Here is a 72,089-nt window from a genome sequence, read left to right on the forward strand (position 1 = left end):
TCTGGTCTATACTTCCAACGAGTATCCCTATTATCTTGCTTCTACAAATGAATAACGTTTGCCGACCTCTAAACTTCTAGTTCTACATCCTTGGCCAGGAAAAACATAAATATCCTGTCCAGAAGCTCAGCAATGTCTTTGCTTCCTTTTCCAAATCACCTGGACTATATCCCTTCCGGCATCGGGGAATCATCTATCATAATGTTTTCCAAGTTTCTAGCGCATCCTCTTTCTCAGCGTCGTCATGTCCGAGCATATCTGCCTTTTTACCCTAAGTTCACATTGATCAGTGTATTCAGTGAGGAGCTTCACCGCCTCCTTGGACTCCAGACACAAGTATTCCTCTTTTACATCTGATCTGCCCAGACTCTCCCCAGTCTCCTCCTGTTCTTCACAGTGCAACTCGCCAAGGACTTCTCAAGTCCCCTTCTAACTTTTCTAAGTCCATTATTAAATTCTCCCCTGTCTGCATTGTGAACTTCCATAACCCTACCTGATCATTTCTCCCTAAATCTTAAGTACCTTTCATTCTTCCTCTTGACGAGTTATTCCAACTTTCTTGTCACCCAGAGTTATCTTATGCTATTATCCTTGTCCTGCGGCAATGAAACAAGTCCTTACTGAACCCCATAACAGGTCTCCCTAAACAATCTCCACATATCTGTTGCGTATTTCTATAGTTATATCATTTCCCAATGTACGTTCCCAAGTTCCTGACAGGTAGCAGCATAATTCTCCGACTTCCATTTAAACAGATTCCATGCTCCCTGGTCCTATCTCTGTGCAAAGTAAATCGAGGGCAGATCTGCCCTATTGCTCTGAAATGCTGCCCCACCAAGAGATCTGTCACCTGATACGTTTCTTTTAATAATATTAGATCCGGTATGGCTAGTCGCCAGTCCGCTAGCCTGCCTGTCTTCAGATAGTGACATGAATCCTTCCTGGACACAACTGAGAAATTATGCCATATCTAAACCTTTTACGCTGGGGAGATGCCAAAGAATATTGTGGAAGTTTAAGATACCCGTGCCAATAACATGGCCGATGTCCAATATCCGCTACTCGATCGTTTCTTTACTGTTCCCGTTGCACTTATTTGGTTGATCTGGTGGGCGGCTGTACAGAATGCTCCAAATGGGGAGATCGCGCCCTTCGTGTTTCTGTGTTCGTCTCCCAGTCTATTCACAAACGAACGCTCCACGTTGTCCTCCCTTTCTGCAGCTGAGATACTATCCCTGGTTTCCCGTCGCGCTCCCTTTGCACTCTGTTACCCGACCTTGTCCAATTTTCAACATCAGCAACCCGGAAATTCCTGAAGCCATCCCTGCCCTTGTGACAATCGAGTGTCTGTGATAGTTTGGAACATACTTCAAACAATGTAACAATCAGACCAGCAGCATTGAACGTTTGTATTGCTACCGACCTGAACTGTATGAAACAAGCAATCTTCCGCCAATTCTGCAATTTCCGGATGACCAGGCATATGATTGTTTGAATTTATGACATATTTGCCAAACCTGTTCATTGTAAAACGGCTTTATTTGACAACTCCTCTGAATTGTCATTAGAAGCAGGCGTTATCTACACAGATGGCCATTTAATGTAAACACATACGTCATTCCATTCCTCAGCTCTTCTCTGAATTTCCTCTGTGTCAGTGTATAGATACAAGTATTGGTGCACACGCTGAGAAGTTGCAACATTAACCCAAATTGTTGTAAGATGTATACTGGCGAACTCAAATATCTGTCATGGTAAAAATAGTTTTTTTTTTGCCATTTGAAGGAATGGGCTACATAGGGCATCCACAATAATATGAAATTAGCTGATATAGAAAATAGCAAAATCATCGATTTTCTGCGTTTTTCCACCTCGGCATCTTTCTGATTGTCGCTGTTGTGCCGAAGTTTTCTGCGGACTCTATTTGCCATAACGATATGACATACGGTTAACCCGTTAAAAACCAGTATTAAGCCGATTGGAAGCAATGGGGTTAAAATACTGATCAGTAATTGATATCCTCTCCACACGAGTGAAGTAACGTATTCATATGTGCCGGTGCACCGCCACGGCATGTTGTCAATGATGACAGAAGGTTCAATGATAAAGTAAAACGGGGCACATTTCCCGCAGCTCACTATAACCACGGTCACGATAACCACCGTTGCTGTTCTCTCGGTGCAGTATCGCTCCCGCAGCTTTCGACAACATATTGCGATGAAGCGATCGAAGGTAAAACTGACCGTAAACCAAACTGAACAGTCCGTCGTTACGACCCGAAATACAAGTGTCAGAGCGCATACAGGAGTGATGAGCAGGGATCTGGAATAAATGTAGATATTGTTGGTCTGTTCCACTAAAGCAACAACGATAACCACCATCAGATCCGCTGTTGCCATTCCAACCAGGTAACGGGTGATGCATTTGGAGAGTCCGCATTTTCCCCGAGATAGGATCACAATCGCCGTTAAATTAACTACAAGGAAATTGAATAAAAAAGAAATATCGTCAGTGGCAATTCACTGAACTTCCATTATAACGATGCTATGCAGAATATGGTTTAGCTGCAACTGATCAATGACCCCTCCCCCCGATTCCTACAGGGGATGGTCTGTGGAAGTGGAAAGCGGGAATCCACTGTGTGCGGTCTCCGTCGCTGCACGTCCGGCTGGAGGACAATAACGGATGTGAGTGTCAGTGGATTGGCGACATTCCCACAGTTCAGAGCGAGGCATCCGAGTTCCACGACCTACGTACCGGTGAGCAGTCGATCGCTCCTGTAAACAACACCATTTCCATTATTAGAGGTGAAATAGCTGAAGGGATTGTTTGTAGCGGTGACAAAGTGGCAACAAGGAGATACAAAGGCCATCATTTAAATAAGCTGCTACTTTGTATAAGGTCGAAGTGTCTGCACTGATAGAGACTCGGACCTAGAGAAGCAGAGACCAGCATCACTTCAGAAAGCCTAGCGAGGAGAAATAACAATATCGACTCCAACTTAATTTACAAAAGAAGAAAATACTACGATCGAAGTATGGAAAATGGAAATAAAACCATTAGATGCCAGAATCCTCCATTCCGGAAACACGTTTCAACCGTCGGTAGCATCTGTGCTCAGTAACAGTGCGGATACCGCAGCAGAGTAACGACGGCACCATACATAAAGTAACCAGCTCCGGCATCTTACCGGGGACACCAACCGCTACAAGTGTAGGATAGAAAATGGCCGCGATGTAGTAAATCGCCGGATATTCCATATTCCGTCAGAAGCAGCGTTCAGCTGTACGGAGCGTTTCAGCTGCTCAGATTGATTGGTGATCGGGTTAGCAGACTTTTATTGAGAAGAAAGCAATTCTACTGAGGCAATTAGCGTGGCTATCACGTCAGGGACATTAGTGACAACCAACTTCACAAACAATTACGTTAAGCTATTTTAACTCACTGTCCCCGTGTCATTAATTTGACTCCTCAAGGGATATTGCAATCTATTTACTTTAAAACAAAATATGATGTGAATTTTCCATGTTATTTTCTATGATACCTGGCTTCAGCTATTAAAATTGGATATTTTTTAATATATCTGTGTTGCTTTTAAAGTTGGCATTCACCTTGAAGTCGATTTATTTTGTAACATTTGACGGAGCACATTCTCTTCTGAAATTGAGGGAAGGAGTTTGTTCTTGCGGGTGAAATTGAGAACACTTCTTTATTAAAGGGGAGCATTCGTTCATTCTTTTCTTTCGTTCGTTTCAGTCATTCCGGGCGGTGTGAGTGATGGAACTGAAAATGACAGCTGACATGTATTACAATAACACTGCACTTATATTCCTCCAAACAATTTAAAAAATATTCCAGAGACCTGTGATCAAAAAGGGAGCGTGTCCTGGGAAATTAGCGAGGGCTGTGGGCAGTTTGAAGGACAATGTTTTCCAGCGCACACATGGGCCGTTTTGAAGGAACCTGACCTCTTCCAGCGAATGACTTGACCACCCCGCACCCGGGCCCTGCGATGCAGTCGATTAAACTTTAAAGATATTCTCAAACCAGCCGCAATTCTACCAGAATTTCGCCATCCATTCTATGTTTGAACAAAAGTAACAAGTAAAATCTGTGAACATTCCGCAGGTTTTCAGACTACTATTTGCCACGAAGTTGTCTGTCTTTCTCCTGATTTGCTTTCAGGTATATTGTCTTTCATACAAACAGAGCAACGTAGAAAACCTACAGCACACCATAGGCTCTTCGGCCCAAAAAGTTGTGCCGAACATGTCCCTACCTTAGAAATTACTAGGGTTAGTCATAGCCCTCTATTTTTCTAAGCTCCATGTACTTATCCAAAAGTCTCTTAAAAGACCCTATCGTATCCGTCTCCACTACCGTTTTTGGCAGCCCACTTCACGCACTCACCACCGTCTGCGTAGAACATTTACCCCTGACATCTCATGTGTACCTACACCCCAGCACCTTAATCCTGTATCCTCTTGTGGCAGCCATTTCAGCCCTGGGAAAAGACTCTGACTATCCACACGATTAATGCCTCTGATAATCTAACACACCTCTATCAGGTCACCTCTCATCCTCCGTCGCTCCAAGGAGAAAAGGCCGAGTTCACTCAACCTGTTTTATAAGACAATCCTCAGTATAAGTATGAGCAGAACAGCGGATGTGGTCAAGCTCACCTGTCAATCACACTTCCTTCTGCTCCTGCAGTGCACCGCTCCGTGCCGATTGTGGTTCTCGTACCGATGAGCGGGCCTCGGCTTATTGGAGAAAGTCTCATCACTCTGTTTCCATTATGGAACTCGTACTAATGTGCGGTACTCGGTTGACTCGAGCAAGTAATACCTCTGCCTTCAAATCCATTCTCCCAAAGAGAATCACTGCGTAACGTTCCGGTTTGAACTCCATCTATAACTTCTCAGCGCTGCGCTGCGTCCTGTCACTGTCCTGTTGTAATCGGTGACAACCTTCTATACTGTCCATAATTGCACCAACCTCCACATCATTGCAAATACAATAATCCACCCTTCCACCTCCTCATCCAAATCATTCATAAAAACACAAATGCCAGGTTCTCAAACTGATCACTGCAGGACACCACTGGTCACCATCCATCGAGAAAACGCTCCATCCAGAATTATCCTCTGCCTTCTGTGGGCGTCAGTCCTGAATCCACTAGCCAACTCTCCCTGGATACCAAACCTTCTGCCGCTAAGAACGGTCCTACCACGGTTAACCGTATCAAATGCCTTATTAAAATCTATTTATACCAGATCATCTTCTCTACCTTAACCAATGTGCTTTGTCACTTTCTCACAGAACTGGACCAGGCACGTGAGGGTCTCCCAAACCACGTAAATTCGGTTTCTAAGAATGTTCTCCAATAATTTGCCCATCACTGAAGTAGAATTCACTGGGCTATAATTTACAAGGTTATCCTTACTCCCTTTCCTGAGCAAAGGGATAATATTTCCATTTCCAATCCCCTGATACTGCATGTGCGGCAGTGATAACGCAAAGATAATCGTCAAGGGCGCAGCAATCTCTTCCTCCGCCTCCCACAGTAACCTGGGGTTTCTCGCAACCTCACAAGAGGGCTCATCTATACCAATGTTTATCAATCGTTCCTGTACATCCTCTTTTCTAACCTCGTCCTGTTGTCGCACAGAAGCCCGTTTGACGTTTCCTCACAAACGCCAGGATCTCTCACTGGTGAAAATTGAAGTGAAGTCCTCATTAAGGACCTGTCCCACCTCTACCAGCTCCAGCCGTGTGTTTCATCTCTACCCCCGACCGGTCCTACTCTCACTCTAGTCATCCTCTTCTTCACACACATCCAGAATGTCGCGGGGTTTTCCTTAATCCTGCTGTAGGCCTTCTGTAGAGGTTTCAAGTTCTCCTCATTCCATGCTTCAGTTCGTCCCTGGCTGCCTTGGAACTCTACAGCCGTGTCCGATCCCAGCTTTCTAAACCTGGTCAGCTTCTTTCTTTCTCTTAACTAGATGATCCACGTCTCTGTCAAACATGGCTCCTTCAACTATCCAGAACCCAATGAAAGTGCTGTCTAAAATACCTTCTCATTTCCGTTGTGCATTTTCCAGGGTGCATCCGTTCCCAGTTTTAGCTCTGAGATTCCTGAATAGCCTAATAGCATCACAATTACATTTAGCCAATTCATTACTTTGGAAACTTCAGGCCTGTGGGGAGATAGCAGGACAGTGTGATTAGTTCGGGGACTGACATAGGTTCGTAGGGAGAGATCGGGGTAACGGGATTTGTTTGGGGACTGACAGGCGGGTGTGGGGACAGAGCAGGACAGTGTGATTAATTCGAGGACTGACATAGGTTCGTAGGGAGAGATCGGGATAACGGGATTTGTTTGGGGACTGACAGGCGGGTGTGGGGACAGAGCAGGACAATGTTATTAATTCGGGGACTGACAGGTTCGTAGGGAGAGATCGGGGTAATGGGATTTGTTTGGGAACTGACAGGCGGGTTTGGGGACAGAGCAGGGCAGTGTGATTAATTCGGGGACTGACAAAGGTTTGGGGGAGAGTTCGCGGTAAGGGGTTTCGTTTGGGAACTGACACGCGGTTGTGGGAGAGAGCGGGGCAGCGGGATTAGTTTGAGGACTGACACAGGTATGTGGAGAATAAGCTGGGACTTAACGGGGCAGTGGGGAGATACTGCCCCGTTAACGAGGCTGGGGAGATAGCGAGATGGTGGCATTATTTTGGTACTGACACAGGCCTCTGGCATTAGTGTGTGTCCCCGTTTACATAAGGCGGAAGCTGGTACAGAGTGAAGCACACTAAGATACGAATTTCACTGTATTTTTCACGTGTTAGATTTGTGTTGTTTCATAAATAGTTTGTTACGAAGGATGAACAGTTCTGATGGGCAGAAGGGTGCAGACATCCCCATGTCCCCCCCCCCCCCCCGGAGAATCACAAACCATTATTGTTGCTATGCTGCTCATGAGAGAGAGAGAGAGAGAGAGAGAGAGAGAGAGAGAGAGAGAGAGAGAGAGAGAGAGAGAGAGAGAGAGAGAGAGAGAGAGATGGAAAAATAAAACATGCAAGTACATCTGCTATAGATAAGAGAGGGGAGAGAGTCTTGTTGATTTACCGTATTTTGACTTCTGCGAAGGTTTATTTATCTTGTACCATTCTGTACATTAACATTCCACAGTGGACAGCCGTAGTGGGCTGGTTTGATAGACACAGCCATTCAAAATTGATTGATAGCTGTGACCCCGTGAGTAGGGATAAAAGTGAGGTCTGGAGAGACACTCTTCAGACACACCAGGAGACACACTAGTGGACACTGATTGAGTGTTGGAAACCACGGGAAAGTGAGGGGTATCGGAGACCGGACCAGGAGACCGGTCAGCTAAATTCACAGTTACAGCAGGGCCTGTGGGGGCTTGTGTGCGTGTCCACTCATGCCAGAGTGACGAGTCCACCACAGAAGAACGGTCTGGCTGAAGGACAGAGGGGTGATAACTGAATGGCCACAACGATACGACGGATCAAGAACGAAAAGGAAAGTTTGCCTGACAATAGCTGTTACATCTCGCTCGCTCTCTCTCTCTCCAACGATTACAACACAACAACTAATATCTACCTCAGCACGTATGAGCTGAACTGAACTTTATACTTTTCTATGACCATTCATTATCCCCTAGACATCGATAGAGCTTGTTTATTATTGATTATTATTATTCCCACACTTTTAGGTTTATTATTGCTAACGTGTATTATCTATATATTTGCATTATTGATATTGATTTGCTTATTTTACTATTAAACATTTTTGAATATAGCACCACCGGACTCCAACGGATTCTTCTTTCTCTGCTGGTCAGACACCCAGTTACGGGGTACGTAACAAGTTAAAATGACAAATCGAGCTCCCCCGCCCCTCCCTCCATCCAGTAGCTCCCCCTAAAGGCCCAGCCCCGCATCCCCATGCTTTCACTCCAGCCTTCCTTTGACCTCCACGCTACGGAATCTCCGAGCCCAGGAGCACTGCCAAACACACGAGTGCCTGGACTTCTGATCACCCACCTAAAGGGCCGGCTCTCCCCCACGGATCACGGAGGTTACGTAAATCTCCAACCTTCCCTCACCTTCCCACAGCCGCTTCGGCCTCAGGACCTATCGTCCCGAAACGCCTCGCAAGCGAGGCCCCTCGGTACAAACACTCGGGATGCTCCCGCGCCTGCAGCACCCTTATCGCCTGGGAGAGGCAGGAGCTCGGGGGCGTTTTGCGTCCGGTTGAGGATAGGCACGAGCGAATCGCCGTATTGAATAGGAGTAGAAGGGACCTTGTAGGTAAAGGGGGAACCCGGGTACTTCACGATACAGGCGACGGCGGCACGGGCCAGATTCTCCCTACACCACTTCCAGTCCGGCCCGGTTCTAGTCTGCAATGGGCTTCGGGTGCGACTCTAAATACGACTGCAGACTGGAAATAGGGCTGGCTGTAACCCGTCCGCGTCCTCCCCGGGGCACGTAACCTCTGGCCGGCAGGCAGGCACGGTCCCGATCGGGAGGACAAGGGGCGCCAAGGAGGGCGGGGAATTCGATTTCTTTGGAGGATGGCAGAGGTAGTGAGGGTCGGGCCGGATGAGGGGATGGAGGGCGTCATGCAGAAGAGTGTGGTCGGGAGAGGAAAAGTGAGGTCGTCGCGAAGACAGACTGGAGAAGGAAATGGCGAGATGGAGTTGTTAAAAAGAACCTTTAACGAGTTGAAAAGAACCAGCAGAAATGTATACAGCTCGATTCTGAGTCTTCTGTTATAAACTCTATTTTCTCGGTAACTGCGTGAATAAAGTAATATAAAACAAAGTGAACAGGTTATCAAAATTTATGCATATACACAAGTGAGTAAATAAGCTTCCCCAGCTCAGGTGATTGGGTGATTGGGAGAGAGAGTTAGAGTTGGTTTATCTTCCAATGCTGATGCCAATGCTCCACGTCGTCCTCCTCGCTCCCGAAACTTATTTAAAGTCACCAACTTGTGGCCACAGAAAGGCGACCGTTTCCACGGTAACACTATCAACCCACGCCAGGGTTAAACACATCGATAGCATTCCACCGGTCACTCTTTTGTCCACACGGTGAGCAAAAACCCCACCCTGGTCGTGGGCACACAAAGCACACTAGGGTCCCCCTTGGCTCTGGCGTCATGTGTCTCCTGTGTGTCTCGTTCGTCTGATTAAAAAGTCGATTGACCTTTCATATATCTCCAAGTGCTGAACACGAGCTGTCCATCATATTAAACCGCCTTTCAGTTTCCAAGGCAACTCACAGACTTTCTCTCTCTCTGATGAAATAGCACACAAGCTGTTTGCTCCCTCTCTCTCTTGTTAAAGGAACAGTCCACATTAGAATAATTATTCAAATCTCGTCACGCCTCTCTCCTTTTAGGATAAATGTTGATGAAACAACATTTTTTTTGATCTTAACTAACGATTATGCATCTTAAAGCAATACACATGTAGTTATCAGGTAACATAGCAAAGCATTACAAACTTAAACTTAACATTTAGCTAAACAATCTGCTATAATATTGTCAGTACCGTTCACGTAGTTTATTTCCAAGTCAAAATCTTCCAAGATCAGACTCCAGTTCAGCAACCTTCTATTTGTATCCTTCATTTTACCCAGAAACTCTGATGGATTATGGTCCGTGTAAATCACAAGTGGCTTCTGCGCAGAACATATGTAGACATCGAAGTATTGCAATTCTGGCAGCGCGTTTTCAACGGTGGCGTAATTTTTCTGATGCACGTTAAATTTCTTTGAGAAATAAGCTAGTTGATGTTCAATTTCATCATGATGCTTTAACCATATAACAATTACAGCACGGAAACAGACCATCTCAGGCCGTCTAGTCCGTGCCGAACGCTTACTCTCACCTAGTCCCACCGACCTGCACTCAGCCCAGTACAGTATTGTAACCTTTGCAACAATACCGCCCCAGCAGCTGCGGCACGAGCGTCTACCGCGATTGAAAATGGTTTACTGAAATCAGGTGCTTTGAGCACAGGGTGATAAAACAGAATGGCTTTCAGGCGGTCAAATGCCTCTTGGCAGAGGTCATTCCGCACAAATCTTTCACTCTTCCCTTGGAGTTTCGTTAGAGGGAGAGCAATGTCTGCGAAGTTCTTACAAAACTTACGGTAACACCCAACCATTCCTAAAAAACCTCTGTAACGGTTTCTTGCCCGTCGGATCGGGAACCTCAGCAATAGCCTGAACCTTGGCCTGCACAGGTGCCAGTTGGCCCTGGCCTACTACATAGCCAAGATAGGTGACAGTGGCATGGCCAAATTCACTTTTAGCAAGATTTACAGTGAGATCTCCCTTGGACAGCCGTTCAAACAGTTTCTCTACTGCTGAGATATGCTCCTCCCAGGTGTTAATCCATACAACCAAGTCATCAGTATAAGCCCTATATTCTATAAACCCTGAATCACTGAATTCATCATCCTTTGGAACGTCCCTGGAGCATGTTTCATCCCAAATGGTAAAACATTGTACTCGTACAATCCAGATGGTGTCTCAAATGCAGATATTTCTTTAGCCCTTTCTGTTAAAGGAACACACCAGTGACCTTTCAACAGGTCAATCTTTGTAAGGTATTTAGCCTTCCCCGCTCTGTAAATACAGTCATCCACTCTTGGGATGGGATAAGCATCTGCCTTAGTTACTGCATTAACTTTCCTGTAATCAGTACAGAATCTCATACCCCCATCCGACGCAGGGACAATCACGCGCGGTGACGCCCAGTCTGAACTGGATGGCATAATTATGCCGGATGTTAACATGTATTCAATTTCTTGTTCAACCATTTTATTTTTGTCTTGGTTCACTCTGTAAGGGTGCTGCTTAATGGGATCAACTTCATCTACAATTACGTCATGCACCGCAGCCGTACATGGTCTTGAAATGTCAGGGAATAAATCTTTATACTTGTTAATTAAACTCTTCAGTTGTTTTCGTTGATTTGACTGCAAATGCTGAGTCTTTCCATCAAGCTTTTTCAAAACATAATAATATCTGAGTCCTGTGGAAACTACGGGGAGTTATGGTATCCCAGTACCAGGCACCACAATCTCCTCCGTTGTCATAACAGTGCTCACTGGTGCAGGGTGGGGGTCATGATAACGCTTGATCATATTTAAGTGGACGAGGTGGGTCGCCTTTCTTCGGTCAGGAGTCCTAATAACATAATTTAAAGAATTACTGGTCTTAATTATTTCATATGGTCACAACAACTCGCTTGAAGTGGGTTGGTAAGGAGAGTGAACAGCATCAGGACCCTTTCTCCAGCACGATATCTCTGCTCCCTCGCTCTTCTGTCATACCCCTGTTTCATGTTTAACTGAGAGTGCTGTAAATTGTGCTTTGCAAGTTCACAAGCCTTGTTAAGACTGTCTCTGAATTCCGAAACATAACGAAGCAAGCTCCTACTCACATTCTGATCTGATCATTTCTCTCTGAGTAGGGTCAACGGTGATACGATGTGCTTAGCTCTCAATTCTTTAACTATCCCCTGGAATGTTTTCGAAGTAATGTTACTTCAGATTGGATTTCTTTAGGTAGACATACCAGTGTGAAAAATTTGATAAGTGTTTTTACCAGAGTCTTGGCCTTGATGTTCCTGAGAGGCACCGCTTCATGGAACCTAGATATCGCACACATGATGGTTAACACACACTCATAACCAGCTGCAGTCCTTGGCAATGGGCCAACACAATCCACTATGACCCTAGAAAAAGGTTCACCAAAAGCAGGTGTTGGTCTAAGTTGTGACGCTGGGATCACCTGATTAGGTTTTCCCGCAACCTGACAGGTATGGCAAGTCCTGCAAAAGTTCACAACGTGCTTCCTTAAATTAGGCCAGTAGAATTCCTTCATAACCCTGTTTACTGCCTTCCTCACTCCAAAGTGTCCACCTAAAGGCATGCTATGAGCCATGTTTAAAATCTCAGCCCTGAAAACTTTCGGGACAACAACTTGATGTTCAATGATCCAATCCACACCTGCAGGCACAGTAGGTGATCTCCACTTCCTCATTAACACCCCATCCTTAAGATAATATCCTACTGACTCTCTCTGAACCTCCTCTTCGGTGAGAGCTGTCTCCTTTAACGCAGCAATTTCAGAATCTCGACTTTGTTCCGCTATAAATTCATCCCTGGACAAGGACAAGCCTTTCTCATCCTCCTTACTATCCAGATCTTGATGTAACATGGACGGCAGAAAAGTCTCTGACAAATTCTCATAAATTAAACCGCTGTGTTTGCTAACTGCGTCAGCAGCCATTTTAGACATGCTTCGTGTCACTGCGCATGTGCGGTTCACATCAGTATTTGTGCGTGTGTCGTCAGCCACAAGCTTGCTTGTTAGCTGTATTGTTGAATAAACTTCACCCTGGATAGGTGCCAATCTAATATTTATCAAACCCAGTACCATTACTAAGCTTACGAAGACCATGTTTACATTATGAAAATTCCCAAACAACCCATCCATTCTGTTCTTTCGACTTTTAGCTTGACTCGTCTCTATAGTAACCCAGTCAGGTGGTCTCTTAAAACTAAAACAATCCTTTCTCTCCAAATTGCAATCGTGAAAAACAACTCCACAACCTTGAAGGTGTTTACTTCCTATTGCGAAAACAAAATTCAACAGAGATTCACATAATTTACAGGCCATTGTCCTGCAAGCAGGGTCAAAGGTCGCGAAACCAGTCCAAACCTCCCAAGTTCTTTATTCAAAAATCCAGAAACAGCCATTCTCCATATTTCCAATAAAGTTCGCATCACCAACTTTCAACTCATCACCAACTTTTAGAACACCGTCCAACACAAATAACTGAGAATCCTCAATTTCCACCGGCACCTAGGTTAACCCTTTATTCACTGAACCATGTCCATCCGGCTGAAAAAGACGGCATTCCTTTTCCACCGAGTCAGATAAAGTCAGACACCTCAGACGGGAGGCATCAGGTATTGACGAGGTCGATGAGCCGAACTTGGAATACTGCCTTTGGGTTTGGACGCCTGTTACGTACCCCCTCACGGGTTAAAGAGCCAGCAGAAATGGGCACACACGGAGTCTGAGTCTGCCGTTATAAACTCTATTTTATTAGTAACTACGTGAATAAAGGAATATAAAACGAGATAAAGTAAACAGGTTAGCAGAGCTTATGCACATATATAGGTGAGTAAATAAGCTTCCCCAGCTCAGGTGATTGGGTGATACAGTCTCACGGTGGGATGGTAAGTAATCAGTTCAGTTCTGGAATTTGGTTTGAGTAGAGTTGGAGAGAGTGTTAGAGTGTTGGCTTGTCTTCCAATGCCGATGCCGATCCTCACGCCCTCCTCCTGCTCCCGAAGCTTACAGTCACCGACTGTGACCGCAAGAAGGGGATGCCGTCTTCTGTGGTGAATTTATCAACCCCAGACCAGGGTTAAACACACTGATAGCTCCCGACCCGTCACCCCTCTGTCCACACTGCGAGCAAAAACCCCACCCTTGTCGTGGGCACACAAAGCTCACCAGCGTCCTCCTTGCCTCTGGAGTCGTGTGTCTCCTGTGGTGTGTCTTGTGTGTCTCTGGTGCGTGTCTGATTAAAAAGTCAACGACCTTGTATATATCTCCAAGTGCTGAACACGAGCTGTCCATCACATAGCTCCGCCTTTCAGTTTCCAAGGCAACTCACAGACTTTCTGTCTCCCTGCTGTTGATTTAGCACACAAGCTGTTCGCTCGCCCCTCTCTCGTTTAAAGGAACAATCCAGTTTAGAATAATCTTTCAGATCTCGTCACAATCTATACATAGCTACAAGATCTGTGATATATTCGCATATTTTTAAGAAAGTTTTATTGTTAGAATCTCAGCTGACGGCGAAAATTGGAAAACCTTGCAACATTTCATGGACGTACATGTATGTGTAAGTCACGTGAGCCTTTTCCCCGCTCCCATTTTACCGCAGATCTGCCTTGTTTCTGAGTTTCCGCCCCCAGCTCTGATGACATAAATTACAGTCCTGACTTTCCTTCAGATCTGTGTTGAAGCGGGTCGGCGGCGGCGGCGGATCGTCTGTAGGATCCGGATGAGGAGACGACCATCACCCCCAGAGTCGGGAATCCGGGGGAGAGCTCACTGTCCGGGCGTGAAAACAAGTTCTCATCGGTGAGTACTGAGGCCGGTCCCGAGTGTGGACGTCTGATGTAAGGTAATGCACCCAGTTAACTTCCCCGATCTGGCGGCCTCTTTGCGTTTGCTGGACAGAACCTGCCGGGGTCGGTCTGTGTTGTGGGACCTTCACAACATACCAACTGAGATGAGCCGCCGCTCAGCCCCTCTTGCCCTGGTCCTAGGAGCGTGATGGGGTGGCGATATCGAGACTGCATTCATCCATTGAGGTTTATCCCGGGAACTTTACCTTCCTCACCCAGCCCCGCATCGGGTCCAAGCTTCACCTGGATCGATAGCCAGTGTCTACAATTGTTTTACATCATTCCAGGGCGCGGGAAGCGGCCCTTCCACCTGTTGTGTTCTTGCAGACAGAGAAGGTTAAACCAAGTAATCGCACCTCCGGGACACTGCTCCATCTGTCTGAGTAGATCCATCTTTCACCCGTTCAGACAAGGCAGTGACATCCAGATCTCTCACGGCCTCTCGTTCTGGGTGGCCATCGTTGTGTTTATTTTTGTTGAATCCATGCCACTATTCCGACTTGCCGAAGCGCAGTCAATGTTTCCGGTTTTATTAGCCCATTAAATGCGACAAATAAGCCTTTTCCAGTTATCTGGCCTTCTCAAAAGTGTACAGTGTACATCGAGTTAGAATGTGAGATCAAGAGTCCAACTTATCACCGGGGAACATTCAATGTGCTTACAACAGCAGCCTGGAAGGTTTCCTGGAGCCTGGTGCTATGTGTTTTCAATGTTATTTTAAATCTCCGACCCGGCTGAGAAGAGAGAATAGCGAGGGTTATGAGGATCTTTGATGCTGCCTGCTTTACTGATGCAATGGGAAGTGCAGTCACAGTCCAGGGAGGGGAGTCTGGTTTCTGTCATGTCCTCAGCTGTGCCCACAGTTTCCTGCAGTTCCTTACAGTCAAGGGTAGAGCGGTAGCCTTATGAAGGCATTATGTATCCGGATGGGATACTTTCTGTGGCGCTTTGATAAGGTTTGGGGAGGGGCAATGTGCCTAAGCCAAAGTTTGTCTAGGTTTGTCATTTTAGGATCTTTTTCTATGGTATTATTTGTCCCCGTGTATTGCTGAATGACCACCAGTGACTGTCCTTGATCCCTCACCCACATGGTTCCATCTCCTCATTCACTCACATCTTGTGCAACCTCTCTCCAGCCCGTGTGTACTCACCTCAATGATGTACAGTACATCAGCAATGTTTCTCCTAACCTTTGTCTAAATTGTGAAATGTTATATTTCACCTTTTATCTCACAGAGTTTTTCAGCAATTTTTTTTGTTAGTTAGAACTACCAGAGGTTGAATTGAATGTAACACCTGGTGAGGTAAGAGTTACAAGCTGCGATCCTAGGGTGTGGCAGGAAAGATTATAGCATGTATGGAGCAGTCGTTGGTAGGCAGGAGAGAAGGACTGGGAATAAAGTGAGCCATTACTGTTCGGCTGCCGGTGACTAGCGTGTTCCACAGGAATCTGTGACGGGACCGATTCTTTTTACCTTATATGTCAATGATTTGGATGATGAAACTGATGGTTGTTGCAATGTTTGCAGAGTATATGAAGAGAGGTGACGGGGCACATAATTTTTTGGAGAAGGACTTTGGACAGTTTAGGAGAACGCACAAAGATCTGGCAAATACTATAGAGGTTCGGGAAGGGTATGGTCACTTACTTTGGTTGAAGAAATGAAGTGGTTTTCTTGCTTTTCAATGGAGAGAAAACACAAACAACTGAGCTGCAAAGGGAATTGGGAGAAATTGCACAGAATTCCACAAAGGTTAATTTGCAGATTGGGTCAGTGGTGAGGAAGGCAAATGCAATGTTAACATTCATTTCAAGAGGACTAGAATATAAAAGCAAGAATGTAATGTTGAGATTTCATAAAGCACCGGTGAGGACTCACATGGAATGCTGTGAACAGTTCTGAACGGTTTATCTTTGATTGGATGTGTTGAAACAGGCGATGGTTCAAAGGAAGTTCACGAAAATAGTTCCAGGATTCAGCGGCTTCTCAGATAAAAAGTGTTTGATGTCTCTGGGTCAATTAATTACTGGAATTCAGAAGACCGAGGGGTGCCCTAATGGATCATATCAAATGGTGAAAAGCCTTGATAGAGTGGATGTGGAAAGTGCGCTTCCTCTGGTGCAAGAGTCTAAGACCAGAGGTCACAGCTTCAGTAAAGAGGGATGCCCTTTTAGAATGGAGATGAGCCGGAATCTCTTTAATCAGAGTGGTGAATCTGTGGATTTCCTTGCCCCAGGCAGCTGCGGAGGCCGTTTCTATGTAGATTTAAGGTGGAGGTATCGGGAGGAAGGCAGAAGTTTGGGGAAAGGCAGAAGATTGGAGCCGAAGAAAAACGTCACGATAAAATGACGGAGCAGACTAAATGGCCTAATTCTGCTCCTATATCTATGGTCTTAAAGGGTGAAAGCAGCCATTACAGTTTTTAGTTTCACCGTTACAAAATGGCTGCAGCATTAATATTTGTCACAATGAAGCTCACAGCATGTGATGTTGTTTGTTATTTCTTTTTTAGGTTATTTTAGGTTCATTGGCTTAAAAATGTTTCTTGATTTTGTAGCTTTTTAAAACATTATCTTGGAATGATTTGTGTTTTCTGGGAAATGGACTACCGTAGAATGCTCAGTTAAGATTTATTCCCCTACAGCGCAGAAACAGTCCTTTCAGCCCATCTAGTCCGTCACATTCTCTGCCTGGACTCATCCACCTGCACGCAAACCACAGCCTCAATACTTCTCTCAACGATGTACCCACGCAAACTTCTCTTAGACACTGCAATTGAACCCGCATCTACCAGTTCCGCTGGGAGCTGATTCCACATTCGCCCTTCCCTCCGAGTGACGTAGTTCCCGCTCTGATTCCCCTTAAATATTTCACTTGTCACCCTTAATTCATGACCTTACCAAAACAAAGGGGCAAATACCTAAATGCATTCCATAGAACCATAGAACCATAGAAAATTACAGCACAGAAACAGGCCTTTTGGCCCTTCTTGGTTGTGCCGAACCATTTTTCTGCCTAGTCCCACTGACCTGCACCTTGGCCATACCCTTCCAAACCCCTCTCATCCATATACCTGTCCAAGTTTTTCTTAAATGTCAAAAGTGAGCCCGCATTCACCACTTCATCTGGCAGTTCATTCCACATTCCCACTCCTCTCTGCGTGATCCCTTTAAACTTTCCCCCCTTCACCCTTAACCCATGACCTTGGGGTTTTTTTCTCCCCTGGCCTCAATGGAAGAAGCCTGCTTGCATTCATTCTATCTATACCGTTCATAATTTCATACACCTCTATCAAATCATCCCTCATTCTCCTACGCTCCAGGGAATAAAGTCCTAACCTATTCAACCTTTCTCTATAACTCAGTTTCTCAGGTCCTGGCAACATCCTTGTAAACCGTCTCTGCACTGTTACAAACTTATTAATATCCTTCCTGTAATTAGGTGACCAAAACTGCACGCAATACTCCAAATTCGGTCTCACGAATGTCTTATACAACCTCACCACTACATTCCATCTCTTTTACACTGTACTTTGATTTATAAAGGCCAATGTAACAAAAGCTGTCTTTACAACCCTATCTACTTGTGACACCACTTTTAGGGAATTATGTATATGTACTCCCAGATCCCTCTATTTTTCTGCACTCCTCAGTGTCCTACCATTTACCTTGTATGTTCTACCTTGGTTTGACCTTCTGAAGTGCAACACCTCACACCTGTCCGCATTAAACTCCAGCAACCATTTTTCTACCCATTCCTCCTTCAACCTATATTCACCCTATATCCAGCCTGTATCCCACCACCTCAATGATATATATCAACCACTTTGTTCAACCTCTGTCCAGTCTGGATCGAACCACCTTAATGATATATATCAACCATCTTGTTTAACCTCTGTCCAGCCTGTATCCCATCACCTCAATGATATATATCAACCATCTTGTTCAACCTCTGTCCAGTCTGTATCCCCCCAGCTTGAGGATATATATCGACAATCCTGTTCAAACTCTGCCCAACTTGTATCCAATCCCTCAGTGCTATATAACAACAATCATGTTCACCCTCTGTCCAGTCGTATCCCATGAACTCGATGATATATCTGCAATATTTATTCTAACATTTGTTTTCGCTGTGAATTACTTTCTTCCTCCTTTTCCCTCACGGAGTCTTCCAAGAATTTTTTGTTTTGTTTTTTTTTCTCTCTCTAGAAACACCAGAAGGTTAATTGCATGCAGCTCGAAGCAGGGCTACATTAGCCATTACAATTTTTGTCTCACAGTTATAAGTTGGCTGTAGAGTTGATCCTTGTCACAATGAAACTCACAGCTGTGATTTGAGTTTGATATTTCCCTTTTTGTTTATTTTCAGTTCTTCAACTTTTTAGTTTTTTTTTCATTTGTGGCTTCTTAAGACATTACTCTGAAATGTTTTAATTCTTCTGGGAAATGGAATTGCATGGAACGCTCACTTTAGATTCATTCTCCTATAGCACAAAAGCAGGACTTTCAGCCCATCTAATCCGTGCCATTACTTGATTGGCCCCATCCACCTGCACCTAGAATATTCGCTTCCATAACTCTTTCATCCAGGTACTGTACATATAAACAACGGCTCTTAAATGCTGCAATTCAACCTGCAGCTACCACCTCTGCTGGGAGATGGTTCAATACACCCCTCGGTTAATCGGAGGGTGGATGATATTAAAAAGTGTAGGAACCCCAGCTGGGATCTGCGCTGACTTTCCTATGCACCAGTTACTCAAGTTCAAATCTGTTCATCTTACACCTGCCATCTTTTCTTTAAATACCAGCCACATCCGTGTAATTTTCCCTGGATTCTTTCACGATTATTCAGATCTTGCCTTCAAGAAGCTGATGAGCAGTCCACACAATTCTGCAAATCTAGATTCACAATGTCTTCTACAACTTTAGCGTTAACATCCCAATTCCCCTGACTTTGCCCTGATTTATTAAGACTAATATTGGCGGAGCTCTCTTTAAAACGCCATTGAACTCTAGTGCCACTTTCAGGGGATTCTGGATCAGTACTCCCATGTCAATTTATTTTGTCACACTGCGCAGACCTTTCCCGTTCACTGTGTAAGTCATGTCCTGGTTTCCCCTGTCAAACTGCAACAGCTCACCGTTGTCCGCATTAAATGCCCTCTTCTAGATTTAGCCCAACTTCCCAGCTGGTAGAGAACACTGAGCAACTTCGGTAGCGTTTCTCATTGTCTCCTATATCCCCATCTCGGTACAATCCACAGATTTGCTCGTCGAGTTTGACGCATTTCATCTTTCATCTAAAACATTAATATCAATACCAAGGAACCCGTCCCTTTCCGTGCAACACCCCGCAGGTCACATGTCTCTATTCAGCCCAGATGGACAATAATCTGCAAGCATTCTTGGCTTCTCCCCGTGATTCATCCTGAATTCTACGCACCTTACCGTTTAGGACCAGCCTCCCATGCAGAATGTTATCAAACATCTTGTTAACGTCAATATAGGCAAAGACCCCCACATTCACTTCATCAAGCTTCTTGATAATTTCCTCAAAAACGTCCATAATCAGATTAGATAGGGCCTGCCAGGTTGACTATCCCTTTCTATCGAAATCTTACATATCTCATTCCTTGTGATCCCTTCCAATAACTTACCCAGGCCTGATGTCAGTTTCCCTTCATATGTACCGAACCTTCCCAACACAAATGAGAAAATTATGGCTCTCCTCTGTTCGGCTGGCACATCATCTGTAGCTATGATCATTTTATATGCCTCTGGTAGCATTCGCGCAGATTCAATACTGGCATCCCAAATGCTTCCAGGGACTATGTTGTCAGGTCCTGGAGATTCATCCATCCCAATTCAGCTCAAGAGAACAAACAATCCAGTTTTTGTAAACTGGATACAATCTATAACTGGACGAACATTTCCTCACTTCTTTCGTCTCTATATCTGTCTCCCAAGTACATGCACACCCAGGGAAATCATTGAATATCTCCACCATTTCTTTTGGCTCCATGCAGACATGAGCACGTGATATTCAGAAGATCGTTTGTCCAGTTAATTGGGACAGTAAGGAAACAACAAGTTTTCTCAAATAAATATACTGCCACCAAATAGTTAGTTTTTCGTGGAAATGTGTTCATTACAGTAGTTGTTTATAATAATGATTTCTGGAATGAAAAGCTTAATGAATGTGGAGCATTTGCTGTCACTGGGCCTGTTCTCAAAGGGCTGATGGGGGCGGGCTAAGAGGGGGAAACTCATTGAAATGTAGCAAATACTGATGACTCCATAGAGTGGGTGGATAAAGATGTTTTCATCAGGAGAGGTGACTAGGAACAGAGAACAAAACCTCACAAACCACTGAGATGTATCTACAAACCTTCTCGTCCATCTTTCTATCCAGTAGTAGGGTCAGAAACTTGCCTGTATTGTCAACTGTACTTTTACTTCATTCGAAGCTACAAAAATTTGATTGAAAACTTTTAATCACTTAACTAAGCAAAGAAGGAAACCATGAATATCACCACAATGCATTGTGTAATGTATTTTGTAAATAACAGATAACCGACTTTTGAAGCAGACTGACCGTATTTAGTGACCAGCTTCAGCACTGCTGCAAGTGCTGTGGAGAAGGAGCTAACAGCAGATTTACTGGATGCTGGTATTTTAGTTTGAACATTGCAACATTGCTGAATGTTCAGTATTCATTGTGTTCATAAGGAAACTCAAAACATGTGAGGTTGATACAGTTACTTCCTTTTTTTCCTGATTAATGATTTCTGGAATGAAAAGCTTAATGTATGTGGAGCATTTACTGTCCCTGGGCCTGTTCTCAAAGGGATGATGGGGCACGCTAGCAGGGGGAAATTCATTGAAACGTAGCAAATATTGGTGACTCCATAGAGTGGACGGATAAAGATGTTTTCATCAGGAGAGGTGTCTTGGAACAGAGAGAAAAAACCTCACAAACCACTGAGATGTATCTACAAACCTTCTCCTCCATCATTCTATCCAGTAGTAGGGTCAGAATGTTGCCTGTACTGTCAACTGTACTTTTACGTTATTCGAAGCTACAAAAATTTGTTAGAATTTTTGATCGCTTAACTAAGCAAAGAAGGAAACTTCTTGAATATCGCCACAATGTGTTGAGTAATATATTTTGTAAATAACAGATAACCGACTTTTGAAGCAGACTGACCGTATTGAATGACCAGCTTCAGCACTGCTGTAAGTGCTGTGGAGAAGGAGCTAACAGCAGAATTACTGGTATTTCAGTTTCAACATTACAACATTGCTGAGTGTTCAGTATTCATTGTGGTCATAAGGAAACTCACAGCATGTGAGTTTGAGACTGTTACTTCCTTTTTCATTTACTTCTGGTGGGCCTCTTGCTCAGTTACCAGGGTAACAGCCCACTAGAACTTCAAGGAGGGTTGAAAGTTTTATCGCACTGTAATCACTGTGTGGACACAGTTGCCTCAGAAACAGGTGTGGATTCCAGGATGCTTTGAGCATTTACTGTATGGAATATATGATGCCTGTGTTGGAATGAAGAGATGAGTAATGAATGTTGGGATTGCATTTATGGAAATCCTTTCAGGCTGTCACGAACATCTTGCAATCAGTCAATATTTGTGCATCGGTAGAAAAGGCAAATCTTCTCCCTCCACTCAACAATAAAATACTCAACAAGTGTATTCAGTTTACCTGCGGAGACTAGCTGAAATATAACCGCGTCCGCGCTGTGACCCAAGGCCCAGAATTCAACCCCGATTCCCGTCCAGACAAAGCTGCCACTGGTTACTGAGATTTATCCATCCCAATTCAGCTCAACAGAGCAAGCACCTGTTCTGTAAACTGGATACAATCCAACACCTGGCGAACGTTTCCTCATTTCTATCATCTCTATAGCTGTCTCCGGAATACATGCACACACAGATAAATCATTGAAGATCTCCCCCATTTCTGTTGGCTCCATGCATACATGAGCAGGTTGATCTTCACAAGTTCGTTTGTCCAGTTAATGAGGCTGTAAGGAAACAACAGGTTTTCTCAAATAAATATACTGCCACCAAATAGTTTGTTACTCGTGGAAATGTGCTCATTACAGTAGTTGTTTATAATAATGATTTCTGGAATGAAAAGCTTAATGTATGTGAAGCATTTACTGTCCCTGGGCCTGCTCTCAAAGGGATGATGGGGCACGCTAGGAGGGGGAAATTCATTGAAACGTAGCAAATAGTGATGATTCCATAGAGTGGACGGATGAAGATGTTTTCATCAGGAGAGATGTCTTGGAACAGATAACAAAACCTCACAAATCACTGAGTTGTATCTACAAATCTTCTCCTCCATAATTCTATCCAGCAGTAGGGTCATAATGTTGCCTGTACTGTCAACTCTACTTTTACGTTATTCGAAGCTACAAAAATTTGCTAGAATTTTTAATCGCTTAACTAAGCAAAGAAGGAAACTTCATGAAGATCACCACAATGTGTTGTGTAATATATTTTGTAAATAACAGATAACCGAATTTTGAAGCAGACTGACCGTATTGAATGACCAGCTTCTGCACTGCTGAAAGTGCTGTGGAGAAGGAGCCTGCAGCAGATTTACTGGTATTTCAGTTTGAACATTAAAACTTTGCTGAGTGTTTAGTTTTCATTGGGTCATAACGAAACTCACAGCATGTGAGGTTGCTTCCTTTTTCCTTTACTTCTGCTGGGCCTCTTCATCAGTCACCAGAGTATCAGAGCACCAGAACGTCAAGAAGGGTTGAAGATTGTATCCAACTGTCGTCACTGTGGAGACAGAGTGGCCTTAGGAACCAGTGTGGATTCCAGGATGCTTTGAGCATTTAGTGTGTGGAATATATGACGCCTGTGTTGGAATGAAGAGATGAGTAATGAATTTTGGGATTGCATCTTGCAACCAGTCAATATCTGTGCATTAAAAGAAAAGAAAAATCTGATCTACTCTGCTTCCAGGACCATATTAACTATTTAATGTTTAAACAGATTGTTCCTGTTCCACTACTGGAAATAAGGCGGCTAACTAACCTGGTCGAGGTCTCACTCAACAATAAAATAATCACCAAGTATGCTCAGTTTAGATTAGCTGAAATGTATCCGCGTCCGCGTTGTGACCCAAGGCCTGGAATTCAACCCCGATCCCCGTCCAGACAAAGCTTCTTCTATGTTACTATTCCGTTATGGGTTGGTTCAGGCGTGTTAGATTTGAACTGGGAATAGCTGAGACACTGCATCACGTTACTGGGCAGTAAAAAGTCCAGGGCCGTGGGTTATAAGGCTAGGATGGGGAGACCAGGAATATAGTATTTGCAGTGTTTGGGCTTCGCCCGAGCTCATTGCTTCAACAGATGGGACTGGCCATTCCTCCTTCTGGAGGTCCTTTGGAATCAGTGAAGAAAATGACTTATCTTTCCTTCTCTCACAGTGAGAGGCTGTGAGTTAATGGGCTGCTCCGCGTTTGCCAGTGAACACGATCCGGGGTTTAGTGTTCAATCCGTGTTTGGAAAGTCCCTCTCACTGTTCCCTGTCTCTCAGCTAGTGGGAGTCAAATAGAAACTCCAGAAGGAGAAGCTAAAGATAGACGCATCGATATTACAGAAGTTCCCGCATTACAGTGGTGAACAGGGAATTACCGAGGCAGGAGAGGGGAATTGGTCAGAATTGATTGGAAACAATCACTCGCAGGAATGGCAGCAGAGCAGCAATTTGTGTGAAGTTGGAGGTTTGGTAAGGTTGTAACAGAAGGCAACAAATAATCATTGGGAAGGTAAAGGTGAAATACCAAAGATAACGAACCAATAATATTAAAGATGTTACTAAAAGTTTCTTCAGATATATGAACTGTAAAAGTGAGGCACGACTGGATATCAGAACGCTGGAAAACGGCACTGGAGAGGTAGTAAAGGAGGGGGGGCAAGTAATGGCGGCCGAACTGAATATATATTTTACACCAGTCTTCATAGAGGAAGACACTAGACTAGCAGTGTATTGGAAGCTCCGGGTGTCAGGGGGCATTAAGTGTGTGAAGTTAGCATACTTAGAGAGAGAGATTTCTTGGGAAACTGAAAGGTCTGAAGTTAGATATGTCACCTGGACTAGATGGCATGTACCCTAGAATTCTAAAAGCGGTGGCTGAATAGATCGTGAGACATTAATAATGTTCTTTCAAGAATCACTCGCTTCTGTAATGGTTCCGGAAGACTTAAAAATTGCAAATGTCACTTCACTCTTCAAGAAAGGAATGGGGCAGAAGGGAGCCCATATGTCAGTTTGTTTGACCTCAGTATTTAGGACGATATAGAAGTTGATTATTAAGGATGTGGTCTCCGGGTACTTTGAGATCCGTCAGAAAATAGGACGTAGTCTTGCCTGATAAATCTAATGGGGAATTCTTTGAAGAAATAACAAGCATGATAGACAAAGGAGAATCAGTTGATGCTGCACATTTGGATTTTCAGAAGGTCTTTGTTACGCTGCCACACATAAGGTTGCTTAACAAGCTACGAGATCATGGCGTTACCGGACAGATTCTGAAATGGATAAACCAGTGTTTGATTGGAAACCACTCCCAGTGACTCGTGATACTCCACAGGAGTCTGCTTTGGGACCGATTCTCTTACGTCATATGTTAATGATTTGGAGAATGGCATTAATGACTTTGTTGCAATGTTTGCAGTTGGTATGAAGATAGTTCGAGGAGCATGTGGTTTTGAGGATTTAGAAAGGCTACAGAAGGACATAGAATAATTAGGAAACTGGGCAATGAAATGGAATACAGTGTCGAGAAGTGTATGGTCATGCACTTTGGTAGACAAAATGGATGTGTTAAATTTTTTCTAGATAGAAAAGAAAACTGAGGTGCACAGGCACTTGGGGATCCTTGTGCAGGATTCTCTAAAGTTTAACTTGCAGGTTAAGTCTGTGGTGGGGAAGTCAAATGCGATGTTAGCATTCATCTCAAGAAGAATAGAATATAAAAGCAGGGATGTAATGTTGAAACTTCATAAAGCACCGCTGAGGCCGCACTTGGAGTGTTTTGAGCAGGTTTGGGCCTCTTAACTTCGAAAGGAATGTGTTTTACCTATATAGGATTCAAAGGTTGTTCACGGAAGTGATTCAATGATTGAATGGTTTGTCATATGACCGGCGTTTGATGCCTCTGGGCCAGTATTCACTAGAATTCAGAAGCATGAGGGGTGACCTTATTGAAGCCTGACGAATGGTGAAAATAACTTTGATAGAGTTGCTATGGAGATGATGGTTCCTCTGGTGGGATAGTCTACAAGCAGATGACCGTACCTCAGAATAGAGGGGCGCCCTATTAGAACGGGGTGAGCAGGAATTTATTTTACCATGGAATGTTGAATCTGTGGAAATTTAGCTTTTGCCACAGGCAGCTGTGGTGGCCAAATCTTTGTGTATATTTAAGAGAGAGGTTGATAGATTCCTGATTGGTCAGAGCATGAATGGATATGGTGTAAAGGCAGGAGAATGAGAATGAGAGGAAACTTGGATCAGTCATGATGAAATTGTGGAGTAGAATCGGTGGGCCAAATGGCCTAATTCTGCTCCTATATCGTATGGTCGAGTGGGGATGGAACATAACATAGAACAGTACATCATAGGAACACGCTCTTTGGGATCAAACCTGGAATCATTTTCCTGAACCGCCTTTTAATCCTCTCCGTTGTTAACGCATCTTTTCTTATGTTAGGGGCACAAACCTGCTAAGAATGCTCTAAGTGTTGCCTCATCAGGACTTCATAAATTCTCAACAGTACATCCTTTCTTTTATATTACAGTCCTCTTGAAATTAATCCAAAGATCGCATTTGCCTTCTTTACCACCTGTTATCCTGAACACTAACCTGCAGGAAAACTACACAAGCACTCTCAAGTCTCTTTGCACCCTTTTCAAATATTTTTTGGCCCAATTTGTCCATTATCTACACACAATTAAAATCTGCTTATTATTCTCCTGTAACTGGGTGCAATGAAAATCCTGTTGAGCATGCCATCCATACAGATCAATAGAACAGAACAGTACATTGAGGTGATATCAGATAAACAATAACATTGCGCAGCAATGCATTATTGTTTCACAGAAACGGCAGGGCAGGTGGACAAATGGCGCAAGGACATAACAAGTTATATTGTGAGGTTAAAGTCCACCTTATCTTGCTGGGGACCGTTCACTTTGCTTATAACAGCAGAATGGAAGCCGTCCTTAAGCCTGTTTGTAGTGTTTTCAATTTCCTTTCTATATTCTACCCAAGTAGGATTCCAGGCTGTCCAGCGTTGTAAGGCAACTCTGTGCCTGCTTTACCGATCACACAGGAAGCACAGGCACAGTCCATGGTGGGCAGACAGGTTTCCGTGATGTCCTCAGCTGTCCACAGCTCTCTGCAGTTCCTTGCAGTCATGAGCAAAGCAGCAGCCGTACGAACGTGTGCAGTACCCTGATGGGACACTCTCTATGGTAGATTGATGAAATTTAGTGAGGGACAGAGGTCATAATTCAAAGTTCCTGTTGTTTGCTCCATCTTTATCATTTGAGAATCGTTTTATTCATAATTAATTTATATCCGCGTATTGCTGGAGGGCAATCTGTGATTGTCATTGATCCTTTCTCCCACGTAGTTTCATTAGCATACTCCATGACGATTTTGTTCAATATCGTTCCAGTCTATATCCCAACAACTCATTGATATATATATATATATATATCAACCATCTTGTTCAACCTCTTTCCAATCCGCATCCCTCCACCGCGAGGATATAGATGAACCATCTTGTTCAACCTCTGTACAGTCTGGTTCCCTCCACCTCAATGATATATATATCAAATATCTTGTTCAACCTCTGTCCAGCCTGTATCCCACCACCTCAAAGACATATATCAACCATCTTGTTCAACCTCTGTCCAGTCTGTATCCCACCACCTCAATGATATAAACATCTTGTTCGCCCTCTGTCCAGTCTGTATTCCACCACCTCAATGATATATATCAACCATCTTGTTGACTCTCTGCCCAGCCTGTATCCCACCACCTCAATGATATATATCAACCATTTGTTCAACCTCTGTCCAGTCTGTATCCCACCACCTCAATGATATAAACATCTTGTTCGCCCTCTGTCCAGTCTGTATCCCACCACCTCAATGATATATATCAACCATCTTGTTAAATCTCTGCCCAGTCTATACCCCACCAACTCAATGATATATATCAACCATCTTTTTCAACCTCTGTCCTGTCTGTATCCCACCACCTCAATGACATATATCAACCATCCTGTTCAGCCTCTGTCCAGCCTGTATCCCAACAGCTCAGTTGTTATTTACCCTTTCGGTTCCTTCTCTCTGGAGTGTGCCTTGCATTTGTAGCTTGTTAATGCAGCTAACTGTTGGGTTAATTTTAAGCAATTCTAGATCTGTATTCCCATGTAAGTTCACTCTGTCACATACCACAGACAATTACCATTACCTCTACAAATCATACACCGGTTTATCTTGCAAAATAGCAACAGCTCGCTGTTGTTTACATTGAATTCCTTCTTCTGGTTTGTAACCTTACTTCCCAGCTGGTCCAGAGCGTAATGCACCTTTGGTAGCCTTTCTCACTGCCTGCTACGTCCCATCTCGGTATTTTGCACAAATTTACTGCTTTAGTTTGCCACATTTTCATCTGTTATCTCAATCATTAATGATAGTACCAAGCACCCAGTCGCTGTCCTTGCAGCACCTTGCGAGTCTCATGCCTCCATTCAGAGAGGCCACCATCTGCCAGCAATCTCCGGGTTCTCCACTTGCTTCCACCTGAATCTTATTTACCTTTCCCTTATGGACCAGCCTCTCATGCAGAATAATTTGATTAGACATGACCTGCCATTCTGACTATCCCTCATCAAGCCCAGTATTTCGAAAACTATCAATTCCATTTCTTAAAATACCTTCCAAGGACATACCCAAGACTGACGTCAGGATCACATGCCTATAGTATCCCTTCTTATTTTTCTAGCCTTTCTAACACAAATGAGCAAAACCAGCTATCCTATCCTCTGGCATATCACCTGTAGCTCTGTGCATTTTATATGTCTCTGACAGTGTTCAGCAGTTTGTACACTGGCCTTCCACAGGCTCCGAGGGAACACCTTGTCAGGCCCGGGGTATTTATCCATTCTAATTCACCAAGCACCTGTTCTGTAATCTGCCTACAATCTATAACAAGACGAACTTTTCCCGATTTCTATAGTCTCTGTATCTGTCTCCCGGGTAAATGCAGGCAAACAGAAATCATTGAAGATCTACCCCATCCCTTTCAGTGCCTTGAGTAGATAGCACGCTGATAATTTTTGACAGTTAATTGGGCAGTACGAAGTAGAACATGTGTCTCAATAAATTATTCCGCCACCAAATTGTCTGTATCCGAGGGAATGTGCTCATTACTGTTGTTGTTTACAAAGTTCACAAGAGTGATTCTGGAATGAAAAGTTTTATGTATGAGGAGCATTTGGTGTTTCTGGGCCTGTTCTCAATGGAGGGGTGGTGACTCCGGGACCAGGAAACTCAATGAAATCCTGAGGTCTGGATAGAGTTGATAGGGACAAGATGTATTCAACAGTAGGGGAGTCTAGTAACTGAGGTTACAAGCTCAATCTATTCAATTGTATCTGGGGACCTGCTCTTCCATCATTCTGTCCAGTAACAGGATCTGAATTGAACCTGTATCAATGCCTGGGGTTGATCATAGATATAAGCTATTGGCATCCACAAGAACATGATGGAATTTTAACCACTTAATTGAACAAAGAAGTAAACTTTATGTTTATCACTACAATCTTTTTAAGTATCCCATAGTTGCCATTTGAAGCAGATAGGCCACATCTAACAACGTGTTTTGATTTTTGACCAGCTTCTGCACTGCTGGAAGTTCTGTAGAGATGGAAATCCCAACAGATTTACTGGATTGACCTCGGGACAGGGTTCAAACAGCAACTGGAATTTTAACATCCCCAGTACAAAACGGCTGAGAGCTCAATGTTCATCTTTGTCATGATGAAACTCAGAGCATGTGAGGTTGCTCCTTATTTCCTATTTTCAGTTAGTTCTGCTGAGCCACTTCCTCCATCACCAGGGTAACAGCCCACCAGAGCTACGGAGTGTTGAACATATTTATCGCTCTCTGGTCACTGCCCCTCAGTGGCCTCAGGAGCCGGTGTGGATGCCAGGATGCCTTGAGCATTTACTACATGGAATATATGATGTTTATGTTGGAATAAAGAGATAACAATGAATGTATGTATTTATTTATGCAAATCTCTTCAGGATGCCACAAACATCTTGCAGTTAGCCAATATCTGTGCATCAAAAAGACAAAAACCTGTACTGGGTTTCCAGTGATTTATTTACAATTTTATATTAAAAGCGTTTACCTGTAGTTTCACTGTGGGAGAAGTGGCGGCGAATTACACTGATCCAGGTCCCGCTCCGCAATACGATAATAAACAGAAGCGCTCAAATTACCTGCTGAAGACAAGTTAAAATATATTCCCACCCACTGGCGACCCATAGCCCGGGTTCCCCGCCCAGTTAAAGAGTCATCAGGTTCTAGTTCTATTATGGGATGGAGCGGAGTGTTAATTTTAGAACTGGGATTAGACCAGACACTGCTGAATATTACTGAATGGAAAGAGTCCTGGGAGTGTTGGTGCTTGGTCTATAATCCTGGGATGGGACTCCAGGATTACGGAACTGGCAGTGTTCTCCGGAGAGATATTACAACTAAACATATCTTTACCTTCCTCGCTCGCAGCCTGCTTTCTTCTTTCAACAGGGATCAGTCTCTCAACAATTCCCTTGTTCATTCATCCCTCCTCACTGATCTCCCTCCAGCCACTTATCCCTGCAAGCGGCCTAAGCGCTACACCTACCCGTACACCACCTGCCTCACCTCCATTCAGACACAAAACAGTCCTTCCAGGTGAGGCAACACTTCATCTGCGTATCTGCTGAGGTCGCTTATTGTATTCCCTGCTCCCGATGCGTCCTCCTTTACATTGGTGAGACCCACCATAAATTGGTAAACCGTTTTGTCGAGAATCTCTGTACTATCTGCCACAGGGGAGACTTCCTAGTGGCCTAAGTATTTAATTCTGATTCCCATTCAAAGATCTCGATCAATGGCCTCCTCTTGTGCCAAGATGAGAACGCCCTCAGGGTGGAGGAACAACACCATCTGGGTACCCTCCAACCTGACTGTATGAATGTTGAATTCTCCTTCCAGTAAACAAATCGCCCCCCACCCACTTCACTCTTCTCCACTCTGAACTTTCATTTCTGCTCACCAGCCTATTACTTCCCCCGGGTCTCCTCTTTCCCTTTCTCCTATTGACAACTCTCCGATTCTTTATTCTTCAGCCGTTGACCTGTCCATCACTTGACTTCACCAATCACCCTCCAGCTCCCCTCTGTCTCTTCCCCCTGGGTCCCCTCCTTCCCTTTCTCCTATTGACAACTCTCCGATTCTTTATTCTCCAGCCCTTGACCTGTCCATCACTTGACTTCACCAATCACCCTCCAGCTCCCCTCTGTCTCTTCCCCCTGGGTCCCCTCCTTCCCTTTCTCCTATTGACAACTCTCCGATTCTTTATTCTCCAGCCCTTGACCTGTCCATCACTTGACTTCACCAATCACCTTCCAGCTCCCCTCTTTATCTTCGCCGACATTTTTATTCACATATCTTCCCCCTCCTCCTCAGGAATGAAAAAGGCTCGGTGTCCAAACTGTCGACTGTTCACTCTTTTCCATACATACTGCCTGGTGTGCTGAGATCCTCCAGAATTTTGTGTGTGCTGCTTTGGATTTCCAGCATTTGCAAGCTTTCTCGTGTTTAACTGTGGCAATTACCGTAATAATTATTTGTGCTTTGTTCAGATTGTACCTGGAATATGGTGTAAAATCCCGCTCCCCATACTAACACGGGTTATACAGACCAAAGAACAAACTGCCGGAGGAACTCAATGGGTCGGGCAGCATCTGTGGAGGGAAATGGACTGTCAACATTTCGGGCCGAGACCCTCCCTCTGGACTGAGAGTGGACGGGAAATAGTCAGAGAAAAGAGGTGAAGGGTGAGGATGGGGCAAGAGCTGGATCCAGGTGAAGGGGGGGGGGTGGTGGTGGGAAGGTTGAATTAGAGACAGGGGTGGGAGGTGAGTGATTGGGACAACACGGGGCTGCAGAAATGGAATTAAATTCTATGGAGGATTATCTAACAAGTAAGAGTGAGCTTGTTTTAGAGATTCACCAGACTGATTCCTGGAGGACGATGAAGTCTCTGTGATCGTCTTCACATAAAACAGAAGCCGGCAGATGTGTGGAGACTGAAGGGATCGAGGAAATGAGGATCGTGGAGAAACATGTGGCTGAGATGGGAGAGCAGCCGCCATTTTGTTGATGGTTAGAGGGGCTGAATGGCCACCTCCTCCTGTTTCTCACTTGATGTTTCAGTGCTGCTGTCCAGCGAGGCTCCGGAGGAATGTGAATAGAAATTAGTGTTTATAAACGTAGAAGTGATTTCCATGAAACCTGCACAATTCTTGTTCGGGTGGGAATTTAGTGTCGGACCGGGATGAGAATTGATCCAGTAACTCTGAGAACCGGGTGGTGGAGCGATGGGGACGGGGAAGATGCAGAGGGAGAGATTAAAAGTGTAGCTGGGCTAAATATGAAATAATATGTAAAATGTGGCTGGTAGGTCGGGCAGTGTGTGAGGGGCGAAGAGTAGAGTCACCGGTTCAGGTGGGAGACCCTCCACCCGTCACGTGATCCAGGTTTTCACTCCCATTTCAAACACAGATCTGCAGTATCTCAGGTTTTCGCTTCCGAGGCCCCGCCCACGCTCTCACAGTCTCCGGAAGGGCGATGGTTTTCGTTCCGTTCTCTGTCGAAGCGGGTCGTCAGCTGGGAGCCGGAGGACCGATCGCTGTCTGCGGGAACAATTGATCAAGTTCTCATCAGTGAGTATTGATAACCGGTTACTAGGGGTGAACGCGACCGACATTTTCCCATCGGTGAGTACTGAAGCCCATCCTGGGGGAAGTTGGGCACCTGATGATGGGTAGGGAGTCCCGTTAACATCCTCGAACCGGTGGTCTCGTCCCGCTTCCTGAATACAACCTGTCGTGGTCGGTCCGGGTTATGGGACCTTCACACGGAACCGCCTGAGATGAGCCGCCGCTCAGCCCCTGGTGTTCTGGTCCCAGGAGCGGGATGAGGTGGTGATGCCGAGACTGAACCCATCCATTAAGATGTACCTGGTGAACTTTACCTTCATCACCCTGCCCGGTATCGGATCCACACTTCACCTGGATCGATGCCCGGGGTCGATAATTGTTTTACATATTTCCAGCACACTGGAAGCGGCCGTTTGGCCTGTTGTGTTCTTGCAGACAGAAAGTGTTAAACAGAGTAACCGCATCCTCGGGACACTCCTCCACGTGTATGAGTAGTTCCATCTTTTCCAGTTCAGACAGGACAGTGAAATCCAGATCTCTCACGTCCTCTCGGGGGACTGGGAAGTTTATTTCCATCTTCTTTCCATTACCACAAATTGCCGAAATGCTGACAGTGTTTCCCGATATCTGGCCCTATTAATGCGAGAATTAAGTCTGGTTCATTTATCTGGGTTTCTCGGAAATGTGTACACTCCCTCCAGAATTTCCAAAGGAGCAACCGAGGCTGTCTAATATTTCCACACGATTGAAATGGGGAATGTTTTCCATGTACAGAGGTAAAGTAAAAATCATGTCTTTGGTATCATCCATACAAATCAATACAATTGCAGCAGGACATTGAGGAAAATGAAATCATTCTGGTTACAGAGAAAGTGAAGTGCAGGTAGATATGTGGTGCAAGGTCACATCGATTTAGACTGTGAAGTCAGGAGTCCACTCGTCACGCTGTTCGCTTCTAACAGCAGAATGGACACCGTCCTTGAGCCCGGTGGCATGTTTCTGTTTTATTTTATCTTCGGCCCGATGGAGCATTAGAAGTGGGAATGTTCAGGGTTGTGGGGATCTTTCATTATGTTGGCTGTTTTACTGAAGCAGTGGGAAGAATAGACAGAGTCCATGGAGGGGAGGTTGGTTTCTATTACGTACTCAGCTCTATCACTGTTCTCCACTATTTCATTCAATTAAAGGAAGAGCAGTAGCTATATGAAGATGTGAAGTATCGGGATGGGATACTTTCTGCGGTGAATTGATAAAGTGTGTCGAGTAGAAAATGACATATACCAAAATTCTTATTGTTTGTTCTGGCTTTGTTATATTGGAATCTGTTATCTACTGGTGAGCACTATTATTTCAGGATCTGTGTATTGCGGGAGGACAATCAGAGATTGCCCTTGATCCTCTTCTCCCATCTGGCTCCATCTGTTCATCCTCTGCCCATCTTGTTCAACCTCTGTCCAGCCTCTGTCCCACCAACTCAGTGATTTATATCAACCATGTTGTTCAACCTCTGTCTAGCCTACATCCTATTGCTGCAATGATATATTTCAATAATCTTTCTTTCAAAGTTTTTCCTCATTGTTAAGTTCTGTTTTGTACCTTTTCCAGGATTGTTTTTTTTTCCGTTAGCTGGAAATACCAGAAGTTTAATTTAACACAGCCGGTGGCAGGGAAAAAGCAGCCAATACAATTTTAGTTTCCCTGTTACGAAATGGCTGCAGTGTTAATCTTTTTCATAATTAAACTCATAGCAGTTGATGTTGAGTTTGATATTTCCTTTCTCGGTTAAATTTGGTGAGACATTTCTGCTGTTTCCAGGGTAACGGCCCGTCAGAGCTGCAGCAAGTGTTGCAGTTTTTATCGCTCTGTGGTCACCACCTCTCAGTGTAGACAGTGGCCTCGGGAGCAAATGTAACAGAATGACAGTGGGAGGAAAGGATGCTGTGAGCATTGACTGTGTGGGATGTGTTACACCAGGGTCAGAACAAACTCAGAACTCACAAATTTACTTTTTAGCGTATTGCTGTTATTTTGCAATCAGTTACCATCTGTGTACTAAAATGAAGAGGTGGAGTAAAACTACAGTTGCAGGAAATTTAAAGTAAGGAGACGAAAATACTGGAAAATCTCAGCAGATCGACAGCATCTTGGACAGTTCCAGTTCAGATATTTGGTCTTCTACCATTTCTCCTTTCAGAGATGTAGTCTGATGTACTGAGTTCCCATCATTTTCTACTTTATAGTTTTACATTTTGTTTTTGGTACACTGATGGGAAGCGTGGCAGAGAGCTGTGCTGGGCAAGATCCCACAGAGCAATGACATTGTGATGAAACATGCTCAGTTTAGCCGCTGGGGTCAGGCTGAAGTGTATCCGCATCCTTTATACAGACCGGGGAACCAGCCTGAGTACCGGCCCCGGCAGAGGGTCATTAGGTTCCAGTTCCACCTTAGTTTGAGAATCGGAAATGGCAGGAACACCACGGCAAATCACCGGCACCAAAGCGTCTTTGTATGGGTGATGATATTGGGCTGGTGACTCTGAGGATATGGAACTGGCAGTATATGGGCTTCAGTCCAGGTTGGTTATTCTCCAGTTGGGATTGGAATTTCCTCAGTCTGCAGTAAAGCTGAAGTCTCGGGCGGTTGGACATTGGTTGTGGGGAAATTGTTGTCTGCACCACCCAGTGGGACATCATATCTACCATGTATTTTGTAGATTATTTAAGAGTTCACTGGGGAGTTCAGTGAGTTTGGGGAGTGATGTTGTCTATAAGGATTTTGGTAAAGACTTTAATAAGATCTCACATGGCAGTTGACCTGGATGGTTCGGTCACGTAGGATTCACGGGGAGCTGGCGAGGTGGATTCACTGAGCTCGATGACAGGAAGCAGAGGGAGATGACTGAAGACAGATTTAGTGAATGGAGGCCTGTGACAAGTGGGATGTGTGTGTCAGTGTAGAGAACTCTGTAATTCGGGTAACTCTGTAATGGCAGGATACTTGGTACTGTGGTGGAGCAGAGGGATCTGGGGGTTCATGTCCGCAGATCCCTGAAAATTGCCTCACAGGTAGATAGGGTAGTTAATAAAGCTTATGGGGTGTTAGCTTTCATAAGTCGAGGGATAGAGTTTAAGAGACGCAATGTAATGATGCAGCTCTATAAAACTCTAGTTAGCCCACACTTGGAGTACTGTGTCCAGTTCTGGTCGCCTCACTATAGGAAGGATGTGGAAGCATTGGAAAGGGTACAGAGGAGATTTACCAGGATGCTGTCTGGTTTAGAGAGTATGGAGTATGATCAGAGATTAAGGGAGCTAGGACTTCTCTTTGGAGAGAAGGAGGCTGAGAGGAGACATGATAGAGATGTACAAGATATTAAGAGGAATAGATAGAGTGGATAGCCAGCTCCTCTTCCCCAGGGCACAACTGCTCAGTACAAGAGGACATGGTTTTAAGGTAAGGGGAAGGAAGTTCAAAGGGGATATTAGAGGAAGGTTTTTTACTCAGAGAGTGTCTGGTGTGTGGAATGCACTGCCTGAGTCAGTGGTGGAGGCAGATACACTAGTGAAATTTAAGAGACTACTAGACAGGTATATGGAGGAATTTAAGATGGGGGGCTATATGGGAGGCAGGGTTTGAGAGTCGGCACAACATTGTGGGCCGAAAGACCTGTACTGTGCTGTACTATTCTATGTTCTATGTAATTCATTATTCATGCCATTGATCTGTTCATGAATATACATGGCAAGGTTAGCAAGTTTGATAATAAATCCGGGAGTCTGGTTGATACTGCAACAGGTTACCATGAATTACAAAGGGATCTTGTTCAGTTATGGAGATGGGCTGAGCAATGCCAAATGGTTTTCCAATTGGGCAAGTGAGAGATGTTGCATTTGGACAGTCAGACCAGGTTGGGACTGGAATCGTGAATGGGAGAGCATGGAGCATTGTGCAACAGATTGAGAAACAAAAAAATCCCATCATAAATAGGCAATGCGGAATACAGTGCAGATAGAGAACAGATACATGGCTCATACACACAAGCTCTGCTCTGATACATGGTCTTCCACCTGAAATATGAACGTACTGTCTCTCATACTGAATAATTCCAGCATTTTGTTTTATTTACATAAAGGAATTTTTGCCAACTTGCTGTTTTGGTCCACATTGTGTTTAACAAGGTGCCATGTAACTATCTTATAACGGCCAGGTGTTATGCTCAAAGATACCATGATCAGAGTTTAGGTGATAATAATGATCTTAAAGTCCTGCCAGAGAAAATGTGATGGTTCAGGACAAGATGTCATGATGCTCTGCGTGACATTGCATTGCTCAGGATGTCAGAGTGTTTCTACATAGCATCAAACCATATATTGCCATAAGTGTCAATTCCAGATTATGTTAAACTGAAAGGAGACGTAGAGAATCAGGTGTGACTGCGAAATCTGTATAATTCAGTGACGAGAGGAATAGTTGTCCCATTGGTCGGCAGAAATGTTTCAACCCACTATGTCCATTACTCACTATAGCGCCACCAGTGGGAGGAGGACCAAAGCAGTGGGCGCTGTCTGTTCAAACTGGCTTTTTTTTATTAAGTGCGACCGTGAACAATAGCCAGATCAAAAGTGCTGATCAAGTCAACTAGTTCCCAAAGAGAACTGTAATCGGCCAATCAGAACACCTTGCCTTACAGTTGACACATCAATCCCGGTCGAGGACACGTGATTGGTTCCTAAAACGGAATTGACTGCAGTATAGCGAGTAGATAGACCGGAGAATCCCGACATGGTGTACAATACATGTAGAGGGCTGAAATGGGTATTGCATGACTGTGGGTGGATAGGCGCAGGTGGACCAAGCCATGTCAAGGCTTCGGTGAACAGGACCAAGATGTTTGGAAGTGTTTGCCTCCGTTTAAAAACAAAACAGCATTTTCCTTTAAACCCAAATTAATGTTTGACCCTCCTGTTACTTTTGTTTGTTACAGAGCAGCAAAAACTGATCACATCTGTCCTCAAAATGGATCAAATTGCGAGCAGTGGAGGAGTTCCAGTGATGTCAACATCGGGAATGGACATGGGTATGTTGGCGACGTATTTTAATTTAAAAATACTCTGCTCATTCTGCGTCTGGGTTTAATTCAATATTGGCAATTCACAAAATATTTGTGAAAACTGAGCAGAGAGATAAGAGAGAGAGAGTTAACATCTCTGGGGAAACACAGTCACACGTGGAAGCAGTACAGTTACCGTCTGCTCCTGCTCCTCTAACAGATTGTGATGCACATTAAAATAACGAGTTACTCCAGAAGACAAGACATTCTGCAGATGGGCAACATAAAACACACAAAATACTGGCAGACCTCAGCAGGTCAGGCAGCATCCATGGAGAGGGATAAACATTTGACGTTTTGGATCAGGGTCACACGGAAGAGAAAGTAATGAGGCAATATCTATAATTTCTGTCTCCTCATTTCCAGTCCGATGAAGGGCCTGGCCCGAAACGTTGATTGTTTATTCTCCTCCATAGATGCTGCTTGCAGCATTTTCTGAGGAATCCCAGAGATTTTCTGAGGAAGGAGTTGACCAGGCAGGCAGACAGTAACCCAAAGCAAAGAGGTGGTGATGGGCAGTACCAGGAGAGTGATGGTGATGGTTACTATATTCTCATCAATAAGCAGAGTCCTTCCAAAACAGAGAGGTATATTTCCGGGGACAAGAAAGAGCAGCTTTCAACAGACGGAGGTGTACCCCTCCTACACCCACGGCGCCCACCAACCTCCAGTCCAAGCCCGTTCCCCCCACTCAACCCCCACCTATATATATATATATATATATATATATATATATATATTGGTCTGTGTTTGGTGATCTTTAGGTTCCAGAGAGAAAGTTACTACCCAATATGGGTCAGTAATTTATTTAATTTCCACTATTATTCTTCACAGGTCCGAGCTCAGTGATCACCGAGCTCCTGGCAAGCTGGAATGATTTCCAGCTGCTGCAGTTGACGGACTTCTACCGGGAGAGGGTGGAGCAGGCGATGGAAGGAGGAGTGCACGGAGTGAGCCTGGCGTTAACGGCAGAGAATCAGTTCAGCGGAGAGGAACATCGGGTGAGTGGGAGGGAGAATGGGCTTGAATTTTCACACATCACAGGACTGATGGGTGTCGGGACTCTCACTGATCAGATAATGAAGCATAAAAGCAAATCTTTCATTCATAAATAAATAAATAAGTGGATAGATAGATAGATAGATAGATATACAATTCTTAAAGCTGAGAATCTGAAGCAATGATTGAGAGGTGTAAACACACCAGTGGCGGCTCAATGCTCAGAGCGAGGGGAGCAGGTAACAATTGTATGAGGTTGTAATAAAGGAGTTTCAATGGAAATATGGTAGGAATTTTCATTTTGAAAAGACCTTGCAGCGTGACGGCATGGTGTCAGTGAGAACCGGGGCATTATCACTGAATGCCTCAGGAGCTCGAGTGTGTTCTGTTCTGGGTGGAGATGACTCCATTACAACCTGTAACTGCAAACAGTGTGGATTGGGGAATACTGCCATGTTGTAATGTGTAATCACTGAATAACCCTCTACTGGCAAAAGCAAAGGAAAGGCATCAGGAGTCGGCCGTAATCCTCTGTCATGTTGGACACTGGCGGACTGAGGAGATGAATCACATCATCTTTTCTGCAACTTCTCCGAGACTGCTCACTCTGTTATAAAAACCCTCCTGACTTCTTTCTTCATCTGTGATCGTTATTTTCTGATTTCTGTTTTACACCGTCAAATCCGGTGAGGAATTATTTATGGATTTGGAGCCACGTCAATGAAGTGGTCACAGACCAGCCAGGATCTCATTGACTGGTGGACCAGGTTCACGGTGAATGTCCCTCCGTGTGCTCTGCACTCAGAATGTACAGTCCATGTCCAGACAGGATCAGCACCCGTCCGTGTGACTGCTCAGTGTGATCCCGTTACAGAGCACATCATTTACTTCTCATTCTCTGTGTGAATCTGTCAGTCCCCAATATGTTCACTGTTACTCTTCACAGAAAATCTCTGATCTCGCTGATAAGGGAGAGCGGGCGGACAGTTCTACACTCCTCCTGAGCCTGGTGATGGAGAAAGGCTCCCGCGCCCGGAGGGTGATGTGGGAAACCTTTGTGAAAATGCGGATTGAAGTCCCAAAGCTTGACAAAATACTGAAAGAAATACAGGAACATGGTGAGATAATATCAGAGATTAATTTAATTATGGATTCAAACATTACATACTTATAATTTGAAGAATTGAAACATGTCAAATTATTTTAAATTCGAACAGGTTGTGTTCCGGTCCATCGACCTGTACTGGAGATTCCCAGGGAACTGAAAGGTAAGTGAAGAAACTGCTGTTTCCACCAAAGATTGATATTAATTAGGGCCATGTCGTTGTTGAACCACAGAGATTTGATCAGGTAAATGTTCCTCCGTGACACAGCGCAGAGTGAGGAACATGGAAAAATGTTTGCTGGAGGAATAGTTTTCACATGATATTATGAGGAATAACGCAGATAGTTGGTGAGCTTGCAGAAAGGGATCACTCCTCTCTGGGTCCCGCAACTACAGATCCCTCCACCGGGGTCAGAATGGAGAAGAGGGCAATCTGAGGAGCGAAACTATTGGAAATGTCTTACTCCAAAAGATCAAATAATTTCCCTACCACCACACAACCCCTGGGAACAGCCCTCATCCCAAATCACTTTTCTAAATTCCCCAGTTCCTATAGGTCATCATTTATAGAACCGGGAGTCCACTGAAGTTCTCATCACAGAATAACAATGATAATTTAATGAGAAAAGCAGGTAGCACCCCAACTAGTCTGTTCAACCCCAAAGCTGCATATGAAACCCACTATATTCACAACTGCACCCCCTGACTGCAAACACTGCTAAAGTTATCCAGTTTAATATCCCACTCAGTAATACTGGGAATTCCATCAGGAGACAGTGTTAGTGAGGGTGTGATGGAGGGACAAAATCCTCAGCTCCGTCCACAGAAGCTGAAATTGATGTGTTGTGTGATGGACACTGTGGAAGTGTGAGAGATGGGAATTAGGACAGAGAAACCGAGGGTTGTGAGCTTGCGGCAAGAAAGGTGGAAAGGACTGAAGATATCTATAAATAATATTGCAATTAATTAAATTGTGACCGTCTGGATAAGAAACTGACTGTGTCTGTGGAAATGGAGCCCGAGGCAGTGCCTAGGCTCAAGAGATTGTAAGGTTTCATAATCGCAGACTGAGTTGGATCACTCAACTGCACATTTAACAGAGGAGAGAGCGTAGGAAAGACAGATGTCGTAAAATTTATTAATACCACAGTAGCCCATGTCTTAACTGATTACACGAAGCCCTTGAACAGAAATATAAAAATCTCGGCCACAGCCGTCATTCAGCCTGTCTCATTCCAAGAACAAATTCGAAAGATGATAATTTCCAAATGGTACCAGAGGAAGTTTTCAAATTGCTCACGTTTCTGTCACCTCTGTTAATGCTTTTCCAGTCCACAGTCAGACAATAAAACCCCTCCGTTTCCCTGCACTAAGGATTTGGTAATTCTCGACAATTTCCCTGCAAACTTATTCTTCACAGTTCTTCATCCTGTTTGCTGAGGAAACATTCACGGCAGTGAAATTCCCACATCTATTTCTGAATACGAAACTGACTCTGTCCCTGAATATTGAAGAACATTATTTCTACCACTTTCCCACTCTCTAAAGTAAGTATTTCAACAATCAACGTTTTCATACTCACCCTGTTTCACCCGAAAACGTTGATTGGAAAGCCCACACACCCTTGACAGGGTCCTGACACACTGTGAGACCCCACACACCCCTGACAGGGTCCTGACACACTGCGAGTCCCCATTCACACGGACAGGGTCCTGAAAGTCTGTAACACCCTACACACCCCTGACAGGGTCCTGACACACTGTGAGACCACATACCCCTGACAGGGTCCTGATACACTGTGAGACCACACACCCCCTGACAGCATCCTGACACACTGTGAGACAACAGACACCCCTGACAGGGTCCTGATGCCCTGTGCCACCCCACACACCCTTGACAGGGTCTTGACACACTGTGAGACCCCACGCACCCTTGACTGGGTACAGGCACACTGTGAGACGTCACACATCCTTGATAGGGTCCTGACACGCTGTGAGATCCCACACACCACTGACAGGATTCGAACGCACTTTGAGATCCCACATTCCCCAAGCACCCACCCACAGTGCACGTGCTGATCAGCAAAGCTGCTTCTTTGTATTTTGAATCAGTGATGGAGAGAGGGGAGGGGAGCTGCGATCCCCTGACCTGTCCTTTGAGAGAATGCCCACCACTCTCTTCTCTATCTCAATACACTACATCAACACTGGGGATTAGAAGTTCCTTCCACAGGAAAAAGAATGACAGCTGTGACAATAGTGGGAGTTTGTCCGGTACGGGACAGTCGTCGGTCAGTAAACGACCAAGGAAATACTCACCTTCACAGCACAGTTAATGTGGAAATATGATGATCGGTGTTTATCTGGACCAGGACTCTCTGTCCAGTCAGCGGTCTGTTAATCGAATTTACATTACTGTACGAACATCCATTGGTGAATCCAATCAATACAATAGCTGTGAGCTAACTCTTGCGTGCTTAAATACTGAGTTCTGAGTTGAGGCATCTAACAGTTTGTCCACTGTCTGTTCCCATGGAAGATGTTCAAGAGAAACACAAGGAGACTCTGCGGGCACAAACTGAAACACTGAGAGTGAACACGATCCTGATGAGGGAGAAGGTGAAGGTTTTCCAGCTGGTTGATCGATACGCTGAGCTCACGGTCATTTCTACTGTTCGAGATCGGAGTCTAGTGGAACATGAGCTGCTGGCAAGAGGCAGAGACCACGAGGATTGGAGAGAGAAACATCTCCGCGGAGAGCTGGAGAAAATCCGGACGGATCAGTTGTTCGAGAGCAGCTTTTCCCGGATTGCTCATCTGTTTCAGAATAGTTACTCACACAGTTTGTGGAAGCAAATGAAAAGATTTTTCTCAGGATCAATTTCGGGATGTTCGGCAGCAGTGGCCGGAGTCCCAGGGATCGGGAAAACAACAATGGTACAAAAGATTGTTTATGACTGGGCCACCGGGAAAATATATGAAAAATTCCAGTTTGTCTTCAGTTTCAAATTCCGTGATTTAAACTCCATTAACTGTAGAATAAACCTGAAGGAACTGATTCTGGATCAGTATCCATACTTTGGGAATATCCTGAGAGAAGTCTGGAAGAACCCAGAGGGACTGTTGTTTATATTCGATGGTTTGGATGAATTCAATGATAAAATTGATTTTGCTGACAGTAGGAGAGACACTGAACCTCGGTCCACATGTACAGATCCTGAATTCAAGTGCAAGGTGTCTGACATTGTGTACAGTTTAATCCAGCACAAGCTGTTCCCAGGGTGTTCTGTGCTGGTGACCACCCGCCCAACTGCGTTACATTTATTGGAAAAGGCTGAGATCAATGTCTGGGCTGAAATCCTGGGATTTGTTGGTGATGAACGGAAGGAATATTTCATCAGACATTTTGAAGATCAGACGGTGGCGGAAGCTGTTTTCAAACACGTGAAGGAGAACGAGATGCTGTACACCATGAGCTACAACCCCTCTTACTGCTTGATCCTTGCTCTGGCACTGGGCCCCTTCTTCACTCAAAGAGTCAGGGACCCGCAGCGAGTTCCCAAGACCATCACCCAACTGTACTCCTACTATATTTACAACATCCTGAAAAACCACGGCCGTGAGATTGAGAACCCCCGTGATGTGTTACTCAGGGTTGGTCAGATGGCCTTCAGAGGAGTGTTTGAGAAGAAGATTGTGTTTACAGATGGAGATTTGATCAACTACAATCTGCAGCCTTCCCAGTTCCTGTCCGGATTCCTGATAGAGCTTTTGGAGAGAGAGGATTCTGCCCGGAGCGTGGTGTACACATTCCCACACCTCACCATCCAAGAGTTTGTAGCTGCAGTCGCACAATTCCTGAATCCACATCCCGGGGATATCCTGAAATTCCTCACTGATGCCCACAACACGACAGATGGGCGATTTGAGGTATTTCTCCGTTTTGTTGCTGGTCTCTCCTCCCCAATGACAGTTCGCGGCCTGGAGGAGTTTCTGGGTCCATTTCCTCATCAAACAACCTGCCGGGTGATTGACTGGGTGAAGGAGGAGGTTAAACGCCAGAGTGGAAACACAGAGAGTGAAGCTGGTAAAAGGAGACTCCTGAACACATTGCACTACCTGTTTGAGTCTCAGAATCGTGGCCTCGCTCAGGCCGCACTGGAAGATGTAGAGGAACTTTCATTTAGTAGACTGACACTGACCCCGATTGACTGCGCGGTCCTGTCTCATGTCATCGGACTCTGTGATACAATAAAACACCTCGACCTGTGGAAATGCCACATTCAGTGTGAAGGAATCCAGTGGCTGGGACCCGGGCTGCACAAGTGCCAGGAGTTGAGGTAACTTGATTTATCTTTCACTCTGAACTGTGAAACAGTTTCATTGTGTTGTTTCATTGCAAAGGAATTTGGGTAAAACTGCAGTAAATCAGATTGTGAAGAATTGTGACAAATCCCCAGGGGATCGGTCAGTAGATCCCCAAGGACAGGAGGGTTCTGGGGTTCCTTGTGAAGGGATGTTGGAGACTTCATCAGATCAGTGAACAACAGCCATTGGTTTAATGGTGGTAAATCACAGGAATGGCCGTGTTTCTCGCTGCCTGTGACACGTCCATTGACAATGTTCCTTATCACTGTTACTGACACCCAGACCGACACGGACTGCAGCAGGTGGGTCAGAGTTTCACACCCCCTTCCCGGTGACGAACACGAGACAGTCAGCAAACTGTCCCAGTGAGAAGGAAAGAAATACCATTTTGAGATTATCCTCCCCTGCCCTTCACCGTGTGTGACTATCACCATCGGTCCACCTGTATGGATGTGCTCACTACCAAATACCCTGACCCCATGGGCACATATCCTCTCCCGACTGTGGGCTTCAGTTCAGATCCACCCCTTCTGGATCATCTCTTCTTATTGGATTATATTTTCCCATCAGTATTCCTCCTGTGGGATCTCTGTTCTCCATCCCTGTTCCTCCTCTGGGATCTCTCACCCCGTCCCCCTTCCTCGTGTGGGATCTCTCTTCCCCAAACCCTTCCTCCTGTGAGATCTCCCTTTACCATTCCCCTTCCTCCTGTGGGAACACTCATCCCCATCCCCGTTTCTCCTGTGGGATCTGTCATCCCCATCCCCCTTCCTCCTGTGAGATCTCTCTTCCCCATCCCCCTTCCTCCTGTGGGATCTCTCTTCCCCGTACCCCTTCCTCCTGTGGGATCTCTCTTCCCCATCCCGCTTCCTCCTGTGGGATCTCTCTTTCCCATCCCCATTCCTCCTTTGGGATCTCGCTTTACCATTCCCCTTCCTCCTGTGGGAACACTCATCCCCATCCCCCTTTCTCCTGTGGGATCTGTCATCCCCATCCCCCTTCCTCCTGTGGGATCTCTCTTCCCCGTCCCCCTTCCTCCTGTGGGATCTTTCTTCCCCATCCCGCTTCCTCCTGTGGGATCTCTCTTTCCCATCCCCATTCCTCCTTTGGGATCTCGCTTTACCATTCCCCTTCCTCCTGTGGGAACACTCATCCCCATCCCCCTTTCTCCTGTGGGATCTGTCATCCCCATCCCCCTTCCTCCTGTGAGATCTCTCTTCCCCATCCCCCTTCCTCCTGTGGGATCTCTCTTCCCCGTCCCCCTTCCTCCTGTGGGATCTCTCTTCCCCATCCCGCTTCCTCCTGTGGGATCTCTCTTTCCCATCCCCATTCCTCCTTTGGGATCTCGCTTTCCCATTCCCCTTCCTCCTGTGGGATCTCTCATCCCCATCCCACTTCCTCCTGTGGGATCACTCATCCCATCCCCCTTCCTCCTGTGGGATTTCTCTTCCCCATCCCCCTTCCTCCTGTGGGATTTCTCTTCCCCGTCCCCCTTCCTCCTGTGGGATCTCTCTTCCCCATCCCGCTTCCTCCTGTGGGATCTCTCTTTCCCATCCCCATTCCTCCTTTGGGATCTCGCTTTCCCATTCCCCTTCCTCCTGTGGGATCTCTCATCCCCATCCCACTTCCTCCTGTGGGATCACTCATCCCATCCCCCTTCCTCCTGTGGGATTTCTCTTCCCCATCCCCCTTCCTCCTGTGGGATCTCTCATCCCCATCTCCTTTCCTCCTGTGGGATCTCTCATCCCCGTCCCCCTTCCTCCTGTGGGATCTCTCTTCCCCATCTCCCTTCCTCCTGTGGGATCTCTCATCCCCGTCCCCCTTCCTCATGTGGGTTCTCTCATCCCCGTCCACCTTCCTCCTGTGGGATCTCTCTTCCCCGTCCCCCTTCCTCCTGTGGGATCTGTCATCCCCATCCCCCTTCCTCCTGTAGGATCTCTCATCCCCATCCCCCTTCCTCCTGTGGGATCTCTCATCCCCGTCCCCCTTCCTCCTGTGGGATCTCTCTTCCCCATCCCCCTTCCTCCTGTGGGATCTCTCATCCCCATCCCCCTTCCTCCTGTGGGATCTCTCTTTCCCATCCCCCTTCCTCCTTTGGGATCTCTCTTCCCCATCCCCCTTCCTCCTGTGGGATCTCTCTTCCCCATCCCCCTTCCTCCTGTGGGATCTCTCATCCCCATCCCCCTTCCTCCTTCACGTTCTGTCCTCCATCATTTCCCACCGACATTTCCCCATTCACAGGTCTTCCTCACTGTGGGACTTTCTCCCCTTCAACAGACAGACATATTTTATTGTTTCCGAGGGAAATTGGGTTTCGTTACAGTCGCACCAACCAAAAGTAGTATAGAAATATAGCAAAATAAACCACAAATAATTAAATAATAATAAATTAATCATGCCAAGTGGAAATAAGTCCAGGACCAGCCTATTGACTCAGGGTGTCTGACACCCCGCGGGAGGAATTGTAAAGTTTGATGGCCACAGGCTGGAATGACTTCCTATGACGCTCAGTGTTACATCTCAGTGGAATGAGTCTCTGGCTGAATGTACTCCTGTGCCTAACCAGTACATTATGGAGTCATTGTCCAAGATGGCATGCAACTTTGACAGCATCCTTTCTTCCGACACCACCATCAGAGAGTCCAGTTCCACCCTCACAACATCACTGGCCTTCCGAATGAGTTTGTTGATTCTGTTGGTGTCTGCTACCCTCAGCCTGCTGCCCCAGCACACAACAGCAAACATGATAACAGTGGCCACCACAGCCTCCTAGAACATCCTCAGCATCGTCTGGCAGAAGTTAAAGGACCTCAGTCTCCTCAGGAAATAGAGACGGCTGTGACCCTTCTTGTAGACAAACTCAGAGTTCTTTGACCAGTCCAGATCATTGTCCATTCGTATCTCCAGGTATTTGTAATCCTCCACTATGTCCACACTGACCCCTTGGATGGAAACAGGGGTCACCGGTGCTTTAGCCCTCCTCAGGTCCACCACCAGCTCCTTAGTCTTTTTCACATTAAGCTGCAGATGATTCTGCTCGCACCATGTGACAAAGTTTCCCACCGTAGCCCTGTACTCAGCCTCCTCTCCAACTTCATCCATCTATGGTAGAGTGATCAGAAAACTTCTGAAGATGGCAAGACTCTGTGTTGCAGTTGTAGTCCGAGGTGTAGATGGTAAAGAGAAAGGGAGACAGGACAGTCCCCTGTGGAGCCCCAGTGCTGCTGACCACTCTGTCTGACACACAATTTTGCAAGCGCACGTACTGTGGTCTGCCAGTCAGGTAATCAATAATCCATGCACCAGAGAAGCATCCACCTGCATCACTGTCAGCTTCTCACCCAGCACAGCAGGGCGGATGGTGGTGAACGCACTGGAGAAGTCAAAAAGCAATACCCTCACAGTGCTCGCCAGCTTGTCCAGGTGGGCGTAGACACTGTTCAGCAGGTAGATGGTGGCATCCTCAACTGCTATTCAGGGCTGATAGGCGAACTGGAGGGGGTCTAAGTGTGGCCTAACCATAGGCCGGAGCTGCTCTAGAACAAGTCTCTCCAGGGTCTTCATGATGTGGGAGATCAATGCCACCGGTTTGTAGTCATTAGACCCACTGGGGCGCGGCGTCTTCGATACAGGGACGAGGCAGGACCGTCTTCCACAGCACAGGAACCCTCTGGAGACTCAGGCTCAGGTTGAAGACATGGTGAAATACTCCACATAGCTGTGGGGGGGGGGGGGTCACAGGCTTTGAGCAGCCTGGGGCTGACACCATCCCGGCCTGTAGCTTGGATGGAGAAGTTTCATCTGTCTTCTCACCTGTTCAGCTGTGAAGACCACTGTGGTGGTTTCAGGTGAGGGAGGGGTGTAGTCACGAGACCAGGGTGGGGGGCTGTGAGGAGGGATAGGAGGGGAGAGTAGAGTATGTGTTGGTTGGGGGCCGACAACAGATGAATCATGTGGTGGATGGGCAGGGGCCAACCCTGCCCCTTATGGTTCTCTCTCATAAGGAACGCTTTTCTAACCATCGGGGAATGGGACAAAACATGTGGAGTTTACAGGTTCACTCCGACAGACGAAATTACTGACATTTGGCGAATACTCTGCAGCTGGGCAGTGAGGGACATTGACAGTGATGGGAACACCGATCAGCGATTTACTGAAGGGTTTAATGTTTCCTGAAATATCCGAGTGAGAGAAATTCCCCCAGACCAACGGTTTGAATCACTTTGTTCATCAATCTGTCTGTTTGTGTTTAGACTTGGGAAGAATAAACTGGGAGTTTCAGGAGTGGAACTGGTGTCTGCGGCTCTGAGGAACCCGGAGTGTAAAATACAGACACTGTGGTAAGTACCAGACTATGGGAGATTATGTTTACAGTCACTGTGTCTCTGACACTGTACATTAATGTGATCAGGAATTGTGTTACTGATAAACACTGGGGATTTGTACTGTCTCCTGTCACTCTGTGTCCTTCACCCTCACTCTCTCTCTCTCATCTCCAGGCTGATCAATGTCGGTCTCACAGACTCTTGTGCCGAGGATCTCGCCTCCGCTCTCAGTACAAAACCATCACTGACGGAGCTGCACCTGGGTGATAATAAACTGGGAGATTCAGGAGTGAAACTGGTGTCTGCGGCTCTGAGGAACCCGAAGTGTAAAATGCAGAAACTGGGGTAAGTACCAGACTGTAGGGGACAGGGTGTCTGACACTGAACTTTAATGTAATCAGTGATTGTGTTACTGATAAACACTGGGGATTTGTACCGTCTCCTGACTCTCTGTATCCTTAACCCTCACTCTCTGTCATCTCCAGGCTGTGGGATGTCGGTCTCACGGATTCTGGTGCCGAGGATCTCGTCTCCGCTCTCAGTGGAAACCTATCATTGACGGAGCTGAACCTGGGATCAAACTCGCTCACAGACCGATCTGTCCCCGCTCTCCGCCTCCTCATACTGACCCTCCCGAGTCTGGAGTGGATCTGGTGAGTATTTGTGTTAATGTTCAATGTGATAAAATAACAGCGAATCCTCGGGTTTTCTGGTGATGTTTGTCTGAGTGTTGTTGAAACATTAACCCCAGTCCCCTGTTACTGACACTTGTGAAATCAGTTTATTTCATCTTTATTCTTACATCTCTTTCAGGCTGGGGTTGAATCAGTTCAGTTGGACCGCGAGGAAGGAACTGAGATCTCTGCAGGAACCCAGACCCGGACTGACAGTGGTCGTGTGAACATCTGAATGTCTGAACATCCCTGCCCGCGGGATGGGGATATTTGGCCGATACCCCGCCCTCCCCTTTAACTCCCGCCCTTACCTTTAATAGCTGCGCGACGGGCGTAATTCCCAACGGTTTTAACCGAATCGACTCCAGTCTCGAGCTCGGAGACATCGGAAGCAGTCCCGCAGTTACGTATTTCCGCCTGTTGTCGAATGGCGCAGCGTCCACCGGATGTGCGGATTCGAGACTCCCCCACGTGACACCCCGGTGAATTACACAGGCAGGAATAGCCCGGGGGTCTGGGTGTCAGTTTGGGACACCGGTGTCCCGGGGTGGGATTATCCCGGGAGGGAATCCTTTTTTCTCTTTGCGGAGGACGGTGCATTCGGCAGTCTGGACGATATAATAATGTTAAATTGACAAATCCCTCAGCAGTGACCCTGGATCTGCCGCGATCCCGGACACGGCCCTGAAGTGTGATTTTATAATCATCGGTTCCCCGATGCAGAGTGACAGTGAGAAACGGGATGTTTATTCAAACTATCACCCGTTTTCGCCGGTCAGTTAATTGTGTGTGACTGTGAGTGAGTCGATTTACATTTGTCATGATGATATCAATAAACTGCTGTAACTTCCCGTCTTGGTGTCAGACTTCAGTCTCATTAAAGGACAAACAGTGACCTGGGGTTATTGCTGCTCCCTACACCCGATGAACTGAAATAATTCATGGTAAATGGCAGGGGATTGAAGAATGCAATAGAACAAAGTGATCTAGGAATAATGGTGCATAGTTCCCTGAAGGTGGAATCTCGTGTGGATAGGGAGGTGAAGAAAGCTTTTGGTATGCTGGCCTTTATGAATCAGAGCATTAAGTATAGGAGTTGGGATGTAATGTTAAAATTGTAGAAGACACTGGTAAGGCCGAATTTGGAGTATTGTGTACAGTTCTGGTCACCGAATTGTAGGAAAGATGTCAACAAAATAGAGAGAGAGAGTACAGAGGAGATTTAGTAGAATGTTAACTGGGTTTCAGCACCACAGTTACAGAAAAAGGTTGAACAAGTTAGGTATTTAAAATTATGAGGGGGGATAGATCGAGTTGACGTGGACAGGCTTTTTCCATCGAGAGTAGGGGAGATTCAAACAAGAGGACATGAGTTGAGACTTAGGGACCAAAGGTTTAAGGGTAACACGAGGGGGAATTTCTTTACTCAGAGGGTGGTAGATATGCAATGAGCTTCCAGTAGAAGTGGTAGAGGCAGGTTCGATATTGTCATTGAAAAAAGAACAATTTGATAGGTATATGGAGAGAAAAGGAATGGAGGGTTATGGGCTGAGTGCGGGTCGGTGGGACTAGGTGAGAGTAAGCGTTCGGCACGGACTAGTGAAGCACATGGACGGATACATTTTTAATATATTCACATTGCAAGAGGACATGAGAGATAGGGGGCAAAGGTTTAGGAGTAACACGAGAGGGAACTTTACTCATAGAGTGGCAGCTGTGTGGAACGAGCTTCCCGTAGAAGTGGTAGAGCAAGTTTCGATTTTGTCATTTAAAAAAATGGACAGGAAAGGAATGGAGGGTTATGGGCTGAGTGCAGGTTGGTGAGAGTAGGCGTTCGACACGGATGAGAAGGGCCAAGATGGCCTCTCCCATCACACACTCCCGGGGGTCAGTCACAGAGTGAATCTCCCTCCACACTGACCGATGACACTCACTCATGGTCAGACACAGAGAGAAGATTCCTCCACACTATCACATCACACAGTCCCGGGGGTCAGACACAGAGTGAATCTCCCTCTGCATCGACCAATCACACAGTGCCGGGGTCAAGCTACCTCAACGTCGTCCAATGTGTCACTCCCAGAGAGAATTTCCCACCTCTCCTCCAATCACACAGTCCAGGGGTCAGACACAGATTGAATCTCCCTCCTCAGCGTCCCATCAAACATACTCGGGGTCAAACACAGTGTGAAGCTACCTCCACATCGTCCTATTACACACGCCCGGGGTCAGATTCAGAGAGAAGGTCCCTCCACTTCTCCCAACATGCACTCCCGGGGTCAGACACAGATTGAATGTCCCTCCACACTGTCGAATCACACACTCCCGGGGTCAGACACAGAGTGAATCTCCCTCCACACCGTCCCATCACACACTCCCAGGGTAACACACAGAGTGAATCTCCCTCCACACCGTCCCATCACACAGTCTCCCGGGGTCAGACACAAAGTGAATCTACCTCCGCACCGTCCCATCACACACTCCCGGGGTCACAGACAAAGTGAATCTCCCTCCGCACCATCCCATCACACACTCCCGGGGTCAGACACAGAGTGAATCTCCCTCCGCAACATCCCATCACACACTCCCGGGGTCAGACACAGAGTGAATCTCCCTCCGCACCGTCCCATCACACACGCCCGGGGTCAGACACAGAGTGAATCTCCCTCCACACCGTCCCATCACACACTCCCAGGGTAACACACAGAGTGAATCTCCCTCCACACCGTCCCATCACACACTCTCCCAGGGTCAGACACAGAGTGAATCTCCCTCCACACCGTCCCATCACACACTCCCGGTGTCAGACACAGAGTGAATCTCCCTCCACAACATCCCATCACACACACCCGGGGTCAGACACAGAGTGAATCTCCCTCTGCACCGTCCCATCACACACTCCCGGGGTCAGACACAAAGTCAATCTCCCTCCGCACCATCCCATTACACACTCACGGTTTCAGACACAGAGTGAATCTCCCTCCACACCGTCCCATCACACACTCCCGGGGTCAGACACAGAGTGAATCTCCCTCCACACCATCCCATCACACACTCTCGGGGTCAGACACAGAGTGAATCTCCCTCCACACCGTCCCATCACAGACACCCGGGGTCAGACACAGAGTGAATCTCCCTCAACACTATCCCATCACACACTCCCGGGGTCAGACACAGAGTGAATCTCCCTCCACACAGTCCCATCACACACTCCCGGGGTCAGACACAGAGTGAATCTCCCTCCGCACCGTCCCATCACACACTCCCGGGGTCAGACACAAAGTGAATCTCCCTCCGCACCATCCCATTACACACTCACGGGGTCAGACACAGAGTGAATCTCCCTCCGCACCGTCCCAACACACACTCCCGGGGTCAGACACAGATTGAATCTCCCTCCACACCATCCCATCACACACTCCCGGGGTCAGACACAGAGTGAATCTCCCTCCACACCGTCCCATCACAGACACCCGGTGTCAGACACAGAGTGAATCTCCCTCAACACTATCCCATCACACACTTCCGGGGTCAGACACAGAGTGAATCTCTCTCCACACTGTCCCATCACACACTCCACGGGTCAGACACAGAGTGAACCTCCCTCTACACCGTCCCATCACAGACTCCCGGGGTCAGACACAGAGTGAATCTCCCTCCGCACCGTCCCATCACACACTCCCGGAGTCAGACACAGAGTGAATTTCCGTCAACACCGTCCGAACAAACATTCCCGGGGTCAGACACAGAGTGAATCTCTCTCCACACTGTCCCATCACACACTCCAGGGGTCAGACACAGATTGAATCTCCCTCCACACCGTCCCATCACACACTCCCGGGGTCAGACACAGAGTGAATCTCCCTCCACATCGTCTCATCACACACTCCCGGGGTCAGACAACAGAGTGAATATCCCTCCGCACCGTCCCATCACACACTCCCGGGGTCAGACACAGAGTGAATCTCCCTCAACGCAGTCCCATCACACACTCCCGGGGTCAGACACAGAGTGAATCTCCCTCCGCACCGTCCCATCACACACTCCCAGGGTAACACACACAGTGAACCTCGCTCCACACCGTCTCATCACACACTCCCGGGGTCAGACAACAGAGTGAATATCCCTCCGCACCGTCCCATCACACACTCCCGGGGTCAGACACAGAGTGAATCTCCCTCAACGCAGTCCCATCACACACTCCCGGGGTCAGACACAGAGTGAATCTCCCTCCGCACCGTCCCATCACACACTCCCAGGGTAACACACACAGTGAATCTCCCTCCACACCGTCCCATCACAGACACCCGGTGTCAGACACAGAGTGAATCTCCCTCAACACTATCCCATCACACACTCCCGGGGTCAGACACAGAGTGAATCTCTCTCCACACTGTCCCATCACACACTCCACGGGTCAGACACAGAGTGAACCTCCCTCTACACCGTCCCATCACAGACTCCCGGGGTCAGACACAGAGTGAATCTCCCTCCGCACCGTCCCATCACACACTCCCGGAGTCAGACACAGAGTGAATCTCCGTCAACACCGTCCGAACAAACATTCCCGGGGTCAGACAGAAGGTGAATCTCCCTCGACACCGTCCCATCACACACTCCCGGGATCTGACACAGAGTGAATCACCCTCCGGACCGTTCCATCGCACACTCCCGGGGTCAGACACAGATTGAATCTCCCTCTGCACCGTCCCATCACACACTCCCGGGGTCAGGAACAGAGTGAATTTCCCTCCGCACCGTCCCATCACACACTCCCGGGGTCAGACACAGAGTGAATCTCCCTCCACACCGTCCCATCACACACTCCCGGGGTCAGACACAGAGTGAATCTCCCTCCTCACCGTCCCGTCACACACTCCCGGGGTCAGACACAGAGTGAATCTCCCTCCGCACCGTCCCATCACCCACTCCCGGGGTCAGACACAGAGTGAATCTCCCTCCACACCGTCCCATCACACACTCACGGGGTCAGACACAGAGTGAATCTCCCTCCACACCGTCCCATCACACACTCCCGGGGTCAGACACAGAGTGAATCTCCCTCCACACCGTCCCATTACACACTCCCGGGATCTGACACAGAGTGAATCTCCCTCCAGACCTTCCCATCACACACTCCCGGGGTCAGACACAGTGTGAATCTCCCTGCAGACCTTCCCATCACACACTCCCGGGGTCAGACACAGTGTGAATCTCCCTCCACACCGTCCAACAGACTCTCCCGGGGGTCAGACTCAGAGTGTAGCTGTTCGGATTGCGCTGGGAGAAATCGAGGAAAAACTGCTTTATGAAGGTCGTGACTTACTTGGAAATTGCTTTGAAACGTCTCCTGAACATCTAAGTGAGCGGCTGGTTGAGTGTAGAAGCTTCGTTTGGAGTTTTCCTGCCAGTTTGGACGTAGTCCGTTGACGGCTGCGAACTCCGTAGCACCCTGCTGTGGCCGCTGGCAACTCGCCTGGAAGCCGGGTCACTCCAAAAACCGGAGACAAACGTCGTTGTTCCCCCACTGACATCGGGACAACCTCCTTCCATCTTTATCGTCGGGACTCACGTTCGGTGTAGGAGCCGAAACATCGTTTGAGACGTCTCGACCTCTCACGGCCTGGAAGTTCTGCAGGACTAACGGAGCCTTTCCTGGCGTTGGAATTTCTGGCACTGGGCCAGCAAGGTACTGTCGAGTACAAACTTTTCCGGCCAGTTACTCAACTCGCTCCAGGACTTTATAAGCAGCACCACCACCGTATCATTCTCGATTCGGACACAGAAGCAACACGCCGGACCGGTCTACAGGGAGTCGCAGGCCTTCGGGGTGTTATGCAAAGGCGGCTGCCTCTCCAGCCTCGGACAACGCCCTGTTTCGGTCGGTGAAAGTTGAACGCGGGGTGCAATGTATTTTGCGAACTGGATCTACCCTGGAAAAGTGCGCGGAGGCCATGGAGGACTTGTTGGGGAGAAATGGTGTTTTGGCCTCTGAGAAAGAGTTCGGGAAGGCAGTGTTTTATCTGAGGATTGATGAGTTGGTGCATCGGGCCCTTAGTAGAGGGATCACGGTGGAGAACATCTTTTTACAGATGGAGCTAGTAACAGCTCCCACACAACGCATCGTCCTCGGTCACGTACAGCCTTTCATCCCCAAAGAGGACCTGCTTCCCGCACTAGCCCGCTTGGGGCAAGTACGGTCAGAAATAACTACCATCAGGCACAAGTTCAGGAGGCGCACCCTCCGGACCGTAATCTCTTTCCGGCGACAGGTATTCATGAAACTGGAAAAGGAGGACGAAGTTGAGGGGCCTGTTTACTGTCCGGCACGAGGGGGTAGATTATCAGGTGTATTGGAGCTCTGAGCGCCCACGGTGCCATGCGTGCGGGGAGGTGGGGCACTTTCGGAGGGACTGTCCTAGCACCCTTAAACCCAGGGAGTCCACTTCGGGAACCAGTGCCCCAGCTAACTCTGCCCCTGATCCCATTCCTGCTCCTACACCTGTGCCGGCCCCTGCTCCTGCCCCTGACCCTGTCTCTAACCCTGTCCCTGTTCACACGTCTGTTCCAGTCTCTGCTCCTACCCCTGTGGTTCAGGCGGGTGATCCTGGGGCTACGTGCGGGGAGATTCAGGCGAGGGGCGGGGTGGAGTCTGTGCGGGGCAAGAAAGCGATGAAGAATTCGAAACACGTGAAGAAGTCGGCCCCCGAGACCGCAGAGCTCACGCCCATTTGCCCTGTGGTGGAGCGGGAGGCTCGGGGAAGCGTTACGGTTGGACTGGGCGATAGAAGCGGAGAGTAACGCTCCATCGGTGAATTCCGCACCTGTGTGCTCCTCCGGCTTGAAGAGGAGATGGGATTGTTCCCCCAAGAGGGCAGAGAATGTAGATGAGGGGGAGTCCCAGAAAGGGGTGGGGATCCGGGTGGAAGTTGTGTCAAACCCTGAATCCCCAGATGTAGCAACAAGTCCTGTGGTAGGTGGTGTGGTTGTGCAGGAAGCTAGTGCTGAGCCTGCTTGCGCACCTAAAACAGACCTGGGGCCCTCCACCCAGGACTTAGCAGTAAGCGCCTCCCTGGAGGGAAATGTATTAAGTAGTACAAGTGGAGAGGAGACCAGGCTCTCTCACAGTCAGCATAAGGCTTCCGGTGAATCCATTGGACCAGAGCTGCTGGGGTCCCCTTCATACCTGTCTCCTGGGGAGGGTGATATACCCTGCATGCCGACCCCATCAACTAATGGCCTGCAGGGAGTCCTTTGGGATTTTCCCTCCATCGTCGCAACTGTGGGTAAGAGTGATGTGACGGTGGAGCGGGAAGGTATGAGGGAGGTACCCGCTGCGCAGTGTGGGTTACAGGGGCAGCCACCTTATACACCACATGAGGAGGAAGATGGGGAATGTGTCTGCACTGAGGGCTTGGAGGGAGATTCTATTGATAGCGAGACAATGGACATCCTCACCCCTCCTGAGAAATCCCCATTGATACCTGTGAAGGAGATCAGAGAGTTTATTCTCACCTCTGAGGGTGCAAAGCATCGGCTGAAACTAGCCTCGCTTCGCTGGTCTAGCATGCCGAGGCTGGTGAAGTCCCTGCGAGTCATCCTCAGACGGAAGGGGAAGAGGAAGGGGAATGCTGTGTCAGGAACGACAGACGGCAGCTGAAATCCTTCCTGGATGACCTGGTGAGAGACATCAGGGTGAAAAGCAGCCTCGCTCCTTCGGGAGATGGTGGATCACAGGGTAGCGATGGTAGCAGTCGGGCCCGGAAAGCAAAGGATGTTCTTGGTTTTCTTCGGGATAGTGCGGCTGAAGGCGCCACTGCTCTCAGCGGGAAGGGTACTGGTGCTGAGGCCTAGTGTGCTCCCGACATGAAACTTACCATAGCTAGTCTTAATGTAAACGGTACCAGGGGCTCTCTCCGCAGATATAACAATCTCTCAGTCCTCAGGGATGGGAGATACGCGGCGATTTTCCTGCAGGAAACCCATACCAACCCGGGGGACGAGTCCGCTTGGCTCCTGGAGTGGCAGGGCGGGATCTACATGAGTCACCTTTGCTCCAACTCTAGCGGGGTGGCGATCCTGTTGGCCCCAACCTTTCGGCCAGAAATCGTAGGAGTCCAAGATGTTGTGCACGGCCGTCTGCTCCACCTGGCTGTGCGCCTGGATGGAGTACCGCTGCATTTTAACAACGTGTATGCTCCGAGGCGCGGGGTGATGCAGACGCGCATATTCTGTCAGCGGTCCACCTTGCTGAGTTCTATCGATCCTGGGGACTGCGTCATCCTCGGGGGAGACTTCAACTGTACCCTCGAGGTGGAGGACCGCTCGGGCCTCCAACGCGACCAAGCATCGGAAAAAAGTTAAAGGAGCTAGTCGGCTCCTTTGACTTGCTGGATAGCTGGCGGAATCTTCACCCCGAATCTAGCGCATTCTCCAGAAGATCTAGAGAGGGGGGTTCCCGGATAGACCGCCTGTATATCTCTCGGGCTTATATCTCCCGCGTGTCGGCGTCCTCCATGCGGCCGGTGTCGTGCTCGGATCATCACCTTGTGTGGATGGAATTTACTCCTCTGCACCCTCGGGTGGGATCCGGGTATTGGCACTTTAACAACAGGCTGCTGGAGGACAGCCGATTCCGGGATTCATTCTGAGCTTTCTGGGCCACCTGGAGAGAGAGAGACGGAGAGGGTTCAGCTCCCTACGGCTGTGGTGGGATGTGGGCAAAGACCACATCCGGTATTTATGTCGGGAGTACACTGGGGTTCGACAAAGAGGCGGGGCTCTGAGATTGAGCGGCTTGAGAGAGTGTTGCTTGACCTAGAGTCCCGTCTTGGTCCGACCGGTGGAGACCAACAAATGTGGCAGGAATACCAGGAGAAGAAGGACGCACTGAGGAATCTGCAGCTTCAGCAGTCCCGAGGTGCATATGTGAGGTCGCGGATCCAAGTGCTGCAAGATTTGGACTGCGGCTCACCCTTCTTCTATTCGTTGGAGAAGTGGCGGGGAGTTCAAAAGCAGCTGGTGGAGCTACTGGCTGCTGATGGCTCGTCCATCACGGACCCCGACAAAATTATCAAAGAAGTTCGCACTTTCTATCGGTCCTTATTCTCACCGGACCCGTCAAATGCGGGGGCGTGCAGTGAAGTCTGGGAAGATTTGCCAAAGGTCAGCCCAGAGGACGCAGCGCGTCTGGACGCTCCCCTGACTCGGGAGGAGCTGTCTGCTGCCCTTCGGAAAATCCGGAGGGGTAAATCCCCTGGCTTAGATGGTCTGAGTGTGGAGTTTTATCAGGCTTTTTGGGATGTCCTGGGGGTTGATCACAGCCTTGTTCTGGCGGAGAGCCTAGCCACCGGGGAAGTGTCCCTCTCATGGCGGAGAGCTGTTGTGGTCCTACTGCCCAAGAAGGGAGACCTCCGCCTGCTAAAGAACTGGCGCCCGGTCTCCCTCTTGTGCGCGGACTACAAGATCTTCGCCCGGGCAATGGCCAACCTTCTTGGTTCAGTACTGAGACAGGTTATTCATGCTGACCAATCTTATACGGTCCCGGGCCGCTCCATCCAGGACAATGTCCACCTAGTACGGGACCTGATCCACCTGCAGCAGGAGACTGGGTCCCGGGCAGCGTTTCTTTCTCTTGACCAGGAGAAGGCGTTTGTCCGGGTAGACCACAGTTTCCTGGTGGGCAGTCTGCAGGCCTTTGGGCTCGGACCACATTTTGTGGCCCGGGGTCGGCTCCTATACTCTACCGCAGAGTGCCTTGTTAAGATGAATGGATCACTGGCAGCGCCCATTCCCTTCAGGAGAGGAGTACATCAGGGGTGCCCCATGTCCTATCAATTGTACGCGATCTGCGTCGAGCCATTCCTAACTGTTCTTCGGCGAAGGCTGACAGGTCTGGTTCTGCGTGAACCGGACATGGAGGTCGTCCTCTCGGCCCATGCCGATGATGTACTCCTCATGATGACAGATCCCAATGACCTGTGGAGGATGCGTGAGTGCCAAAAGGTTTTCTCGGCAGCATCCTCCGCTAGGATCAACTGGGCGAAATGTTCCGGACTCTTAATGAGTCAGTGGCAGGTGGACTCCCCACCGGAGGAGATTGGAACTTTTGCGTGGGGCACTAGACGTCTCCTCTATCTGGGAGTCTACCTGAGTCCTTCTGGGGAGACCTGGCTGGCGAACTGCCAGGACCTGGAGACGAAAGTCATGGCCCGGCTGGGGCGTTGGTCAGGCCTTCTCAGGGTGCTTTCTTATCGAGGCAGGGTGGTGGTCATAAACCAGCTGGTGGCCTCCATGTTGTGGTACCGGATGGTCACCTTGGCCCCTCATGTCCCGTTTGTTGCGAGAATGCAGAGGAAGTTAGTGGACTTCTTCTGGGGCAACAGGAAACACTGGGTCTCTGCAGCGGTCTTGAGTCTCCCAGTGGGAGAGTGTGGACAGTCGCTGGTGTGTGTACGTACTCGACTGGCGGCTCTCTGCCTCAGGACTCTGCAGAGATTCCTGGACGCCGAACACCCTCCCAGGTGACACGTGTTGGCGACTTTCTTCCTCCGGAGGGCTGCTCTCTTCACGAAGACATGCGGCTACCACCGGCGGGCGTCAGCCGTACTGCTTTGCGGAGTCTGCCCGGCTTTTATCAGGACCTACTGAGAGTCTGGAACATGGTTGCCTCAGGCCGGGAATCCCCTCCTCTGGCACAGGTCAGAGTTCTGGCCGACTCTTGCCCTACCTCAGTGGATGTCGGCGCGGCTCAGATGTGTGAACTGTCCCAGGCTGAGCTGTTTGTCGGGCCCAAGGCCCACAATCTTTTCCGAGAGCCGAGTCCACACAGCTTGAACCGTTTCTCCTCGACATCTGCAGTCCCATTCAGGGATGCAAGTAGGAGCTATTTTTATGGGCTGCTGCTCCACACCCTTGCCCTTATCCACTGTCTCTGCATTGCGTTTGCATTTTAGCCCCACCCTGTTTATATACTGTCATCCAGTAAGGAGTGGGGCATAAAGGGACGAGAATGTCCTGATCAACTTTCTTCTGTGGCTGGGGAAATCAGCCATCCGTGGGGACTGGTAAAGGGTGGTGGGTTGATCTGCCCTGGGAGACTGTGTAGCAATGTTTAGTGGGTATCGTCGTGTCCAGGTAAATATTGTGAAGTAACACGCACAGTGGACGGCTACCATAGCGGCGTTCCGGGACTGTTGGGCTCCGCGGGGGGCTATTGCCATCATTGACACAGATGGAAACATTTTACTTTAATGTGTATTTTGTATTTGTGGTGTAGTGTCTGTGTTTATTCACTGTTTTTTTACATATGGCACTGAATTTGTAATCAAGATATTTTGTATAAAGAGGGGTCAGACACAGCGTGGAGCTGTTCTGAATGAGCTGAGAGAAATCGAGGAAAACTGCTGTATTAAGTTCCTGAGATACTTTGCAGGTGGTTCGAAATGTCTCTTGGACATCTGAGTGAGTGGCTGTTTTAGTGTGGAAGTTTCCTTTGGAGTTATTCTGCCAGCTTGGACTGAGTTTGTTGGCGGCTGCTAACAGTGTAGCTCCCCGCTGCGGCCGTTGGCAGCTCCCCAGTGAGTCGTTCCGCTCCAGCAACCAGAGACAAACGCTGTTCTTCCCCGACTAACATCAGGACAAACCGGTGACTTCAGAAGCTGATGTGTGTGTGGCTGTTTGCTTTTCTAGTGAGCACTCTGAATCTTCTACCACTTCCGATTGGCACTTGACTCAGTCTCAGAGGTTACGCCGTACAGCACGAAGCGGTCTCTTAAACACATTTCATATTAACTTGCTATGAAATGGGAAATGGAAGAATCTGGGAAATGGAAGAGTGAGTGTTGCAGATCTGTGAACGGAGTCTGATGTGATCCCTGTTGGACTTTGTTCCAGCATTTTCATTTACTGCACCTGAAGTGTTCAGACTTTCTCCAAATGTCTTGGGAACTGCATCCGTGGAAATACCGTTTCCAGTGTAAGTAGTGACTGAATGGCCACAACATTCTTTGAAACATTTTATAGTTAAGCTTGAAAATTCCCACAACCTATTGGAATTTATCAAAGGACAGTGAGGTTAAAAGTAGAGGCGATTGCTGGAGCATTGACAATGGTTGTATAATTCTTCATTCTGCAATGTCTTATGATGTGTTTGCAAAGCGAGACTAGATAGAACATAGAACATAGAATGGTACAGCACATTACAGGCCCTTCGTCCCACAATGTTGTGCCTACCCTCAAACACCGCCTCCCATATAACCCCCCACCTTAAATTCCTCCATATACCTATCTAGTAGTCTCTTAAACTTTACTAGTGTATCTGCCTCCACCACTGACTCAGGCAGTGCATTCCACGCACCAACCACTCTCTGAGAGAAAAACCTTCCTCTAATATCCCCCTTAAACTTCCCTCCCATTATCTTAAAGCCATGTTCTCCTGTACTGAGCGGTGGTGCCCTGGGGAAGAGGCGCTGGCTTTTTACATTGGACCGGAGTAGACTGAGACGTGACTTTAAAATATGTCTAAAAACCAATCAAATGGGTCCAGCTCCGGAACGTTTCTTGCTCAGCATGAATCGGTTAGGCCGAGGCACTGTTCCGTACTGTGAAAATTCTTTGATTCTTGTGGTGATGGCTAACTTAGTACAGTAGGAACGTTTCTGGTAAAATTGGACTGAGAGTATTTACTTGCAATCAACTCAACTTTCGACAGGTAGGAAACAATAAAGATGTGAAATTATCAGAACTTTTAGAACCGAAGGTGTGAAAAGGGAGGAGAAGATACAAAAAAGGACTTGGATATCAATGTATATGAGGGCCGATAACGGCAAGGAAACGAGGCTTCTTTTCGATAGAAAACTGAGCTCCAGAATTGAAAAGCTGTCGGGAGAAGCGGACATACGAAAACTCTTCGACGTGAAATATAATCATCCAAAATATTGCTTGACAACAAGATCAACGAACGTCCGTCAGCAATTTTCCAGAACGTTGATTTGCAATCACAATTAAACCCAGGTTTGATATCACTGGTACGCATCTTCACATTTGTTGAGACAGCTCAAGGGTAATGGAAGGAATATCGTATGGTCTCGATGAGCGACTTATTTAACGATACCTACAATCGTCCTCAGAGATAGGGTCGGATTAGCAGCGACATTGCCATTGTGGAAAATGACTGAACTGTAGAGTAGTCATTTCCCAGTGTAGACATCGATGGCTCTGGGTAGACAGTGATGTTATCAGTGCGGCCAGGGCAGGATCTGGGTCAGTGGAATACACACCCAGTGCAGTCACTGGTGTTTCTGGATCAGCAGTGACATTGTCAGTAGATTCAGTGATTAGCTTCTAAAATGGCGACGATTGTATTTATTGCCGCGAAGGGTATGCCTTTGTTAGCCGTCATTTTCCAGAAGTGCAGTCAAGCTGTTGCCGCATGCTTGGTGTCCTTGCCAGCCGACTGTGCAGTACATACTTCTAAACATTTTAACTTTAACTCCCTCCACCAATACCAATCACCTTACTCAGTGGATTCTAAAATCGATCCGACATCGGGTTGAAAATGTTCCTCCTTGGATCCCTCTGCATCTCCTTTCCCCTTACACGACACCATTGAACACATTCACGTCTCGCTGGGTGAGACGGTTATCCCGGTTTGTGTATTTGCACAGGCGGGTGTATTGGAGAAGCTGGGGCTTCGGATTTATCCTCCTGAATGCAAGTTTACCATGTACGTGGAATTTGAAACATTGCAACAGATACACAATGCTGGAGGAATTCAGCAGGTCAGGCAGCATCTATGGAAGTTAGTAAGCAGCCGGCATTCCGGGCCGAGGCACTTCCTTCGGGCTGCAAACGAAGAGGCAAGCCGCCAGATTAACAAGGTGGGGAGGATGAAGAAATGCGGTATAGAAGGTGATTGTTGAAGCCCGGTTGGTGGGGGACAGAGATGAAGTAAGAAGCTGGGTGGTGATACAATGCAAAAGGCGTAGGGCTGAATAAGAAGGATGGCTCCCCCACCTGGTTCCACCTGTCAACTACACACCTGTCCTTCTTACGCCCACCGCTACCACCCGCCCCCCCACCACCGCTACCATCTTCGTACTCTCCCATCTTCCCCTTCCTATCGTGTCCGAATGAAGGGTCTTCACTCGAAATATTGGCAGTTTATTTATTTCCATGGATGCTGCTTAACCTGTTGAGGTTTTTTCTTCCAGCATTTTGTGTATGACTCTGGATTTTCCGCATCTGGTGAATCTCTTGTCTTTAAGTATTTGAAACGTTGCTTGTGCTGAAGCTGAAGTTGCAATAAGATTATATCATTGCGTTGTTTAATCACTTCTCTCCTTCGTCTGATCATTCCGAATGCGATATATCTATTTGCGTTCATTCTATATTATTGCCAATCTGCATTTTAGTGACTTATCGACATAGGAACGAGACCTGTTGCATGTTGACAAATTGGGATCTACTGACGTCATGATTACGACTTACCCGCTGTACGTTTCAGATAAAAGCCGATGCATGAGGGAGGCAGTGATTCTGTATTTGAAGGAGGTAACGTCCGGAATAATCCACTGCCTGGGAGCTTATTAGCGCCACTGTTTGGGGAGTAATGCCAATTCCGTCCACACAGACAACAACTGAAGTCAGTATTGTAGAGAACACGGGACTGCACGCTTTGATATCTTTGATGTAAATCACCTGTGATCGGCTGACTCTAGCGATCTCACAGACAGTCGGATAAATCAGCAGCTGACTTGTTTTTACATGAAGGAGACATTTAAAATATGTACGCCGTCAGAATGCATTTCAGTGAATAGCGATGGTACACTGTGACATCATCAATTTGATCAATTAACTCCACAGGGGACAATAACATTATCACCATAATCAACGACGTCAGCCTGGCCAGAAATTATGTCACCATTTCAGCTCTGCAATGATTCTGGAGAAACAATGATGACATCTGCGTGCTCAGTGATGTGTTTATAAAACTGCAGCGTAGATCATTTTTTATTGAACAGAAGTGCCTTTTGGAACAATAACCCCGGCCCGTAACACTTCCGATGTTCCACCAGTAGAGTCAAACTGCCTGGTCCATATGGGCGACCGTGCGATCCCAATCTCGGTAGTGGTTTGCGGGAGGCGAGTGGACTTATTGGAGCGTTCGGGCACATTCATCAGGCTGTGTTACACATCACTGCCCATCTGCATGGCGCCGTTATTCCGATCCTTGCAATGGTCTCTGTTATTTGGAGCAATATTTACACATCATTTTAAAATCTTTTAGGAGAAAAAAATATGTCTTATATTTATTGTACACAAACACATAACTGGGCGTACTCCACGATTCTGTAAATGCCAAGCTACAAAGGATAAACTACATATCTTTTTGACTTATTAATCCGATTGGTGATGCATCATAATTCTATCTTGTACACAGCGTGGTCGAAACTACAAAAAAAAAATTCTCACGCAATGGCTAAGTATAGTAAACGTTTGTTTACTTGTGTACGAGGTATTTTACCCATTACCTTTACTGTGTTTTCCTGGGATGAGACAGCGGAACAAAGATAATATCTGCTGTGTAAAGATGTAAGTGATGACGTCTCGATATCCCCGGTGGGTTCCATTATCTACACCCGCCTAATACAAGCTGCACGTCTTTTCATAATTTAGCTTCTTTATCCTCTGAACAAAGTCCTGAATCGTTCTCGTGCGGAACGACTAAATAAAGAAGAGTATGATGTTTGGCTAGTAAATAATACCGGATTTCATTTAGTTGAGCTAAATTTTAAAATAATGTGACGGGAAAGCATTCGCTTTCTCTGTTTGTCTCATAAAGATAAACACGGCCTAATCTGATGTTAAACATTCTGTGAATACTTTTCCTCACCCGCCTGTTTCACCCCTAATAATACGGCGAAAATAGTAGCAAATGCCGAGGCTCGATGGCTTGATGCTTCGTCATCAGTCGGGTCAGTCGTTGGTCTCTCTCAACTAAACCATAACCAGTAAAATCAAGTCGACAACGAGAAGTTGCAGGAAATTCTGTCCGCGGCACATCCCTCATCTCCTGTTGTGCAGGGAACCGACATGTACAATAATGATTGCGCTTTTCAGGTATTTGTTATGCAGTTCATAGGTTGTGGCATTATTGGCGGTTTTATTTGCTGACAAGGGAGCGGCGCTGATAAATACCTGAGCAATGTGTTCTGATATCCAGGGACGGCGGGATCCGTGATGACTCTCGTCCCAGTAACTCTCTCTTCGACCAATTTTGCACGTCCATCTCTCCCAGTCTCACTGACTTTCCTGGTGTTATATTTGAATGCGTGCAGTACACCATAAAATATAAAGGAATTTTCAGCATAGTTGCGGATTGGCACGTGTTATGTCGGCATCACTGAATCGTAGCAAAAAGAAGATTATAACTGTGAGCTTGGTGTCCAAGGATACACCTGGTATCGAAGGCACATGCGGGAATGCAGAGGGTGAGGGGTTCCTCCACTGTCAGTAAAAAAAAAGTAAATCAGTCCATTAGAAAGAGTTGACGTAGGGCCGGAAAGAGTTGAATCATTGTGGATAGAGCGAGGGAACTGCAAGGTTCAAATGACCCTGATCGGAGCTGTATACGGACCCTGAAACAGCAGTAAGGATGCGGTCTACAAATCACATCGGGAGGCAGAAAATGCATGCCTTAAGGGCAATATTAAAATGGTCACAGGGGACTTCAATAGGTAGGTAGACTTAGAAAATCAGGTTAATGCTGGATTACAGGAGGGAGCATTTCTAGAGTGTCTACGAGACATATTTTTTTTAGAGCAGCTCGTGGTTGAGACCAACAGGAGATCAGCTAATCTATTATCGGTTGTAGATTCTAGATTACAACGAACCAGAATTGATTAGAAAGTTAAAGGTAAAAGAAGCGTCAGGGGCAAGTAATCATACATTGATGGAATTCACACTACAATTTGAGAAGTAGAAGCTAAAGTCAAATAGTAGAAAAAAAGTAAAACAGTGGAGCAAAGGGAATTACAGCGGTATGAGAAAGGAACTGGCCAGAATAGAATGGAAAAGGACACTGAAAGAAATAACAGCACAACAGCAGTGGCTGGAACTTCTGGAAGCATTTCAGAAGGCACGGGAAATACACATCCCAAAGAGGAAGAAGTATTAGAAGGAAGAATCAGTCTAAGAAGGAAGCAGTTGTTGCAGAGAATGGGCGAACTCAAATGCAGGTCACTGGCACGAAGATAGAGTTAGGATGCAGACGAGGGCGTGAGCGTGGCGGGGCCTGAACGGCAAACAAGAGGTTGAACGGAAAAGCAGGAGGCAGGCAACATTTTTCTTCACCCAGCGCGTTGCTGGAGCTGAACAACAAATAGGAAACAGGCGGAGCGGAAACAAACTCTACACGGAGCGGCAAATGGAAAGACAAACGGCAGGCAACACTTATCCTGACACGGAGCGGCAACTGGAAAGACAAACGGCAGGCAACACTTATCCTGACACGGAGCGGCAACTGGAAAGACAAACGGCAGGCAACACTTATCCTGACACGGAGCGGCAACTGGAAAGACAAACGGCAGGCAACACTTATCCTGACACGGAGCGGCAAATGGAAAGACAAACGGCAGGCAACACTTATCCTGACACGGAGCGGCAACTGGAAAGACAAACGGCAGGAAACACTTAACATGACAGGGAGAGATAGAGTTACACAGGTAAACCTCGGTACTGAAGTAAAACTTAGAATACACAATCCTAAGCGGCCGGGAACGTGAGTTACCACACTGGCTAAAACAACGATCTGGCGATGAGTGGATGTGGATGTAGAGCCGGTATATTTATAATGCAGGTCTAGATGAGAAACAGGTGTGCCGCAATCAATGGGAATTGGGAAAATTTGTGGAATTAACGGCCGGGACCGTGACAGAAGTATTCACAACCGTAGCCATCAAGAGAAATCAAAGCCACGATTAGAGCCAAAGTAGTTGTGAAGATGTTGGAGACCATTATTAACCACGAGGTCTCACAGTACTTGGAGGCAGACGATAAAATAGGCCATGGTAACCATGTCCTCTTCAAGGGAAAATCTTGCCTGAAAAATCATTGGATATCTTTGGAGAAATAACAAACAACTGTTATCGGTTGATAGTGCCAGGGTCAGAGACATCTTCAATCGTGGACATCAGGGAAGTGGATGAGAGTTCGTTATTTACAGGTGTCAGAGTTATGTGTCAGAGAACGCTTTGGATCTCGTGATCACAGTTCCATTACTTTCGGGATAATTATGGAGAATCATTTAACTAGACCTTGGATTGTGATTCTACATTGATGAAAAATGCCAATTGTGATGGCATTGGAAGAGTTCAGGGCGGTATGGATTGGGTTAAGATGCTTAGTAAGGAAACCTTCACAATTAAAACATTGAGCGTACAGAGTGCGTGGAATAAAAAGTAAGACTATAACGAATTTTGATTTTCGAGAGATACTAAGGCCTTGGCTAAGAAGGAGGATAAGGTGCATATCAGGCATCGCCAGTTAGGATCAAATGAATAGCCTGGGAAGTACGCATGTGACATTAAAGAGAAAATTTAGAACTAAAGAAGGCATTGATTTTTTTTCGGGCAGATAAGTAGAATCCCCAGAGATATATGAATTCAAGGGACCAGACTGGTGATCTTGGCGATCTGAATCGTCAGTTATGGATGGAATCAAATTAGACGGGGGATGGTAAGTATATATATCGTATCTGGATTTGTTTGGGGCACAGCACATGGTCAAAAATGTGTCAAATCAGTAGTGAGATCGTGGACCACATACGAATCATGGCGGATGATTGCATACAGTTCTGCTTGCCGCACAATAGGAGCGATGTGTTGTGGCTTTGGTGAAGGAGCAGACAAGGTTTATCAGGAGACTGCCTGCTTTAGAAGGCATGAGCTATCAAGCGATGATGGACAAATATGGGTTGTTTCCTCTGGAAGCAGCGGAGGCTGAGGGGAGTTCTGATAAGAGTTTGTAAGATTATAAGAGGCATAGATACAGACAGCGAGGATATTTTTCCAGGAGTATAAACCTCAAGTGCCAGAGGTCATACTTTGGAGGTGAGAGGGGGGAGTTATTAAGGGGATACGAGGTATACGTTTTCTTTTTTACTGACAGAGTGGTGGATGACTGGAATGCGTTGCCTGGTATGGTGGTAGTGACATATACATTTGAGGCGTTTAAGGGACTTTTGGATAGGTACATTAAAATGAGGATATTGAGAGATATAGAAGATGGGCATTGTGTATGTAGGAGGAATTAGTTTTTTTTAAAATTGCTTTTTGGTGTGTCGGCATAATATTGTGGGCCGAAGTGTCTGTTCCATGTTCTATGTTCTAAGAGGGGATATTGCTGACTTGAGGCAAATTATGTCGGATAAATGTCCAGGTCCTGACAGGGTGACATCTTGGCAGTTGTGAGAGGCTGGTGCATAAACTGCAGGTGCTATGGCAGAGGTATTTCAAATGTCCTGAGCCAAGAGTAAGCTGCCAGAGGATATCTAATGTTCTTACGTTGTTCCAGAAAGTCTCAAAGAATAAACAGTTCAATTGGTGGCAAATGAGCCTGACATCGGTCGTGGTTAAATTATTGGAAGGTGCTCTAAGAGACGGGATTATGTACGAAGTTGGATATCATTGTTCATATGGTATATTGAATTGCAGATGACTCCGGGATTTAGAATGCTGTTGACAGCGAAGTATTTTATCAAAATTGCAGCATGAATGAAACAATATTAACATGGGCTGAAACATGGGAGGTGGAATTTTATGCAGACAAGAGTGAGGTGTTGTAAGTTGTGTGACCGTAGAGGATAGGGTTTACACAGAGAATGGCGGGATATCGACGTGCGCGAGGAGATCTAAGAGGTCGATTCTATAATTCCTACAGAGGGTTGTAGATAGGGTGATAGGAAAAAGTTGACACATTGGCCTTCATAAAGTAAAGTACCGAGTGCAAGAATTTTGATGCTATGTTGAAATTGTATAGCTTCTCAAAAAAAAACTTGGAGTATCGTGTGTGGTTCTTGTCACCTAATCACAAGAAAAATATCAATAAACTTGAACATCCTGGTTTAGCATTATTTATTTATTTTGTAATCGGGTGTAATTTTGTATCTTTGCCCTACATTGCTATTGTAAAAATAAAACACATAAGAAAGTAATGTTGCACCGATCTCAGAATGTTTAAGGGACATGTGCGTTTCATAGTGGTGGGTGTCTGGAGTGAATGGCAGGGATGCTGGTTGGTGCAGATACGATGGACGCTATTAGATACCTCCTGAATGGAGGCAGGTGGACCTTGTGCATGCAGATGGAATTGGATTCGTAAGACATGAAATTGCCAAACCAATTGGTTCAGAAAAACACAGTGAACATGGTAAACGGGTCTATGTAGGTGAGAAGCCACAACTCTGTGCATCTGCGATCGACCGCCTCAGCAAGGGCGTGATTAACCCCGAAAGGCGCAGAAAATATTCACGACTTTTGTTTCCGCGACTGGAGGACTCGAGTCAAAAGGAGGCTGGGTAGTGACACCGAACTGATCCCAAAACTGAGGTGATTCAGCAATGATTCTCCTCGTCCCAACCGCAGGCTCCGGTGTTGCGAAGCAATTGTAGAGAATTGTAAAGGGTGACAAATAAGACATATCGTTCATAATAGAACGTTCGACATAATTCGCAAGCACGGTCATTAAGTTGCTGTGCTCACTTTAAAAGTAGTGACGTCAGGGCAGGGCGATTGCTTTCGGTTTTGGTCGTAATGGAAGTAAAGGGCTGCGGCCTGTGTAAAACACTTAAAACGACTCGGGTACGTTTTACTCACAAAATCCAACGACCCTACAGTGACTGTGCACTGATCCCAGAAATGGAACCCCGCCACTCCACCATGTACTGATTTGCAAAACTAAGAAGAGGCATGTGAATTCCCTCCCCTCCCACAAACCTTGCAGTCACTGTGCGTAGAACATAGAAACAAGACTGGTCACTCCATTGGAGCTCTTTTGTAGACGCCAGTTATCAGCAGGACCTTGAACAGTCACCGTCCACCTTCTCCGAATTTCTGCTACCTTTAACCGTTTCCATTTGGTTCCTTCTCACTCTTGTAAGTTCCAAGCCATAAACACCCAACCTGGCCAAACTCTCCCTATGACACAGGCCCCCTCGTACTAGCGGCATTCTCGTAAATCCTTTCTACACTCCTTCCAGTTTATCCACATGTCTCTCTCTCTCTCTCTCTCTCTCTCTCTCTCTCTCTCTCTCTCTCTCTCTCTCTCTCTCTCTCTCTCTCTCTCTCTCTCACACACACACACACACACACACACACACACACACACATTTTATTTCTCTCGTTCTCCCAATCTCACCAAATGCACGCGAGCACTGCTCTCTGTTCACCACCTCACTTAGCCATTCCCTCACGACTACCCTTCGCAACCACATGCCCGTCTCACTCGATCGCGATACCCTCTCCTCCCTCCTCTTGTATTCCACACTAGGGGCTGATGCCCCTAGTATCCCGGGGCTGCCAGTTGATGCGACAAAGCACCCAGGAATATCACCTGTGAGGTCAAGCGGTGAGCGTAAGGAGCTCGTACCCAGACAGGAGACGCTGCTGTACGCTCTGGTTTGTTCTCAATGCGAGGCTTTATTAATCAACTGACGCACGGTGGTGATAGGATACTTCACCGCGCTGATCATCTGCTCCCTGAATTTCGACTGAGTCACTGCGTAAATAAATGTGTTCGTGCAGCAGCTGAAATTCTTCAGCAAGGCTCCGACGTGATGAAAGATCCATTCAGAAGCAGTGAAGTCGAATCTTTTTCCTGTGATCTCATAATACAGAAAATTCGCAACTAGAGTCAGCCACAGGAGGATGAAGCTACCAGAGATGGTGAAGAGTAAAGCCACAGACCTCTTCCTGCTCTCCATCTCCGGGTCACTGCTGTTCTCCCCCTTGCTCTGACCCCTCAGCCCCTTACGGACCCGACTGGCCACAACAATGTGCCTGACCGTCAGAGCGTTGAGCAGCAGAATCACAACGAAAGGGATGAACGGATTTAAAACTGTATCGAGCCAATCGTATCCCACCCACCAGGGATCGGTGAAGGTATTGTCCATCAGATTACAGAACCACGGTACATTGTCGATTATCTCCCTGGGTTCCCAGAGGAAGAAGCGGGGAACATTTTTCAGAAAGGACAGCACGCCGGCTGTTATTAGAACTACAGCCGCAGTTTTCCCGGTGCAATATTTTGTTTTCAGCTTCTGACAGCAGATGGCGACAAACCGATCAAAAGTGAAGGTGACGGTGAACCAGACAGAACAGTATGTGGCTGTGAACCTCAGTACCTCGATAACTCTGCACACAGGGGTAATGCTGAGAAAAGTCCACGGAAAGTAATTATATATGATTTGACGCAATATGACCTCGGTGACGACGGTCAGTAGATCCGCCGCTGCCATGGCCACCAGGTAGATAGTGGTGCAGGTAGAAAGGCGGCACTCTCCCCGGGACAGGATCACAAGCGCCATTAAGTTCACTGCGGAGAGAAAAGAGAACAGACACTGTGCATTATTGAACACAGTCTACCGGAATGAACACAGGACCGGGTTTCAGCGAAAGATCAAGAGTGTTCGGGAGGGCCGCTTATCTAAACCTAGACAAGTGTAACTCAGTCTCTCAATTGACCTCTTCAGTGCTGAGATAGAGCTATATGTGGGTAATTGTCAGTTAACAACGAGCTGCATACATTACAACGATCGGTGACAATCACTATTCCAGTCGCTGATGGGACCTGCTACACCGATGTAACCATGACGTGTCCAGGCAGCTGGAAACTCAGCATCTATCCGAGCCGAAGAATGTATCCAAAGCGAAGCAACACACCGGAAATGCTGGATGAGCTTTGCGGCTCAAGCATCATTCATGCAACTGAACAAACATTCAAAGTATCCCGCCGACACCTTTCTTCAGGACAAAGCGCAGCCCAGTTTATAACGGGTCTCAGAGGGAAAACAGAGACAGCAATGTAACCCAATATGAGTGGCTCCATTAATGGATTCATTACACAGCGCATGTCATTTCAAAAGCCAACGTAAATACATCTGTGGACAGGCCCAATTTTTGATGATCAG

General features: G+C 46.8%; 1 protein-coding gene across 1 annotated transcript; it reads left to right on the plus strand.

Moving 5' to 3' along the window:
* The first annotated feature begins 5,499 nt into the window (after nucleotides 1–5,499).
* On the plus strand, nucleotides 5,500–49,752 carry LOC140721527 (NACHT, LRR and PYD domains-containing protein 3-like). The gene is made up of 13 exons (XM_073036340.1): nucleotides 5,500–5,566; nucleotides 8,145–8,335; nucleotides 14,083–14,213; nucleotides 32,163–32,323; nucleotides 37,306–37,398; nucleotides 38,266–38,432; nucleotides 39,377–39,548; nucleotides 39,648–39,698; nucleotides 42,074–43,874; nucleotides 48,156–48,242; nucleotides 48,402–48,572; nucleotides 48,713–48,880; nucleotides 49,041–49,752. The coding sequence occupies exons 1-13, from the start codon at nucleotides 5,500–5,502 to the stop codon at nucleotides 49,126–49,128; spliced, it is 3,348 nt and encodes a 1,115-aa protein (XP_072892441.1). The 3' UTR covers nucleotides 49,129–49,752.
* Nucleotides 49,753–72,089: the final 22,337 nt, after the last annotated feature.

Source organism: Hemitrygon akajei, unplaced genomic scaffold, assembly GCF_048418815.1.
Source record: "Hemitrygon akajei unplaced genomic scaffold, sHemAka1.3 Scf000057, whole genome shotgun sequence".
In the NCBI taxonomy this organism is placed as follows: domain Eukaryota; kingdom Metazoa; phylum Chordata; class Chondrichthyes; order Myliobatiformes; family Dasyatidae; genus Hemitrygon; species Hemitrygon akajei.

Coding starts and splice junctions, on each gene's coding strand:
- LOC140721527 (XM_073036340.1), top strand. CDS start 5,500: ATGTGCGGCAGTGATAACGCAAAGATAATCGTCAAGGGCGCAGCAATC. Junction 5,567..8,144: donor CTCTTCCTCCGCCTCCCACA/GTAACCTGGGGT, acceptor ACCTTCCCACAG/CCGCTTCGGCCTCAGGACCT. Junction 39,549..39,647: donor GAAAGAAATACAGGAACATG/GTGAGATAATAT, acceptor AAATTCGAACAG/GTTGTGTTCCGGTCCATCGA.